At 36.0% G+C, this 72,089-nt stretch overlaps 1 protein-coding gene across 1 annotated transcript; it reads left to right on the forward strand.

Moving 5' to 3' along the window:
* Positions 1-19,000: 19,000 nt before the first annotated feature.
* Positions 19,001-41,327, forward strand: LOC149142773 (uncharacterized). Its single transcript, XM_089451577.1, has 3 exons — positions 19,001-19,143; positions 24,044-24,065; positions 40,710-41,327. The coding sequence occupies exons 1-3, from the start codon at positions 19,001-19,003 to the stop codon at positions 41,304-41,306; spliced, it is 762 nt and encodes a 253-aa protein (XP_089307703.1). The 3' UTR covers positions 41,307-41,327.
* Positions 41,328-72,089: the final 30,762 nt, after the last annotated feature.

Genomic DNA, 72,089 nt, shown 5'->3' on the forward strand with positions numbered 1-72,089 from the left:
CTTATGAGTTATAATGTCTTGTCGGGTAGCTGCGAAGAGGTAAAGAAATTGTTGAAAATGTTGGGTGTAGAGTACATATCATATCATGCATGTCTGAAAGATTGCATTCTATATAGAGGGGAATATGCAAACAAAGAGATGTTTAAAATGTGGGCATGACAAGTAAGGTAATTTAAAAAAAAAGGGTAAATCACATGGTCCTCCAAAAAAGGTATTGAGGCACGTTCCTATAATCCCAAGGATTCAAGTACTTTTTCGATGCAAAGAATTATCTATGTTGCAAGGATGGCATGCCTCACATGGAAGTGAGTTAGAAGTTATGCTAATCCCAAAATATTTAATAGCCATGAATCATATAGGAGATACATGGCTTGGAAAATTCAAGGATGAAGTATGAAGTCTATGTCCCAGCATATCCGTGGATGGCATCAACCCATATTCCCTCCAAAACACCAACTATTATGTTTGGCTTGTAGTAGTGATTAATAACAATACCTCCCCATGGTTTTCCATGAAGAATGAACATCTTATGTTGGCTCTCATAGTCCCTAGTAGGAGACAAGTGAAGAATATGGATGTCTACTTACAACTATTGGTAGATGAATTGAAGGAATTATGGGAAGGGTTACATGTGTACAATGTATCAAGACCCATCACAATAATGAGTATTTTTACGTTGTATGGTGTATGTGCTTATACCATACATGATTATCCAATCTTAGGAGTTTTCTCTATTAAATTAAATTCTCATTTATATGTTTAGTAATGATATTGTTTCGCATATTAATTTAATTTGTTGCAATTGTTCAAATCTTCATGGTCTCTAACATGTCTACCTATATGAAATAACTTCATAGGTCTTGTAACAAAAATGTATCATGGATGTAAATTTTTTGGACCTTCTCTAAAGGCTTGGTGGTCCAACCACCTATGAAAACCAGTGTATGACTGCTCTAGGGTATTCCTCCTAGAAGAACACCCTTACAAAAGAGAAAAATATCCTTCTAATGGTAAACCAGATAGAACCCAAATGCTTGCAATAATGACACCAAATATATGTCTTAGAGAATGTGAGAGAGAGAAGGAGAAAGAGTTTCATAAATGTTCGATTCAAATCAAGACCCTATGTTGGATGATACATAATTCTTTAACACCTAAGTTGAGAAATTTCCCATTGGGATGAAAAGGAAATCTATCTTTTATGATCTCCCATATTGCGAGCATATTAATATTGCCCACTTAATAGATCCCATGCATATATTTAAAAATGTTTCATATTCTTTATGAGGGCACATATCATTGAAGGAAAGTGACACATTTGCTGGTAGTAGAGATCTAACATTAGCCAAGAGAAGAAACTAGAGTAGAGGCTAGTCCCTCTCGGTCTTTCAAAGAAGGTGATGTACCATGGATTTTAAATAAAGATGATATTTATTTGGCAAAGGAAGTTATAATGAGTGTGAGGGTTCCTTCTTTATATGTATCTTCACTATGGCACCGCTTCACCATGGAATATCATCTGTTAGGGTTGAAATTGCATGACCATTTGAACCTGTTAAGAGTACATATGTCAAAAACATGATTTTTTATTTTTATGTAAATATTTTATAATTAATGTCTATATAATGTACTATTTACTGTGCAATGTCATTATCCTTTGCTCATGCGTGGGTGTGTGAACCATGACTTCCCCCAAGACTTATGACATGCAATATCTAAATTATCTATATTTGTACACTAGATAACAATAAAGGAGATTCATATGGCTAACATTCCATGGTGGCATCAAGAGATAGTTGAGATTGATTGTATTTTTGAGGAGTTGCCGACGAGTTTCATGGAATTGCATGTTCATCTTATAATTCACCTAGTAAATGAAGTTGAATTAGTTGGGGTCATTTATTGCCGTTCGATGTTCTTCTTAGAGAGGTACATGAATAAATTGAAAGTTCTTGTTTGACAAAGGGAAAAACCCGAGGGGTTTATGGTAGACGGGTATATATCATATGAGTATTTATATTATGCCAGTGAGTAAATCAAGCATATCGAAAACAAACTAGGTGTAGAAATTTTGGAAGATGAAAGGGACGAAGAGAAAAAGAGAAGGGGAGCTTCCTGAAATAAATGGAAAGAGGCACATGATAAAGAGTAAGTGCAGGCTTATCATTTTTCAAATTACTACACAGTAACTATTCACACTGAACATCATATTAATGCATATTTTGATATCATATATATATATATATATATATATATATATATATATATATATATATATATATATATATATATATATATATATATATATATGCTAGTTTGATTTGATCATCAACGAATTCAAATGGTTGAATGGGAGAACATGCCTTATCCTGATCATTTAAAAGAAAATATGTCAACGACATGCCCTAATAGTTGGGTTGTTGATCAAGTCAGAGAGTGTTTAAGGGAAATGTCCCCCTAGGGCTTTTTGGGTTGAAACCCTAGCAGACTGAAAGTTATATATTCAGAGAAACACACTTTCACACAGCCATTATACTATTATAAGAAAATTCTATGGTAAACGGGTGTACCTTAGGTCCTACGTTTGAGAAGGCCCTTAGGGTCCAAACCCTTCTTCAAGTTCCTCTTGCTTCTTTGTCCTGCAAAACAACCAATTCCGGAGAGCACAACAGTATATGGACAAAAACTTATAAAGAAACCATCTTCATGTTATAAATAAAGGTAGTTAGTTATGAAATTCAAACAACCATTCACATATGAATTCTAAACATGAATATCATAAACATAAAGAGGATTCATATCAGGAACCAAGACATGTGTTTCTTTTATTATAGACAAATAAAGTACAGAAAAGGAAAAATTTCACCTGAGTCACCCTTTCGAATGCTCCAAGCAAAGCTTTCTTCCGGATTCGCCCACCTTCAAGCCTTCAACAAACTCCTTCCATGCATTGCTCCATGATGTCAAAAGTAATGGATGAACATCAACACACAAGGAAACAAGGGTTTCCTGTATAAATGAGGGAAGTGCAGGAGGCACAAGGCTCTTCAGACCTGATCAGGGGAAAAATCTCAGCATAATAACCTTTCTCTTCTTCTCTCCTCCCTTAGGCCTTCCCATTGAGGTCTATTTATACCTCTCCCAAAGTAGTTTTTTAGTTGGGAGTTGGTTGGGAACAGTTGGGCCACGGGTGGTAACAGGTGATCAGCAGGTAAAACCCACGATCTTCGCCCGAAATTAAGGAGTTTTATATTTTTTTAAGTGTTTTAATACATACACGCGGGTTGGGTATAGACGTACTCGCGTATACACGTGTTTAACACAGGGAAAAGTCGCGTATAAGGGATAAAACACTGTTTTTTAAATTTGTGGACCAGGTCTGGAAGGAGGGGTTGCCCTAGGCCATGTGTGCAGCATCACAAACCATAAGAGTGAGATTTGGAGCTATAACAAATGCCCCCTAATGTATGAGGTCAGAAGGGGTAAATGCTGGCCGAAATATATCAAGAAAGTACAGAAAGTACATGAAATGGAAATCTGTCAAAAACCAAAGAGGACGTCACCAGAATCGAGCCTGCCAAGCCACAAAAGGAGATCAGAAAGAAACACTGTCTGAGGCGGGCATACCCATGCTCAGAAAAAATAAAGCATGTCCGCATATCAAGTACAAGTAGATCCACTAAGTATACAAGTATAAATGACTGGAAAATACGTAATGGATCATCTGATCATGATCGAACAAGTACATGTCTGAATATCACATATAAGACTATCAATGATGCTGAAAGATACAACGGATCACTGATATCAAAGACTGATCCCAAAAAGGTACCAACTGAACACGATGGAATAGGATGGTACTACACTGCAAACTTAGGTGCCAGCATATAGAATGTCGCGATGACTGACCACAACATATAAGATGGAGTGGTATCAACTAGCAGCAACAGGAGCAACTGTCAAGTGAACCAATGAATGCTGATACAACCTGAGGTCTTCACCGACCGTCGTGGTACATTTCTACACCATGGGAATAAATGATCTGAAGTCGACCATGTGAGAAATCGTTTGATTATCGGTCATTGATGTATACCATTAACAAACACGAGACTACTCATCGATAATGATAATGAGCGTCAAGGTACCCAGTACAATCTAACAAGTGTGAATAGATGAGTTGGAGTCGAACACCCGGAAGAATCTATCGATCAGGAGACAATGAGGGTTTCCCACTGTCGATAGCGAAGGATCTGCCACTAATGACTGCAAACCCCAAGGTACTGCCAAATGGACTCTAGATCTTTGCCCCAGAGCAATAAGTCGCCAATTCTATTTGAGGGAAATGTTCCCCTAGGGCTTTTTGGGTTGAAACCCTAGCAGACTGAAAGTTATCTATTCAGAGAAACACACATTCACACAGCCATTATACTATTATAAGCAACTTCTATGGTAAAGGGGCGTACCTCAGGTCCTACGTTTGAGAAGGCCCTTAGGGTCCAAACCCTTCTTCAAGTTCCTCTTTCTTCTTTGTCCTGCAAAACAACCAATTCCAGAGAGCACAACAGTATATGGACAAAAACTTATAAAGAAACCATCTTCATGTTATAAAGAAAGGTAGTTAGTTATGAAATTCAAACAACCATTCACATATGAATCCTAAACATGAATATCATAAACATAAAGAGGATTCATATCAGGAACCAAGACATGCTATTCTTTTATTATACACAAATAAAGTACAGAAAAAGAAAAATTTCACTTGAGTCACCCTTTCAAATGCTCCAAGAGTCACCCTTTTGAATGCTCCAAGCAAAGCTTTCTTCCGGATTTGCCCACCTTCAAGCCTTCAACAAACTCCTTCCATGCATTGCTCCATGATGTCAAAAGTAGTGGATGAACATCAACACACAAGGAAACAAGGGTTTCCTATACAAATGAGGGAAGTGCAGGAGGCACAAGGCTCTTCAGACCTAATCAGGGGAAAAATCTCAGCATAATAACCTTTCTCTTCTTCTCTCCTCCCTTAGGCCTTCCCATTGAGGTCTATTTATACCTCTCCCAAAGTAGTTTTTTAGTTGGGAGTTGGTTGGGAACAGTTGGGCCACGGGCACTAACAGGTGATCAGCAGGTAAAACCTGCGATCTCCGCCTGAAATTAAGGAGTTTTATATTTTTTAAGTGTTTTAATACATACATGTGGGTTGGGTATAGACCTACCCGCGTATACACGTGTTTAACACAGGGCAAAGTCGTGTATAAGGGATAAAACACTATTTTTTAAATTTTTGGACCAGGTCTGGAAGGAGGGGTTGCCCTAGGCCATGTGTGCAACATCACAAACCATAAGAGTGAGATTTGGAGCTATAACAGAGAGAAATATGGTGCATCTAGTCATTGCCCATGTGCTGAAAAGGATTTTCTAAACATAAGAATTGGGTGCAACAACTCAGTAATTATATTCATTTTTTGTACAGTTTCAACTTCATACTACACCTTTGAATTGTAACACACACACACACACACACATACAGATACATAGAGATATACATATACATATATATAGATATAGACACACACACACACACATGTTAGATTTATTAGACAAAAGACACTATGATTTTTTCACTTTTTTTATAGGTGAATTTGTTCCCATCTATGTGGGCATATGGACATGATTTTCACATGAATCATTCGGATGATGGACGCATGACACAAGAATGTGGAGTGGAAGTTGAGTTCGATCAATCTAGTCATGCTAGCCACCGTGATCCAAATTTAATCTAACAGACATTATGTTACATTGAAAAGATATAAGTTATCATTCAAGTGGATTTAGTTTCATTCCATGTGTTATTTTTAGGTGCAAGTGGTGGGGCACCTTTGATCAAAATAATTTAAAGGAAGACCATGATAGTTGGATGATGCCTATCAACTCTAGAAATATGTGGCATGAAGCTAGGGAGCCTTATGCTTTCCCAAAACACTGCAATCGTGTGTTTTTCTAACCCATATTTGTTAGATACGGATTGGTGGTTTGTATTAAGAAACGACCCTACATCAAAACATATTTTTTAGAACAATAGTGTTATCACACCAAGTGAGGAAGATAATGAGGGTGATGACAATGGAGAGTGATATGTACTTGTTATTTCATCATTTATACTATTGTTGTATGTTTTTGTTGTCATTATTTCACTAATTATATTATTTTTTTTATTTGTGTTGTTAACATTTTATAATATAAGTAGTAAGATTCACAAACGCTTTTACACTTTTCTTGAAGTGGAAACATTTTTACAATACTTAAAACTAAATATTTCCAATTGTGTACATTATCAATGATAATAAGGATTCAAGGTCAGAGCCCTTCTCAAATAAGAACATATAAAGCACACCGAATTTGCGAGGGTGATTAAGAGGCATTTGTTTGACTCTCAAATAGGCTCAATGGTGACTTTTTGTCTCCTATTTAGATTATGCGAAACAAATATATATATTTTTATGTATTTATAACTAAATTATTTAAAGTAGACACATTGTCTTTATCATTGTGAACATGATGTAATATTAGCTAAGAGAAATGTGAAAAACATGATATTTAGTGACTATCTCATGAAAAGTATGTGGAAAAAATAATATTTTCTTAGTTTCTCATTAAGAAATAATCAAATATATTATTTGTCAAAAGTTTAATTGTAATTTATTATCATTCATGTATTATTTAACTCATATTTATTATTAGAAATAGTCCGTATGGTAGCAAATAAAGAACCAATATATCATCAAATTGTTATATCTTTATTACTAGAAAAAAATTTACTTGCCTCTTTGATCTGCAAACTGTTGTGGATATTTCACTTGCCATTTTGTCACAATAGATCTAATAATAATATATTAAAATACTGAAATTTTACACTATTACAATTGTATTAAACTTGAATATATGTATATTTAACTGTAATTAGTGCAAGCATATGAATGGAAATTATGTAGAAAAGTAGAGAACATCAAAATAAGATCACACACACATAAGGCACAAGATATTCTCTCTTGGAAACCCTTTCAGGAGAAAACCCAACTGGAAGGTGAGGTTACTTCACTCTCTTTCTCTGTCTGGAAATATGGATGAAGGTACAAAGAAGTAATGCATGTGGCCCATGGGCTACTACAATGCATAGATCCACCCTATGTACTCTACCTCCTATCTCTCATGGCTATATTTTCTCATCTATGGAACAAAATGTTCTCGAAAGGATGGAATTCCTCTTCCTCCTAGTAGCCTAGTTATAACACAACCTGATAGCCTACTAGTGGTTAAATTTAACTATAATAGCTCTTAAATAGAGATCCAATATAGACTCTTCTACAGTATTTTACATCATAAACACGTGGCTAGCCCCTTTTCTATGAATAATGGGGGTTGACGTGACATCCTCTAGAACTATAGCTGTGAAAATAGGATGGTCAACGTCTGAGTGGCATATCTTTCACATACAAACTCTGATTGATGTGCTTATTGCACTGTTGGAAATATACCTGTGTGTAGAATAGCATGAAAAGGTGTCGCACTAGATCATCAAATTTTTATCCTGCAAATAGGCCATTAATGCCTCAAAACTCTCCTAAAGGTTTCAAACCCCATTTTGCCAAACTGGGTCCTGCTGGTAAAAATGGTTCCATGAGTTGATTCCTCCACTTTTCCACTCCAAATGCATCAAGATGGATGAAAAACAATATAAGGATCCAATTTGAATCACAAATACTAATTTTAGGAGGCTTTTGGTCGGCAAAAGATTTTTCTGGATGAGGTGAGGAAATTTTTCCTCTACCTTCTCTCTAGTGTATGATTTAGATTTCCCTGGAAGTTTTCCCTTCAACCCAATATACCAAAGCTCATGTTGCCCCTATCTTGTAGTTCTGGAACTCTCTTGCAAAACTGTATCTTCTCTCAACTCTGCCTGAGCCTCTAGTGCCAAATCCTCCACAAAAGGTAGGACCTGTTCCTCTTCCTGATCTAGCATGGAAGGCTCATAGAGTTTCAAATTCTCTACATTCACAACTAAATAAATTCACATATATGGTGGTAAATTGAGGTGATAGGAACTATCACCCACATCTTCTTGTATCTCAAAGGGGCCATATCTGAGAGCCATTATTTTCTCAGCAGGCCCGTGCAACCTCTCCTTGTTCAATTGCATCCATAATATTTCTCCCACCTTGAATGACTTCTCTATTCTGTGCTAATCATGCCTGGTCATATACTTATCCTATGAATTCTATAGTGTTTCTTGTACCTGTAGATGGATCTTCCTGATCTTCTCTATAATTTTTTCAATTCTCAAAGCATCTCCTATAAGATCTTCCCTCACTCCTCTCTGTTTCCCATATGCAATATCCAAAGGTGAATGTGGAAAATATCCCAAACAAGTCTCAAATGGGGACTTTCCTAGAGAAGTGTGCAATACTCTATTATAATAATGTTGTATATATACCATATTTTCATCCTAGGACTTCAAATGCTTCTAGTTGTATCCCCTTAGAAGTTGCACCAAAGTCCCATTGACTACTTATGTCTGCCCATCTATCTATGGATGGAATGTTGTAGATCTCTTCAACATTGTTTCCATATTCTCCCATAATGTAGTCCAAAATACACTAAGAAATGTTGTGTCCCTATCTGAAATCATGCTCCTTGGTATCCCAAAGTGCACCTAGACTTGTACAAAGATCAAGTTTGTTTCTTATTGTCTATTGATGACCTTTTTAGAGGGAATTTGAACGCACATATTTTTGAACCTATCAACTACCACGAACAAGTAGTCATGTCCCTTCCTGCTTGTTGGTAAACCTCCCACAAAGTCCATGGAAATTATTTCCCAAAGATGAGTAGGTATAGGTAAGGGATGATATAGACCCTGTTTCCTATTTCTAGGCTTGTTGGTACAACAAATCATGCATCCTCTTATGAACCTAGCTACATGCTATTTCATCTTGGGTGAATACAAATGCCTTTGCAAGTTAGCCATGATATTCCCTACACCAAAGTTCCCTACAACCGTGGAGGTGTAACCCTTTCTAATCAGCTGCAAACGCTCACCTTTAGAATACATAGCTTATCCAACTGTTGTGGCCACCAACAACCCCCCTCTTTGTTTAGTATTAGCAATGACGCTAAGCAAAGGGGGACCCTTAATAAAAAATTCAAAAAACATTTTTATAAAACTTTTTGTATTATACTCCTTAAAAATACATCGCATCGCATACATTAAGAAGCGCTCTTAAAAGAAGATCTTAAGAAATCTCCGACGGCCGATATGCGACGTCGCATATCGCAATATCGCATAAGCAGCATACAATGATTTAATGACTCGTCGCAATCTGCGATCTGCGATCTGCGATAAATACAAAATCTGCGATCTGCGATGACACACCTGCAATATCTGCGACGCTACGATCTGCGATAAACTCGGTAATGCAATGACGCGATGCTGCGATTGCTCATCGCAAATTTTCCTCGGCTCAGCATTCAAGAAAAGCTGTCTCTAAACCAAAAATTGGGCGCGCGCCTTAAAGGAAATTAATGAACGTACGCCAAAGTAGTAATGAACAACAGCTTTGTGTTTTCCGAAGAGTCAGTTCACAATGGGTGTCATGATTGTATGCATTCATAGAAGTTAGAGCTTTCATATCAAAATTTATTATCATTACTCTTTCCCTTTATGTGATCTGCAGGAATGAAGAATAGGAAACATCCAAGGAAAAGGGGAAAAGCGTCAAAGCTCGGAGGATAGAGAAGAGATGCCTTCATAAACAGACGCCGCGTGCAACGGAAAACCCAGATTCCAGAGTATCACCAAACAGATGCTAATATCAAAAGGCGATTCAACACGCAGGGTCAAAAATCTCACAAAAGCAGCATGTTTACAAAAAAAAATCCTGAAGCTTGTACCCAATGAAGGAAAAGGCGCTAAAGACAGAAAACGCAACAGAAAAGCCCGGATCAAAGAACAGAGGCAGTTTTCGATGCACGATTAGCGCCTAGCGCTAATCGCGCATCGCTAAGAAAAATGTTCAGAAGTGAAGTCCCTAACTTGCTTAGTTGTCTACGAGTCAGGAAACCGAAATAGCAAAAGCAGAAGCAATTTGAAGGAAATCTGGGTTCTTAGCAAATATACACTCAGTAAATCCACCCAGTCAGAGGAAGATTCTCATAAATATCTTCCAGTTTGCTAAAAAATGGTGCCAGCGCTTGCCATTTCTGTTTACATGACTCAAACAAAAGCAGAAGGCAACCAGCTGACTCTTCCCAGACAAATGTTGAATGCTCGCAACATTAAGGAGCAAATGCAGAAATAGTTAGGAATTAGATTCAGTTTTTTAGAAATAGTTTTGCTTTAGAAGAAGGGTGGTCATTTAAACCGTATCCTAAATTTATGTAATTAAGTTAATTAGTTAGCAGTATTTAAACCCTTCTCATGCATTTGGAGAAGGGTCCAGAAATTTGTCAAAAACTTGTCCTCAGAACATGCACTTTTGTACCCTCGGAGGGGGTTTTGATGAATGGATGGATCGAGGTTTATTAATGTTTGCATTTGATATCTGCTACTGATGTTGCACTTCTGTACTCTTGGTAGATGTTAGAGCAAGGAGAGATAAATCATTGTCGCTTGAAGCTTATGAGTAGGACCAGTCATAAATGATACTTTTATCTCTTGGCCATTTCTGCTTATATTCTTAGAGTGATATACAGTTTTAGTTGTTTATATGTTATTACATGAATGTGTGAGTTACCATTTGGCACTTTTGTACGGTGGAACCATTTATTTATGTTTGATATATGAATAACTTATTATGCGATATGCTGTTCACAACTGTTCTGCCTAACTTTTTATGCAAAGTAGTTCATCTTAATTGATTTCTGTTCTTATGATAGCTGAATGATCTTTATTACCAGTTATTGTTTGAAATCTCTTTAGATCGCATAATAGAAGAAATACACCCTGGGTTAGCATAGATTAGATGTGTTGTTTTTCATTAGATTACAATAACATAGAGTTAGTTTAAAAGTTAGATTAAAGTAGCTTAGAACTCTTAGATCAGCATCATCCAACTCTGCACACACATACACCCTTAGATTGGTAAACTGGTCCCATTATCCCCAGTCGGACCCGCTATACCAAATGGATAAGGAGCTGCCAACCAAGGTCCGGACCGGGCGGATATCCCCCTTGTTGTCGACCCGATTTTCGGGGCTTCAACATATCTGGCGCTAGAAGGAGGGCCTGAACTATGATTGGCACCTAAATCAAAATCTAAATACCATTCTGAGAGTAAATCACCCTCATCAACTCCCCCGACTTCCCCAGTACGTTTAAATCCAGAGTCAGAAGTCACTCGAGTATCAATCGCTGCTACACATCCTAATATTTCAGACCAATTTACCATTGAACCTCCTGAAGTTCAAAATCTGATTCACAAACTTCAGGGCTTTTCCATTTCTACTCAGAGGTCTGATAAATCTCAAAGCAGCGTGACTTCGTAGTACAATCCTGCTCATCCCCTGACCAGATTAAAGAGTGAAAAATTTGGCATACAGCCAACTGAATTGCCTCTACCCACCAGGAAAAGAGCGAGGAAATCACCGCAAGAGTCTGACAGTGAGACTCTTTCATCTACATCGTCCATTTCAACTCCCTCACCGCAAAGTCAGCCACCCACACCTTCATTCCAAATCATCCATCCATCTACCACAACCCCTCTTCTTAAATCATCTAAGATCATAGTATCTTCATCTTCCCAGCTACAAGGATCATCTTCTGCACTTTCATTCACTAGCAACTCAACGATGGCCCAGTCTCCATGGAACAACCCTGGAGCAGTTTTAATGCCTCCACCCTTAAGTCCAATATTGGCCCATCCTGAGAAATGGCTACCCAAATTCAATCTAGAAGTAGGCATGCTAGCAGAAGAACACATTAACAATTTCATGCTTTCTATCAATCTCAACGGAGTTACTAACGAAGATGCTGTTGTTCGGCTTTTTCCCTATACAATGCAAGGAACAGCCAGGTCATGGTACTTTTCATTACCCTCTGGGTCTATCACAAGTTGGGATATCTTCCAGAATCAATTCCTTACCAAGTTTGGTGATGACAGATCAACGGAAACGTTAATCAATGACCTATCCAATCTTAAAGCCGAGGCTAGAGAACCCATCAAAGATTTCAATTTACGGTTCAATAAAATTCTCAACAAAATTCCCACTGCTTCCCAACCTAGCGAAGAAGTACGATGTGAATGGTATATTACTGCCTTACCATCAAACTTAGCAATCTTCGTGGATAGGGCTAATAAAACAACCTTAGTTGAAAACTTGACAGAGGCGATAGCAGTGGAGAAACGCGTTATAGCCTTAGAAAAGAGATCTGCGATAGAGGAACGCAAGTCTAAAAAAGTCACTTTCAAAGAAGACTCCAAGAAGAAACAAACGAAGGACCCTTTCGATTTGGAAGGATTGCAGAAAGTATTAAAAACCATGTCTAATGAGATGATTGACATAAAAAAACAAGTAGCAGAAACTTCAACAAAAAAGCCTTTCAGAACTTTTAAAAGAAGCCCTTCAATGGATGTAAAACCACCCAATGCTATTTCAAATGTCGAATCCGAGGAAGAGGAAGAAGAAGAAAGTGCCACTGAAGGGCAGACTGATGACGAAGAAGTTGTGGAATTACAAGGAATGTGGGATTTCATCCTCCCACAAGAAGAAGATCAAGAAGCATTTCCGGTTAGTACACGAAGCAAAAATCAACTTGATCCTCCCCAAACTACCCCTAAGCAGAAGAGCGCAAGCTCTGCAACAAAAGATAAAGTCGCAACAAAGAAAATGACCGCTAAAGCGACTCAATCTAGCCCAGTCCAAGAAGATCAAACAACTCCATCAAAAACACTGATAGTGTCGGATGAAATGGAATACAATATCATCGATGACATGAAAAAGACTAGGGCTAATATCACCCTTTACGAATTGAGCAAATTGAAACATCAACAGAAGATAATGATGAAAGAATTACATGCCGTGCCTATTGCATCTTTGCCTACAGTTGTAGCTTCCCACAACATGGGAAGACCTCCAACTAACGCGATCAATAAGATTGATCCAAATGACATCGCTTTGATTGGAGGAAGATCAAGGTCTCACACTCCCCCGTTTCTTCTCACTTATGAAATTTTCAATAAAAATGTGCACAATTGTTTGATAGATTCTGGTGCTTCAACGAATATTTTACCCAGATCAATATGTGCCAAGTTAAATGTTCAACCACAAAAATCCGCAGTGCGCATAGTTCAACTTGATCGATCTCAAGTCGAAGTGATTGGTGAACTTAATCAAGTAACCATAAGATTGTCATCCAACCCGAAGGTATGTCAGGTAATTAACATTCTAGTGGCTGATATCCCAGAATTCTATGGCTTAATTCTTAGCAGGGATTGGTTTGAGAAACTCCATGGATACTTTTCAACCAACTGGTCGCACATGTGGTTACCATACAATGGTAAACCGAATCAAATAAAGGTTGAACGAGAATTACACCAGAAGTACATAGTAACGGAATTGGAGGGAGAAAATGAAGTAGTAGCGTATAACAGCAGCATCATAGGCAATTACTCGGTAGATTCTTTTCTCGGCAATTTCAATGCTCATACATCACCTTACTTAGAAAATTCAGTTTTGTCCCAAGTCGAAAATTTTTCCCAAACTGATAATTCAAAGTGTGTTAATTTTGTAGATAAACCTGTAAATACATCTTTGTTTTGGAAATTATATTTTGATGGCTCTAAATCTAATGAAGGAGCAGGAGCAGGATGCATTCTGATTAGTCCAGAAGGAGATAAAACCATGCTCACATGCAGACTCGAATTCGATTGCACAAACAATACAGCAGAATACGAGGCCTTGGTGCAAGGCCTATACAAAGCAATCGGGTTGAACGTCAAGTATCTTCAAGTCTTTGGAGACTCTGAGATTGTCGTCAGACAGGTACGTAACACTATACATTGCCTATCAAGTCATTTAAAACACTATCAATATTTAGTACAAGATCTGACTGAGCATTTCATAGCATTCAATATTTCGTCAATCCTGAGACTCCAAAACGCAAGTGCAGACCTTTTGGCTAACGTAGCCTCTAAACTTATTCCTTCCGAAGATTTCAGTCCAGATAGATTCTCAATAGAATTAATCTTTAGACCGTCCATCCCTGATAACATTACAAATTGGAGAGTGTTCAATGACGATCCTGATATTGTAAATTTTCTCACTTCTGAAGGATCCTACTCCAATCAAATAATTGACGAAGACCATCACAATCGACAAATGCAACAAAATAGCACTGATAATGCTATACCCAAATCAGTGGTTAAGTTAGAAGAATTATACAATTTGAAAAACCAGTTTAAAAGGTCTACCAATTCAAAGCTCTACATTTCAACTCTGAACTACGAACTAGTAAACCTAGGAACCGATGATAAACCACAAAACATTAATATAGGCATTGGCCTCGCCCCTGAAGAATGACTAGCGTATATTCGTCTTTTGAGACAGTATAAAAATGTTTTTGCCTGGAATTATGATGAGCTGAAGACATACGACACTTCTATCATTCAGCATACTATTCCTATGATTGACAACGAGAAACCTGTCCAACAGAAACTGAGAAAGATCCACCCCAATTTAGAAAATCAGATAAAAACTGAGCTGAATAAGTTGTTGAAAGCCAGAATAATCTTCCCCGTCAGACATTCCAAATGGGTCTCCAATATGGTACCCGTTAGAAAGAAAAACAGAGATATTAGAATCTGTATCGATTTTCGGAATCTTAACAAAGCCTGTCAAAAAGACAATTTTCCTCTTCCACCTATGGAACAGATATTACAGGTAGTAGCAGGCTCAGAACTTATGTCTTTCTTGGATGGATTTTCAGGATATAATCAAGTGCTGGTAAATCCCGATGACCAGTTGAAAACCACATTCAGAACAAAATGGGGCACGTACGCATATCGGAAGATGCCATTTGGTCTGATTAATGCCGGTGCTACATTTCAGAGAGCCATGGACATTGCATTCAAGGGATTAGTCAATAAATCTGTAGTGATTTATTTGGATGATATAACAGTGTACTCCAAGAAGCGAAGCGACCATCTCAAAGACTTAAAACAAATCTTTCAACGATGTTTAAGGTATGGGATTTCACTCAACCCAAAGAAATTTTTTTTCGCATTAAGTGAAGGGAAACTTCTAGGATTCATAGTGTCAAAATATGGTATTCACATTGATCCTAATAGAATCAAAGAAATTTCTGAAATATCCCTACCTCATAACAAAAAAGCCATGCAATCTTTCCTTGGTCAAATCAATTTTGTGAAAAGATTTGTCCCAGATTTTTCACGAATTGTTTCTCCTTTGCAAATCATGATTAAAAAGAATTCAAATTTTAAATGGGGTCTAGGTGAACAAGAAGCATTCAACCTAATCAAACAAGCTATTATAAATGCTCCATCTTTAGCAACCCCGAATTTTTCAAAATCTTTTATCTTATACACATTTGCCTCAGAGAAATCATATGCTGCAATTCTAACTCAAGCAAATCAAGAGAAAGCGGAAGCTCCAATTGCGTTTTTTAGCTCAAATTTACAAGGTGCTGAACTCAATTATTCAGACGTGGAGAAACAGGCTTATGCTGTTTTCAAAGAGGTCAAATATTTCATAGCTTTCTTACTTAAAACCCATACTAAGATCATAGTACCGTTTCCGGTGGTAAGAAATCTTCTAGTTCGGAAAGATGTGGGTGAGAAAAGAGCAAATTGGATCACTGCCTTACAGGAATACGACCTTGAAATCAAACCAGCAAACATTGTAAGGGGTCAAGGCTTCTGCAAAATGTTGGCTGGAGCATCGCAAATTCCTGAAAATTCATCTGAAGAGGTACAAACGTATGAGGTAAGCCTAAACGATGCAGAATCATTATATGCTGACATCATTTATTATCTTAAGAACGGGTATGCTCCATCACACCTGGATCACACTAAGAAAAGAGCTCTGAGATTGAAAGCTAAACAATACCAGCTCATAAATGATGTTCTTTTTAGAAAGAATTATGATTATGTTCTTCTTAGATGTCTCGAGAAAACTGAAGTTGAAAAAGTTTTGCAGGAACTCCACGATGGACCAGCAGGCGGACACTATGTTGGAGATGCTACTGCACATAAGATCTTACGTGCAGGATATTACTGGCCCACGCTGTTCAAAGACTCACACAGTTACATGAGGAAATGCCAGATCTGCCAAACTACTGCTGGAAGACAAAAGAAACTGTCCTTGTCACTACAGCCGGTAAAACATCGAGCAACCATTCAGTCAGTGGGGCTTGGAAATAATAGGTGAGATCATTCCTCACTCTTCTAAGCAGCATAAATACATCCTTACGGCAATAGATTATTTTACTAAATGGGTAGAAGTAGTTCCTCTCAAGACAGCTAATTCTGAAAATATTATTGAATTCATAGATCAATTTATAATCACTAGGTTTGGATTGCCAACAGCTTTAATGTTTGATAATACATCATATTTTTATGGGAATGCAATGACTGAGTTTGCACTTAAAAGAGGATTCAAACTAAAATATTCGGCCAATTACTATCCGCAAGGTAATGGGTTAGCTGAGTCAACAAATAAAAACCTAATCAGGATTATTAAAAGAACAATTGACCAGAACCAAAAGAATTGGCACAAGGCTTTGGTAAATGCTTTATGGGTAGATAGAATAACGAAGAAAGCTTCAATCGGCACTTCTCCCTTTAATTTAGTTTACGGGAAAGAAGTAGTTCTTCCAACTCACTTAGTCATCCCCTCTTTGTCTTTAGTACAATACATCAATGAAGTATCCACTTCCTCCATACAACTAAGACAAATGGAAATAATCAAATTAGAAGAACAACGAGAACAAGCTAAGAAAACCCATGCTCATCATCAAGCACTAATAAAATCCTCTTTTGATTCAAGCATAATGACCAGAAAAAATTTTCAAATGGGAGATTTAGTTTTGAAATGGGATAAGGCTCATGAAGAAAAGGGCAAACATACAAAATTTCAAAAGATGTGGCTTGGTCCTTTTCAGATTGTTGAAGTCATAGGTCCATCAACGTTTGTGTTGCAGGATTTAGCAGGTAGAAGAGATTCCTTACCTGTTAATGGACAAATTCTCAAAATATACTTTCCATAGAAGATCATTCTTCTATTTTTTGTAAAATAGTTTCATTTCTTTCTTTTCTTTTTCATAATAAAACCAGTTGTAAGTGGTTACTATAGGTATTCACAGAAAAGACACCAATTCTCTTTCAGATTTTGAGCTTTCGCTTGTATAAGTAGCAAAATTTTTGAAAATCTGATTTTTATTATTGACAGATACAGTTAAAAACTTTAGCCTAGATATGATGCTAGTTTCAACTTCAAAAATTTGATGAAAGCAACCTTTAGCAAAGAAATTGTTTTATATCAGCACAATGAAAGGTATCAATAGCGAAATAAGGATTCTCTGTAAAACAGCTGTTTTCAAACTCTATTATTGTCGTCCAGAGCTTTCTTAAGGAAAACAATGACTTCCTCCCTGTTAAAGAAAATCGCAGCATTCAGGGGAACAATCCTAGAAACACTATATCTTAAAAGAATAAGAGGTCTCATCACGAGCCGGCTTATCATGATCACATATATTATAACTTGCTGACTTTGCCAATACTGTCCACCAAAACAGGGCAACGACTCAAGATTGTTGCAATCAAAAGACAAGGGGTCTCATCACGAGCCAGCTTGTTTAGCAAAAGTGTAAATCAAGTGAATGACTGTGTCATAATTTGGCTACCAAACCAAGACATTGTTCTTTAAAGAATAAAAAAGGAAAAAGTGTCAAAATGGGTTTTTCTTTGAAAAGTTGTAGATAGCCTTAAGCAGGATAAAGGATCATTGCTGGGTAACAGGTAACCCTGTCGAGGCTATGGACGCCTGCTGGCAGCAGAGGCTCTACCTACGACAAATGAGCATATTGTAAAATCCAGCACCCAGAGAACACTTTATTTCACCTTTACAAGACCAAGTAGTGGCTGATGTAAATACAGGGACAAGCCTGAGGAAGCAAACAATTAAAATAGAAAGAGGTTGAAACGAAACATCATTGATAGGACAAGGCATAATGTACTTTATCTGTCCATAACAAAATTTAGATTTATGAAAATTTTTCTGTTTTGGAAGTTTGAAAAATTCAATAGAAAAGCAGAGATAACTGGTTCTTCCCAGTGAATCGCCATTGTTGTGGCCACCAACAACCCCCCTCTTTGTTTAGTATTAGCAATGACGCTAAGCAAAGGGGGACCCTTAATAAAAAATTCAAAAAACATTTTTATAAAACATTTTGTATTATACTCCTTAAAAATACATCACATCGCATACATTAAGAAGCGCTCTTAAAAGAAGATCTTAAGAAATCTCCGACGGCCGATGTGCGATGTCGCATAACGCAATATCGCATAAGCAACATACAATGATTTAATGACTCGTCGCAATCTGCGATCTGCGATAAATACAAAATCTGCGATCTGCGATGACACACCTACAATATCTGCGATGCTGCGATCTGCGACGCTGCGATCTGCGATAAACGCGATCTGCGATTTGCGATAAACTCGGTAATGCAATGACGCGATGCTGCGATCGCTCATCACAAATTTTCCTCGGCTCAGCATTCAAGAAAAGCTGTCTCTAAACCAAAAATTGGGCGCGCGCCTTAAAGGAAATTAATGAACGTATGCCAAAGTAGTAATGAACAAACAACTTTTTGTTTTCCGAAGAGTCAGTTCACAATGGGTGTCATGATTGTATGCATTCATAGAAGTTAGAGCTTTCATATCAAAATTTATTATCATTACTCTTTCCCTTTACGTGATCTGCAGGAATGAAGAACAGGAAACATCCAAGGAAAAGGGGAAAAGCGTCAAAGCTCGGAGGACAGAGAAGAGATGCCTTCATAAACAGACGCCGCGTGCAACGGAAAACCCAGATTCCAGAGTATCACCGAACAGATGCTGATATCAAAAGGTGATTCAACATGCAGGGTCAAAAAGCTCACAAAAGCAGCATGTTTACAAAAAAAAAAAATCCTGAAGCTTGTACCCGATGAAGGAAAAGGCGCTAAAGACGGAAAACGCACCAGAAAAGCCCAGATCAAAGAACAGAGGCAGTTTTCGATGCACGATTAGCGCCTAGCGCTAATCGCGCATCGCTAAGAAAAATGTTCAGAAGTGAAGTCCCTAACTTGCTTAGTCGTCTACGAGTCCGGAAACCGAAATAGCAAAAGCAGAAGCAATTTGAAGGAAATCTGGGTTATTAGCAAGTATACACTCAGTAAATCCACCCAGTCAGAGGAAGATTCTCAGAAATATCTTCCAGTTTGCTAAAAAATGGTGCCAGCGCTTGCCATTTCTGTTTACATGACTCAAACAAAAGCAGAAGGCAACCAGCCGACTCTTCCCAGACAAATGTTGAATGCTCGCAACATTAAGGAGCAAATGCAGAAATAGTTAGGAATTAGATTCAGTTTTTAGAAATAGTTTTGCTTTAGAAAAAGGGTGGTCATTTAAACCGTATCCTAAATTTATGTAATTAAGTTAATTAGTTAGCAGTATTTAAACCCTTCTCATGCATTTGGAGAAGGGTCCAGAAATTTGTCAAAAACTTGTCCTCAGAACATGCACTTTTGTACCCTCGGAGGGGGTTTTGATGAATGGATGGATCGAGGTTTATTAATGTTTGCATTTGATATCTGCTACTGATGTTGCACTTCTGTACTCTTGGTAGATGTTAGAGCAAGGAGAGATAAATCATTGTCGCTTGAAGCTTATGAGTAGGACCAATCATAAATGGTACTTTTATCTCTTGGCCATTTCTGCTTATATTCTTAGAGTGATATACAGTTTTAGTTGTTTATATGTTATTACATGAACGTGTGAGTTACCATTTGGCACTTTTGTACAGTGGAACCATTTATTTATGTTTGATATATGAATAACTTATTATACGATATGCTGTTCACAACTGTTTTGCCTAACTTTTTATGCAAAGTAGTTCATCTTAATTGATTTCTGTTCTTATGATAGCTGAATGATCTTTATTACCAGTTATTGTTTGAAATCTCTTTAGATCGCATAATAGAAGAAATACACCCCGGGTTAGCATAGATTAGATGTGTTGTTTTTCATTAGATTACAATAGCATAGAGTTAGTTTAAAAGTTAGATTAAAGTAGCTTAGAACTCTTAGATCAACATCATCCAACTCTACACACACATACACCCTTAGATTGGGAAACTAGTCCCATCATCCCCAGTCGGACCCGCTATACCAAACGGATAAGGAGCTGCCAACCAAGGTCTAGACCGGGCGGATATCCCCCTTTTTGTTGACCTGGTTTTCAGGGCTTCAACACCAACCTATAGAGTAACCCATCCTAGAGATGGTATTCAATGGTTTTGTTACCATCGTGCATATGACTCTAACTCTACAATTGTTGATACATCTCCTTGAAGTCCTTATCTTCTGAATATGGCTCTCTGTATGAATTATGGGTGAATGCCTCCATGTGCATAAGAGTCCCCAAATCTATAATGTTTTATTTGTGTGGCCTTGAAAGCATATCAACCAACTTGTTTGTTCTACCCTTCTTATACTTCATCACCAAATGAAACTACTATAAAAGCCCCATCCACTTGTAATGCCTGGTTTGTTGTAGCTTACTCTGGGCTTGCATGTACTATAACGACTGGTGATCTATGTCGATTACTATCTCCTTTACCAGTAAGTAGTGCTTCCAATTCTTCACAACTTGCACCATGGTATAGAGCTCCTTATCGAAGGTAGGATAGTTAAGAACTTCCACATGAAATAATACAAAATGGTAGTAAACAAACCTTCCTCCCTGCATTAATACAACTATGATAGCATACCCACTCACATTTGTCTCCACTTCAAAGGGTCATTGTAAGTTTGGTAATTTCAGAATAGGTGCTTGGATGATATTCTTCTTTAGCTCTTTGAAAGCCCTTTGCTAACCTTTTCCCCATTGAAAACTCTTGCCACTTGCTGTTATGGTGTGGAGTAGTGCTGCTACTACTGAAAATGAGGCTATGAATTTCCTCAAGTACTGTGCTACTCTAATGAAGCTCTTGATCTCAAAAACATTAGTAGGGACTGACCATTTCATGTTGGCCTCCATCTTGGAAGGATCTATTTTCAGTTCTCCTCCATCGATCAGATACCTTAGATACACCAAATACTTTTGTGCAAACTCACACTTCTTGAGATTTTCTAGCAGCTAATGCTTCTTCAATATTTCTAGCACCTGCGTCAAATGTGACATATGCTCCTCCCATGGAGCACTACATACCATTATATCATCCAAGTAAACAATAACAAATGAATCTATAAAAGGGTGCAGTACATTATTCATTAATCTCATAAATGCAGCTGGTGCATTACATAGGCCAAATGGCATAACTAACCAAAACAAACGTTTCTTAGTTTGAAGGTGGTCTTCTACGTATCTTCTTCTTTGACTCAAACCTAGTGATATCCAAACTTCAAGTCCAGCTTGGTGAAATACTTTTCTTGTTGAAACTGATCTCACATATCGTCTATCATGGGTAGGAAGTATCTGTTTTTGAGTGTGATTTTATTCAACGCCTTGTAATCTATACACATCCAACAAGTACCATCCTTCATTGGCCTAATGATGATGGGTGAGCCACATGGTGATGTACTCAGTCAAATGATACCCTATTCTAGCAGTTTGCTGCAACTATTTGTTCATGTCACTTGCTTCTATAATAGATTGTCTGTACAACCCAATATTTGGTAATGGGGAGTCTGTAAATAGTTGGATATCGTGCTCCACTTCTCTCTTAGGTGGTAACCCTTTAGTTTGTCGGAACACATCCTTGTATTCCTGTAACAACTCGTCTAGTTTTTGTTTCTTATTACACCCTTCCAGGGATGGCTTGCCTCTTATTGAATCCTCTTCAAATTGACTTTCTATTAAAAGCAATAAAACATACTTCTTACTGGAAATGATCAATTTCTTATCTTGGTTGGAACATACTAGTGAAATTTTCCACTTGCCTTTGTGTGCATTGACGATGAACGATTTTACATCCTTCATGCGTCGGTACTAGTTAACTCTCCTCATGAATATTACATCACACATTTACATGTATGGACTCCCAAACATTTCTCCACATACATCAAGCAGAACCACATCTAGATATACTTCATCAATAAAATCAACATTGATAGAAAATCTAATTTTGCACTATTTTGTTACCTTCAGCTCTACATCTTTATTTACCCATCCCATTGGATATGGGTTTGGATGATCATGAACTTCCAACCCTAAATTATTAACCAGATCTACGACAATGAGATTCACTTGCAATCTTGAGTGAAACAAAACATCAATATTTGTCTTCTTGACCTGTATCTTTATATGGAAGATTTTGGTCATTTCCTTCTCTTCCTATGGCTGAAGGATACTCTGGTTCATCTCCTTCTGTACTAGCGTACATATGATATGCTCATCCACATATGAGTTGCTTTCAACTTGGTTTCTCGAATCAATGGCCATGACATTCTTCTTCCTGTAGTGGTTTCTAGGATCTTTGCACTAGTGTGTTGTGGTTGCCATCTTTTTGTATTTTTTCCTTTTTTTCTTCTTCTTCCCCTCCTTAGAAGCTTCCTATTATGCCTTCTACTTTGATCCACTTGATTGCACTCTTTTTAAGCCTATGTTCTCTAGTTACTGTGCCTATACACTAGCCTCATCCACTGATTTAGGCTTGAACAACATCACTTGCTCATGTAGATGGCGGTGCAGTGCCCCCAAATACTTAAGGAGTACGTTTGGGTTATTTGGATAGATACGTAACATTATAGCCATTTGTTGGAATTTGGTGGTGTAATCCTACATGCTTTAGCCTGGCTTTTTCCTGAAGTAATGCCACCAAATCCACTGGTCCTCCACGTACCCAATGGGATAATATTGTGACTTAATGAGGGTTTTTAAATCCTCTCACTTAGTCACTTGAGGTTTTCCCTCCAACTTAAGGGTTTCTATGTTGCTCTCCAACCAAGTCAATGCATGACCCTCTAATTTCAGCCATGCGAATGAGATATTTTCCCCTTCCTTGATCTGATGGACAATAAACTTCCACTTGTTGCAAGTAGTGGTTCAGCTTTAGAGCAGTGATCTTGCCATGGTACGACTTGATATAAAAAATTTCTTCCATTTCTAATAGGGATTGATTCACGACAGTTGAACTGGGTTGATCTTTTTTGGGTTCTTTCTTCAGTTTGTTCTCTATGTCTTCTCGATCTCTCGATCCCTCTTCTAGTTTGTCCTCTGCATTCAAACTCCCATCTTCTCTAAATATCCTCAACTTATTTCTTAGAGCTTCCATGAGGAGGTTTACATTGCGGTTTATATCTATGACTTGTTGTTCGAGCCACAAAAACCTCACCTCTGTAGGATCATGAGGTTCATTTAAAGATTCATCAACCATGATTAGGGTTTTATGATTTTCGACCTCATCAACCTAGATCCCATGAAAATATCCACAAATACCCAAAGAAACTTTCTCTTATACCAAATAATCTATAAATTGTTGTGGATATTCCATTGGATAGTTTGTTACATCATATATGATAATAATATATTAAAATATTGAAATTTTATACTATTACAAGTCTATTAAACTTGAAGCTCTGTATATTTAACTGTAATTAGTGCATGCATGCGAATGGAAATTATGCAGAAAAGTGCAGAATGACAAAAAAATATAACGCACACATAAGACACAAGATATGATCTCTTGGAAACCCTTTCATGACAAAACCCAACTGGAAGGTGAGGTTGCTTCACTCTCTTTCTCTGTTTTGAAATATGGTTGTAGGTACAAGGAACTAATGGCTCTGGTTTGTAGGTTGCTGCAGTGCACATATCCACTTTGTTTGCTCTACCTCCTATATCTCCTAGCTATCTTTTCTCAACTATGGAACAAAATGTTCTCAAAAGAATGGAATGCATCTTCCTCCTAGTGGCCTGGTTATAACACAATCTGATAGCCTCCTAGTCATTAATTTTGACTACATCATGTCTTAACAAGAGTTATAACATAAAATATTCTAGGGTCATTTACATCATAAACACATGGCTAGCCTATTTTCCATGAATAATGGGAGCTGACACAGCATCCTCTAAATCTATAGTTGTGAAAATAGGAAGGTCAACTTCTAAGTCACATAACTTTCGCATCGAAACTCTGATTGATGTGCTTCTTACGTTGTTGGAAGGATATTCATGTGTAGAATAGCATGAAAACATGTGGCACTGAAGAGACAAATATGTAGCCCTAAACAACATCATTTGATGCCTCAAAATGCTCCTGAAGCTGATTCCTCCACTTTGTCCACTCCAAATGCATCAAGATACATGACAAACAATACAATGATCCAATTCAAATCACTCTTTAAGGGCAAAATTCCAATATAATAAATATCCAACTACAACTAAATTCACATGAAGCATTATCATGCTACATTTCTTTACCCTCATATTTAGAGAGATAAATTTCTAAATTAATTTGGTAAGAGTTGCAATAAATATTAAATTTAAATTGCTTGAAAATCTCATAAATTTAGGAATAAACTAAACTTTGTAAAAATATAATTTTTCAAGTAATATTAAATCTAAATCAATTGTGCCAAGAGGTGCCCTACAACTCAACATGGGAGAGATGTTGTCACGCAAAATTACATTTAGAAATAGAAAAATAATAATTTAAACTAACAAATTAAAAATAGTAATAACAAAAGAAATTAATGTCGAACATAATTTCAATACTTTAATTTACAACTTAACCTTATATAACTTTATATTGAGATATCAGGTAACCCAAGTAAAACAAACAAAAAAAAATTATTATGAGGAAGAAATGTAATGAGTAAAAAAATATAATTTACTTTTTACTACAAGGAAGAAATGTAATTTTTTGACATGGCAAGAAATAGTGAAGATTATTCATGTGCAAATTTTGAATACCAAACTTCTTTGAAACTAATTTTTGGACATAAAATCTTTTTGGGATGGATTTTTAAAGTGAGTTTTATGGGATGGTTTTTGAAAGTAAACTTTTTGGGCTAGATTTTGAAAGTGAGTTTTTTGGGATGGATATTGAAAGGGAATTTTTTGGGCTTGATTTAAAAAAAACTTTATGGATTGAATTCATGGGGAATCAAAGAAATTTCAAGAGAAAATATGATCGAATTAGATACATTAAGGCTAGTAGACAATACTCGAGAAACTATTACAAAAGAAAGAAGGAAGAACAGTTAAATATTGAAAGGGAAGATCAATCTCAACAAGAAGTTGAAGCATGTATGTAAATGCATATATTATAAATGATATTTAAAATTTAATAGTGTATTGTGGAATTTAATTTTTATTTGATGAACTAATTTGAAAAATATTTGCAATGTAAACAAAGACATATTTTCCTTATAACATTTATGATGAGATTGAAAATGTTGAAAGAAAAAGTGAAGAAGAAAATGAATCAATGATTGATAATGATGGATAATGTTGTTGAATATTTTGAAAGAGATTCAAGTGAAGAAGAAGTTCAAAAACCCTTAGGTATGTATATATATGTCATCTATTATTGAAATTATACATATTTATTAGTTTCAATTTCATGAACTCTATTTTTTAATTTAATTATTTAATGTATATTTAAACTCATTTACACTAAATTCTCATATGTTCAGATGAAATCAATATCGATGATGAGATGTTAGAAAATTTAAACATTGGCACATATGGAGATAAAAAATTTGACCATTTTATACAATATTATGTTACACTCACTATTGATAAGTTCTTGAAAGATGAAAATGTCATAGTTCAAGCTCAAATTTTGAGATGTTTGTTAACATTGAAGAAATTAAAAGAAGCTGCAATACTATTGGGCATTCAGAAATCAACGAAAGATAAAAAGGTGAAGGAAATTTGATTCAAAATATAAATAGTGCTCTAAAATGAATTGGAAGATATAAAAGAAAAGTGATCTAGATGCACTTAGAAAAATACAAATAGTAATGGTTTCATTAAGTACTAAAGAAAATCGTTTAGTAAAATCTATGGAAAAATCATTAGGACCTCATGAAAAACATTACACAAGCATAGGAAATTTTGATTGCAAATAGATGAAAATGATGAGCTTGCTTGTTTGACAATTATTTGTAGGCAACCATACAAAGATAGATTTGGAGTAGATGTTAAAAAATAATATATGAATATTGGATGAAAAATTCACATGTTTAACCAAAATTAAGGAATGCAATGTGGCAAAGAATAACATGAAATCAATATGAAGAACATGCAAAACATGCATTGGGCACCACCTGGATAAAATTATTCAATAAGTTTAAATAAGACAATCGTAGAATTAATGTCTCAATCAGTAATTTGCGCAAAAAAAACCATGGTATGTTAAACCTATCAACATATGTGACACTTGTTGTTGTCATTATCATGTGGAATTTCAATTATATTATGACACCTTCCTTAATTTTGGTAAAACATTTTGGATAAATTCACCTCCTCCTCCTACTATCCATGATTTCATATCCGAAATTCTATGTGGAAGAGAAAATCATCAATTGTTTTACCAAAAGGAATGTGTTGGTGGTAAAATATGTGATCATTGTGGAAATTTGACTCTTTTCCACAGCAAATATCTTATTGATATGAATGATCAATCATTGTCCAACAAAAGTGTGGAATGGAAGAAATATGCATATATCCATACATTGATTGGCTCAAGTAGTTGTATAAGTGCTAGAAGGATTGATTTACAAGAAGAAGTTTATGTGATAGAGTTTTTAAAGAAGCTTGAGACATAAATTTATAAATACACCAAACATTATCATAGACCTTGATGGCAGGGCCTGCAATTCAAAAAATTCCATGAAATATTTTCACTAGGGACCATTTCGTCTATATTTGATTTTGCAGAAAATTACACATTTGTTGCAAAAAATGAAATACATAGTGAATATTATCATTCTAACCAAGTTTCTATGCTTGTTCATGTTCTATATAGACATGCTGAACTAAATGTTGATCATATAGAAAGCACCAATGAGAATAAACATGTTATTAAAGAATATCATTTTTATATCAATGATGATCTTACACATGATACACATTTTTTACAACATTTCTTTGATAAAATTTATGACTCATTAAAAGGACGTGGAATAAAATTCAATGAAAACTGGATATGATTAGATGGATGTGTAGGTCAATTCAAATCTTCATGATCATTATTTTGGTTGTGTCGTCTTCATATGAAAACCAACATTAAACATTGTTGGATTTTCTTTTAGATTGGTCATGGAAAAGGAGAACATCATAGCACAGAGGCATGTATAAAATGAGAACTTCAAAGATATCAAATAGACCACTCTGCAAACCTACTTGTCTTAAATGAACAAGTTGTTTAATGGTGAATTGTTTCACTAAGCCACGAGACTAACCCATCAAGGAAGGTACGCAGGTATGTACATATATATTAACTTTTATATATTTTTAATATATGATAATTTTTTTAATTTTTTAATTTTAAAAATTAAAAAATTATATCTAGTTTAAATAAATGATTAATGATTATCTTTGATATATAAATCGTATTTTAAATAACATATTTAAATTCTTGTTTGAATTTACTATAGGTTTTTTTGGCATATTGGAAGCCAAGGTGTAGATAAACAGATTACATATGAAGCTAAAATAGTAAAAGGGACTCGAAAACTACATTTAATTAAAACAAAAGAGTATCGAAATGCGTTTGCATTTGATAGAAGAAAAGAATCTTGTTTTTTTCTTATTTGCATAGAGGACACACAATTCAATGATGTTTGTGAAAACAATATGTATGTGAAATCTTGGCAACATACATAACTTAATACAAAGGGGAAATGTCACTTGCAAGCTTCGAAGAGATGGAATTAGAGGAGACTATAGTGTCATCTGAAGGTGATCGAGTTTCTGATCTTGTTAGAGAAGGTAACATTTTAATTTCTTTCAAAGGATATATGTGTGTGTGTTTTATGTTTTTTGTGTATTTAAGTATCTATATCATAGTTAAAATATAGATTTAAATATATAATAAAAGTAACTACATCTTGATAACTAATTTCTTGTTAATTAAGATATGAATTTACACTTTTTATTGTGCATGAGATTTTTTTTATTTTTTATTTTTTTTATTTTTTATTTTTTATTTATTTTTTATATATAGTTGCACCCATTAACAACATAGAAAATGTCAAGTTATTTGATTTGGTGCACTGAATGAAACATGAAGTTATTGGAGGACTATGATGATGACATTTTTATATATGAAAGAGGGCCTATTATACTGAAAGGATATTTTTTCTAAGAAACTCATCAAATTGTGAGTCATGTTTACTTTCAAGGCTATCAACCCAATGCCGTAAATTGTCAATATAGTCATTTGGTGTGTGAAGTGCCCATAAAGTTGATAGAATTTCAAACAAGAAAAAAATCAAAATTTAAAAAATGGAGAAAGCCATAAGTTGACCATGAATAGGTCACTAAGGATGGAATTCCACTAGAAAATTTTTAATTGAACATCCCAACAATATATTCTCCTTGTATTCATCTTTGACAAAGAGTTCAAGTAGATTGTTAGCCTTTCTTTTTGTGTACTCTTAGGTTGTCCATTATAGCTAGTACTAGGTATTACACAACTGTTTTGATTAATATGGTGGTTTTGTTTATAACTTAAAAGGAAATTAAAAGATCTCAAATACTACTGTAATGTACAAGGATGTAGCAGATCACAATCTTCCTGTTTGTTGTTGATTATATACACCTATCATTTTTGCATTGAATTTTTCTTTTTCATGTCATACTTTTATCTTTTAAAATATTTTTAGTGTTATCTTAGTAACATTATTTACTTTATTAAAATCACATTACCATCAATTTCAAATGTTTTGTATCTCTTGTACATCTTGATAGCTCAAAAAAATGCATTTTATTGTGTTTGTCCTATACATGCAGTGCATACAAAACCTATTAAAACTAACAATGCATGCTCCACACATAGTATTTAATATTTGAAAATTTCATTTACTTTAAGACAAAAGTTAGGCCCATAAAGAAATTAATGCAACTTTTGAGATTAATGCAACTTCAATTGATTCAACATTGCAATTTTTAATTCTCAATCTCTAAGCTTTCTCAAATTTCATGAAAAATACAATAGAATCTTAGACTTTAAGACAAATAAGGTAATTTAGATTGTATGTTTTATAATGCAATTTTATAGTATGTTTGCTTTGAATAACTTTATATTTAAAGTTAAGTATCAACCCACATCTGTAGTATCCCCTCTATACAATATGATGATCTATTCATGAATGCAAAATGTATACATGTGGCATGTTTTATAATGCAATTTTTAAAGTTATATTATTGTTTTAGACATCTACACCATTATAAGATTCATGAATGAAAAATGTACCATGTTTTGTAATTTAAAATTTTACTATTCATTAAACAACTTCACAAAACAACTTCACAAAACCTAAGAATCAACCCAAATCCTTATTATCTTCTAATAACATTATAAGAATCATCATGAAAAATGTACCAACTAAATGCAAATTTACTTTCATTGCTTCATATTCATGAACTTAAATTTAAAAGCATTAAGCATCAAACCATGCATCATGGAAAATGTAACATATTTTAAATAATGTTTATTGTTGATTAAACTCACAAACTATAAATTTAAACCTTACATCAAACAAAGAGTTGGAAGTTAACTAGAATAACAAAGCAAAGGTTGAGCCATAAAAAATTTGGTGGGTAATAATGACATCCAAAATGTGGGGTTTATATGTGATTACATTTGTTCACATTTTAACTTGATGCATTCTACTTATCATATAACTTGAAACATAAGTCACTTGAAAAGTTGGTATGGGGAAACTATAACTATTACAAAGGGTATCAAAAGTTGGGTTCTAAGTCTATACATATGTGACCCATACAAAGTACCAACTAAATGAATATTTACTTTCATTGATTCATATTCATGAACTTAAATGTAAAACCTTTAAGCATCAAACCATGCATGATGCAAATGTACCATGTTTTATAATGCCATTTTATAGTATGTTTTCTTTGAAAAACTTTATATTAAAATTTAAGTATCAACACATATCCATAATATCTCTTCTATAGAATATGATGATATATTCATGAATGGAAAACCACCATGTTTTTTAATTTTCAATTTTACTATTCATTAAAAAACTTGACAAAACAACTTCACAAAACTAGGAATCAACCCAAATCCTTATTATTTTCTACTAACATTATAAGAATCATCATGCAAAATGTACCAACTAAATGAAAATTTACTTTCATTACTTCATATTCATGAACTTAAATTTACGACCTTTAAGCATCAAACCATGCATCATGCAAAAATGTAACATGTTTTAAATAATGTTTATTGTTGATTAAACTCACAAACTATAAATTTAAACCTTACATCTAATAAAGAGTTGGAATTTAACTAGAACAATGAGGCAAAAGTTGATCCATCAAAACTTTGGTGTGTAATAACGACATCTAAAATGTGAGGTTTATATGTGATTACATTTGTTCGCAATTTTGATACATTCTACTTATCATTTAACTTGAAACGTAAATCACTTGAAAAGTTTGTATGCAGAAACTGTAACTATTACAAAGGGTATCAAAAGTTGGGTTCTAAAACTCTACATATGTGAGCCATACAAAGTACCAACTAAATGCAAATTTACTTTCATTGCTTCATATTCATGAACTTAAATGTAAAACCTTTAAGCATCAAACCATGCATTATGCAAATGTACCATGTTTTATTATGCGATTTTATAGTATGTTTGTTTTGAAAAACTTTATATTAAAATTTAAGTATGAACACATATCCATAGTAGCTCTTCTATAGAAGATTATGATCTATTCATGAATGCAAAATATACCATGTTTTGTAATTTGCAATTTTACTATTCATTAAACAACTTCAGAAAAGAACTTCACAAAACCCTAAGAATCAACCCAAATCCTTATTATCTTCTAGTAACATTATAAGAATCATCATGCAAAGTGTACTAGAAAAATGCAAATTTACTTTCATTGCTTCATATTCATGAACTGATATGTCAAAAATTTAAGAATCAAACAATGCATCATGCAAATGTATCATGTTTTATAATGAAATTTTATATATGTTTGATTTGAACAACTTTATATTAAAAGTTAAGTACCAAACAACATCCACAATATCTATTCTATACAAGATGATGATCTATTTATGAATGTAATATGTATAAATACATGTTTTATAATGCAATTTCAAGTTATGATTGTTTATATCATGGTAAGATTCATGAATAAAAAATATAACATGTTTTGGAACTTGCAATTTTATTATTCATTAAACAACTTCACAAAATATAATAATTGACCCAAATCCATATTATCTTCTTCTAACATTATAAGAATCATGATGCAAAATGTACCAAGTAAATGAAAATTTGCTTTCATTGCTTCATAATCATGAGTTTAAATGTGAAACCTTTAAGCATAAAACCATGAATCATGCAAAATGTACCATGTTTTATAATGGATTTTTGTAGTATGTTTGCCTTGAAAAACTTTATATTAAAAGTTAAGTATCAACCCACATCTATAGTATCTCTTCTATACAAGATTATGATCTATTCATGAATAAAAAATGTATACCATGTTTTATAATGCAATTTGAAGTTATGATTGTTTTAGACATCTACACAATTATAAGATTCATGAATGCTAAGTATACCATGTTTTGTAATTTGCAATTTTACTATTCATTAAACAACTTGACAAAACCTAAGTAATTGAACCCAATTATGTATTATATACTACTAACATGATAAGAATCATCATAAAAAATGTATAAACTCTAAAATTAGCATATTAAAGGTCAACCCATATTAAAAAGTTCTATTTAAAATGTGTCCAAAATTTATATCATTATAAAATTAAATATAATACAAAGTTGTCAAATAGAAATCTGCATCAAAGAGATCAATTCATAATAAATTGTTTTACTTAAAATATGTCCACAATTTATGTCATGATAAAAGTAAATATAATAAAAAGGTTGTCAAATAAAAATTTGCATAAAAGAGAATCTCGCTGAAATATATGATGTTTCAACATCATCGTGCTATCATCATAATCATGGGTGCCCCATATAACATGTTTAATATGCATACATACATAAGATTTTGGACTTCTAAATTAAATTTTAATGTATTAAAAAAGTAAATGAGAATTTTATCATAATATTTTTTTTATAAAAGGTTTCAAATTTCATGTAATACCCCATGGTGTTCCCCCTCCATTGCACCCTCGTGGAATCCCTATACAATGCATGTGCATGTATATATAAAAAAATAAAAAATTGCACATGAAAATACATGAACTCCTAAAATTTAAAAAAAAAATGTAACAACTTTTTAAAATTGTGTAGATGATCCAATCCCCGCAGTTGACTCAAGGTTTAAATTCCATGCAATACCTCATGGCGTTCACCCTTCATTTCACCCTCATGGATTCCTTATACAACACATGTACATGTATATATTACAAATTTAAAATTTCACATGAAAATTCATAAACTCGCAATATTAAAAAAATTGTAGTTCAACTATTTCAAATTGTCTAAACGATCTAATCCCCATAGCTAACTCAAGCTTGAAATTCCATGAAATACCTCATGGTGTTGTCTCTGCATTGTACCCTCATGTATGCCCTATACAATACATTTATATATTAAAAATGTAAAATTGTACATAAAAATGCATAAACTAGCAATATTAAAAAACTTGTAACAACTTTTTCAAATTGTCTAGACAATTCTATCCCCATAGTTGACTCCATTGCTAATGTCCCTAGTGAAGGGAAACTGTCTCCACAAACCTAAAATTTGAAAATTTTAAAACTGTAAGATAGATATCTCATTTTTTTAATGAAACTTGCTTCAATTTATAACAAAAAAAAAAAGAAGTGAAATATTCAATACTTGGGACAAGAAAATATTTGACACATCTCCCAATAAGGAGGAAGAGAGTGGAATTATGTCAAAAATGCCAAATGGAATTGAAATGTTAACATTTAATTACATTCAATTATTTCCTTTACAAATATTTCTTCACAATAACGATTTAATAAAAGTAAATTAATAGTATCAACATGTTCATAAAAGAAAACTAGCATATCTCAACATACATTCATTTGAACCTGAACTTGGCACCATGATATTATCAAAATTTTCATTTAACAAATGACTTAAATACAAATAGTGAACATATGATACATTTGTGTTAGACTATATCTGATTGTTTTTACAAAATGTATGTGAATCAACATTTTAACACATACATTACATTACATTAAAACCCTAAACATTAACACATACCAATCCCATTCCCTCTTCCTCATGACCAATTAGGCCTTTCACACCATCACAAAAAGCCTTTGCATATGCTTTAACCTCTTCAATATTCATATTATCTATCTCCACATCTGATTTATATACAAAATTAGCATGTGCATCATCTCATGATATTTCTCGATTTATAAAGACATCAATTCAAATCAATGCAATCTGTACCTTGTCTATAATGGCACCCCTTGCTTCTTGACCAATATTAGAAGTGGAATCCATATCCGACCACAAAGTTATTAGAGATGGAGGTTTAGCTACTAAAGGAGGTGGAGAAAGAGGAAATTCAATATCGCTATATTCCCCCTTTCGATCATATATCTTACCTTTTCCAGTACCATAATATTTCGATGGAAGGTCAGTATAATCAGGTTTCATACACAAAACAAAATCTGCATAAAATAATCAAGCAAAATAATGTGGAACCTCATCATTCCATGGCAGCTTGTCATACACTGTAAGGAACCTATTATAAAAAGGGTGGTATATTTGAGGGTGCTTGAAATATTGCACCTTCAACATTACCCTTCTTTGAAATTATACATAGATTTGGCTTTTGCTTTTGTAAGTACCCTATTTACCTCGACCCATTTATCAGGACCCATGATTGTTTCCTTTCTCCACCTCATCATATATATATAAATCCATCAGTTGTTGGCCCAAGGATTTTTTAAATATCAAGGAATGGACTTAGAGAGTGCACAACTATTTCTAAGCTTTTCTGACTCTCGGCGTGGACCTCCAAAGTCCAAAGATCATTATGGAATTTTGAATAATCAGTTGTGCACCTCTATAATGTACATTGTTGGATGTTTGTTTCCAAAGGAAGGTAATCTAGAATATCAGACGGATAGTGGTAATTGGAATATGGTATTCTTCTTGAATCACTCTCCATTCGCTATGTTGACTTTCGTCAACATTTTCACCCCTTGCTTCAATATAATTACATAAATATTAAAACATGTCAATGTATTTATACACATGAAAAATAGACATACATGTATATAACATACAATTTATTTACATACAAATTTGTTTTAACATAAAAAAAATTAAATTATATAATTTACCAAAATGAGGATCATGATGATCCGATTGAGATTCATGACCACCTTCACCCAACAACCTAGTGAGAGATGCTTCTAAAAGAAAAATAGAAATTAGAAATTAATTAAGTTAAATTGGAAAAAATATATTCAATATGTATGCGCATATGATTTTACCAAATTATCATTTACATAAATGCAGATAAACACACATATATATACCATACCATGATGATGTGACCAATGGTCCTCCATTGGTTGATCTGATACTCTCCTAGATCAATGACCAATCTCATGAGCATGAATAGAAAGTCATCCTCTAATTGATGTTAGATACTTAGTTGATGCTCTATCTCATTTACGCCTTGAACAATGAGGTGGTGATTGCTCATGCGATGATCCAGACCCTCAATCCATCTATATATATATATATATATATATATATATATATATATATATATATATATATATATATATATATATATATATATATATATATATATATATATATATATATATATATATATATATATATATATATAGTGATCTGATCTTTAAGAAAACCCAAGTTACCTCGTATTTAAAAATATTTAAAATTACTATTTAAAATTATCAAGAATTCAAAAAATTAATAAGACAAATAAATGTAACTATATAAGGGTTGCATCAAAATTATTTGGTGTGAATTATTCATTTCAAATATACTCAATACTAAAAATACAAACGCTGAAGTGCACATCTTGAGAATTAAATACAACATTTTATAAAACATGTGAGGTCCCGATAATTCACATAATAATTCACCAAGTTGTGATTACACAGTAGAGGCACACTTAGTATAGTATTGAAAGAAGCACATGGTCATTAAAGACACCAAATTTATAACTAAAAAACACACACATATCAAATATATCTTACAATGTCTATCAATACATTTTGATGGAGTGATTCTTGACAATAATTCATATTTCACACACAAACCTTGAATTGGCATTGCCCCATACAATATATCACTAGACATCCTATTAACATTTACACAATGATTTATTCTAAATTATTGAAATTGAATAGAAATATTTTTTTCTTCTCTATGCAGTTTTTTTAACTTCTCCTTTTTGACTTGGTACATGTCTTTCATCTGGTTGCACATAAGTTCAAAATTGGTGTATACTACAATTCCATTGGATCCATACTCTCTAGTTGTTCCTAAGCCTTCTATCAATGCAATATAATGTGCTTCATTATTTTTCATCCTTCCAGGTACATTCCCTTTCCTTTGGAGGACTTTGCTTGACGTAATATTATATAGTGCATAAGTAATCATTGCTTGTCCTAGATTAGGATAACAAGAAACTTTTATGCAAAATGTCCATTTTTCAACCATGCTTAAACGGTTTTATGATCCCTATAAAAAACAAATTCAATAAAATAAATAATATATTTATTTATTGCAAATGCCTTAGATTGTGGGATAATGATGAAAAATAAATATCTATTATGATTGAATGATGGAATATTACAAGATCTATTGTGATGAATTGCCCCAGTGGAATAATAATGGTAGTTTACAAATCAATGCCCTTGGGAAAACGTCTTAACAAATGGTCTCATGTTGGAATGGTTAGGAATATAATCCAAAATGTTCAATTAGGTTGGTTAATTTCATCAATCTAATAAATCTCAACCTCTAATAGTGCACAAATTCCAAACATCATTTTATATTCTAAGTTTCATATTGCAACACATTAATGTAAGTGGATGGTGTTATGGCTTTAGTTAGTGGTGACAATGGTTCTTATCAAAGTGGGACTTAATGACACTTCATAATCCTCTATTTTATTCCTTTGTCTTGTCATACTTCATAGAACATAATATTCAGATATAAGTATCTCATATCAAATTTCAAAGTTCTATTACTAGCCAGCCTTCAGAGGTAGTGCTCCATATCCCCTTCATACATAAAACTCTATAGAATATCTAAAGGGGAAAGGAGGTGAATATATAATATTAAATTGAATGAAGCTTGAGCTCATTCCATCTCATTATGGGGCTCTCCTCTAGTCCTTGGCTTGTCTAAAGAATACCTAAATGAAATGGATGTGTTAGATGAATGACCACTTGAATAAATGAAAATAGGAGGTAATTAAATGATATTGAGGAATGGAATCTCAATGCTCTAATATCCCTCTTAAAATTCTATTGGAATAATCTATCCATGAAAAGTAATAAAGACTTATATGCATCTATGGACCTCAAGGGTCATGCCACGAAGGATCCATTTTCATTTCCTATCCATGAGAATTTACTAATAAAACATATATTTTTCTAGCCCCATGGAAAGCATATCTTGTTTTATGAGTTGACTATGTGTAAAGGCTAGTGATTCTCTTCCATAGTACACCTAGGCAATTTAATAAACTAACCTTTACTATGTTGTGTTAGTGGGGCCATTAGTTTTACACCACCTAAAAAATCATGAAAAGGTTCATACCATAGTTTAATGTGAAGATCCATTTGTTCCATTGTAAAGAGGGATGCCACATCACCTATCTACCTTGGACACCTTAGTTCAATTCAACAAATATTGAGAGAAATTGTTGAAGGCATTTTCCTTAATTCTAGTTGCATATATAGCTATTGAATTTGTGATTTGAGGAAGAATATGCTCCTAATGCACCTAGGATTTCAATGTAAACCCTTTTAAGAGAAATTTTATTATTATATTATAAAAAAATCCCTTTCATGACAATTTTGAGGGAGGTATGATCATTAATGTAATATTATCCATGGTTTTAAGTACTCATGGTTTTAAGCCCACTTATTGTAACTCATTATAAGAAATGAGGACTCCATTTTATATAATATGGGATTCTCCTCATTTATGGTGATCAAATAATAATAAATATCTCCTTTGAGTTATTTTGAGTGTAATCTTTTCTTCTTTAGAATTACTAATATTATTTAAGGGCATTGTGACTACTAGTATTATATGCAAGAGCTAGAATAGGTTCTTTTTAATAGGATTCTTGATCACTACATACAAGAACAAAACCAAACTAAAAATATAAAAAAAAATGCTCTCTTCACTACAAGCCTATCTCTTTTTCTTTGATTCATTGTGATTTAGGTTTGAATAGTTTTTCATCATGAATATTTTTATCATCATGCTACCTCTGGTATCTACGATATTAATGTTTAGTGCTTTTATTTTATTTAGATATTTGTTATGGGGATTCCCACCTTAGGTCCATGACATCTTATTTACCTAGAAGATGATAGTGGGTGGCTTGTCTAGTAGTTGTCCCTTGGCTCTCTCCTATAGGACCAACTTTCCCTTCACCAAGAGTTTGAGAAACAACAAGATATATAAGTATTGAATAAGAGAGATTAGGCCTAGAATTTGATATTCTACAAAATATTTTTAAATTTACGATTTATCAAAAAAATTTCACACTGATATTAGATTTATTAAAATCATCAATTGAGCATTAATGTTGGGTCCCTATAATACTAGTGATTACCCCATTACTGTTGTACTTATACCCCTTATTTATATTTTTGTGCCCCTATTACCCCCATATTGTTATTTATGTGCCCCAAAGAATCCCTCTATTGTTATTTTTGTGGCTTTATATTATTATTGTTAGGTCGGCTGGATTATATTGTGACTCCTTAGACTCCTATATATAGAAATGAGGTTTTGTCATTTGAATCATCCAAGAATTTTTCATTTATGTAATGTAAAGGAGGTTTCCCCCTCGAAGAGGCTGAATTATAAGGCGTTGATCTATCTTTTCTATCTTTTCTTAAGCTGGGTTCATAACATTTGGTATCAGAGCTTTGGATTCTAGGGTTTCGCTGCTCCAAACAAGTCATCGTGGATTTTTCGCTATAATTTTTTTTTTGTGACGTTTCAGAAGTCGTAAAAAAAACCCATTTGAGAAGAAATCACACTGAACCTTGGGTTCAAATTTCAGAGTTGTTTGCGTGATATTTGCGGAGATATGATCTGAGAAAGTTGGTCTTTTTGCAGACTCCTGAATTACATTCAAAATAGGTGACTTGGGGAAAATCGTCATAACTTTCTCTCTAGGGATCGGATTGAAATTTCATAAGAAGTTATAGAAAGAGGACAGACTGCAGTTTCTTGCATGCATTTTTCAGATCCACAGGTTGAAACAGTGACTCGTGGCACGTCGTACAAGTTTGCTCTACTGAACTAGTCTATAATCAAGTCACTGTGGGCGATTTCACATAACTCTTCCTTGGAGAAACCAATTTGGGTCAGACTTCTAGCATTGGAAAGAGGACGCAGAAGGCTACTACAAGTTGCAATTTCAAAATTGGATGATCTGAAATTACAGAGATACATCAGATTCAATATCAGGCTTCTACAAAGTGAAAAAAGGTGTGTAGTTTTTTTTAAATTTTTGCGTAAGCTTGGTTTGAAGGAATTCAAAGGGCATAGTAAAGCATTATTATCGATAACTGATGCCCCGAGCAAAGAAAATGCAAACACCTAGTAAGGAACCTGAAAGCTCTAGCATGACTCATGAAGAAGAGGAAGAAATGCTACATGATATATCAAAATTACAAGAACAAGTGCAACAAATGTCATGCTCACAAAAGCTAAAAGAAGCTAAGATAAATGGCGTGGAATCTAAGATAAATGGTGTGGAATCTAAGATAAAGGGCATGGAAGCTAAGATGGATGATTTGAAAACAGATTTGAAGACAGACATGGTCGATTTGAAGACAGATTTGACAAATTTTCTACAAGAAATACATACTAATGGTGAAAAGGTTGTAAAGGAAACTCATGATGTGAACCAAAGAAATGTTAATCATGATTCCATAGACTCTAATGTTGGATCGAAGACCCACCATATTCCAAAAATTGATATGAGGAAGTTTGATGGCAAGGATCCCGCCACATGGATATTACAGATGGAGCAGTTCTTCGATCTCAATAATGTGCAAAACACACAAAAGGTATGTATGGAAACTGTATATTTGGAAGCAAATCAGTTTGTATGGTATCAATGGCTTTCCTCTCGTAAACAATTTATCACTTGGGAAATTTTTATGGAAGAATTGATAGCACATTATGAGGATACAAAAAGCAACACTTTTTTTAGCCAATTGATAAGTCTCAAACAAAAGGGTTCAATAATGGAGCACATTGAGGAGTTCCAAAAATTGAACATAAGGGTAAAAGATATTCCAGAGGAGCATAGGATTGATGTGTTCTATTATCACTCAAGAAAAATTTTTAAGATTGTTCACATCAGTTCGATTGTTTGTCAAAGGGTTGGTGTCAATTTTAGGTCTAGTCTTTCCATCTTGTTTTAGAGTCTTGTTAAGAGTCTTGCTAGTGTGTCAAATGGGGTCAATTCTCTGTTTTAGTCTATCATTGGTCTCACATCTCACATGGATATCATATGTCCAAACTCATTTCAAAGCCGAAATTGTCTAGGTGATTTCGTAGCACCTGTAATCAGTTTAAAGTGGTTTTGCAGCACATAAATCCTTTTTAGCAGTTTCGCAGCGCAAAATGTTTTAGATGATTTCGTAGCGCATAATTCATATTTTGCACTGGCTGCGCTACGAAATTGGGGATTTGTTCGAATCCATAACACATCTCACCCCAGCTGTCATATTTTCTGCAAGAATTTTATGGGGATAACATGTGCAAGGTCTTACATGTCGGTCTTGACACGTGTTCTGTAGCCTTCAAATTTGATTCTTGCCTGTACTATTCAAATCGAGATTTCCATCCAAAACCAAATTTGAAAATTCTCTATTAAGACCGAAACTTCTGATTCTGGTTTCGATTTGTGATCAATCTGGCAGTATGACTTCTGGGAAGAATGGGCTCTTGTCACCTTCCTTTGTTTCTAATTTGCAAATTGTCTTGAAAAACAGAAAGATAGAAAAAACCCCCAAAGGTGAAGGCGTTTCTAGCGGTAGTAAGTGACATCACAGCTCTTGTCGCTCTCAGATTCGTGGTTCACAACCATGATAATCTCTTCGTTGCTGCCGAAGCAACACATGCTGTGGGCATCTCTGTCTTGATCTACAAGCTCTTCAAGGAACGGAACTGTGCAGGCTTATCACTTAAATCTCAGGAGCTTACTGCTATATTCTTAGCAGTGAGGGTGTACTGCAGTTTTGTTATGGAATATGATATACACACAGTGCTTGATTGTGCAACATTAGTCACCACTTTGTGGGTGATTTACATGATACGTTTCAAGTTGAAGGCAACACATGATGAAGATTTGGATAATTTTCCGATATATTATGTGGTGATTCCATGTGCAGTACTTGCCCTTTTTATCCATCCATCAACATCCCATAATATTGTAAACAGGATACTTTGGGCCTTTTGTGTTTACCTTGAAGCTGTTGCAGTTTTACCCCAGCTTCGCGTGATGCAAAATACAAAGATAGTTGAACCATTCACAGCCCATTATGTGTTTGCATTGGGTATTGCAAGGTTTTTCAGCTGTGCACATTGGGTACTCTAGGTTTTGAATAGCCGTGGCTACTTGTTTTACATTGGGCCATGGTTTGTGGCCGTCCATGGTACTTTTGTCAGAGATTGTTCAGACTTTTATTTTGGCAGACTTTTGCTACTACTATGTTCAAAGTGTTGTAGGAGGGCAACTTGTGCTGCGGTTTCCTTCAGGAGTGGTGTGATTTCAATCTAATGGCTCCGCTGAAGTTTCTATGGAACTGGTGTATGCTTTGGATCTGGTGCCAAAATGTGCTTTTCCGCAAAAGCAATTACTTCTTGCAGCAATTGACATAGCGGATGCAGGCTCAAAATCAGGAGGTTATGTAGTATACTCAACTTGCTCAATTACAGTTGCAGAGAAAACAAAAATGACCAGGGATCATAATGGATTTCGAAAATTGTTTATAGTATTAACAAAGGCAGGAAAACTTTTGGCTCTTCACTCTGGAGATGGTCGCATTGTATGGTCACAGTTGCTCCCTGCTTTCCGGAAAACAGAAGAATGCCAAGCTCCTTCTGTGTTGAAGGTCCTTCCTTGGCGGATCCCTCACCAGCATGCTTTAGATGAGAGTCCAGCTGTTCTGATAATAGGGAAATGTGGTCTAGGACATGATGAGACAGGGATTCTTTCATTTGTAGATTCTCACAGTGGCAAAGAACTTGAATCTTATAGGCTTTCCTATCCCATATCTCAAGTGATTCCTCTACCAATGACAGATTCAACTGAGCAACGGCTACATCTTTTTGTTGATAACAATGCAAGGGCACACTTGTTTCCTAGAACCAATGAAGCACTGACTATGTTTCTTAAACAGATGTCAAATATTTACTTATATTTTGTTGATATAGAAAAAGGATCAATCCAAGGTTATGGTATCAACAATCAGGACATGTCAGATATGGTGTTTAAGGATTATTGCTTCAAAACTAGAGAACTGTGGTCTGTATTGTTTCCTTCTGAATTGGAGAAAATTGTTGCCACTGTCACAAAAATGACAGCTTGGAGGAGGTTTTTATCTTCACACATGGCAAAGGTGGACAGCACATCAAAGACGTGGCAGTTTGTTCCATTTTGGGGTAATTTAAAGATAAAGGATATACTTCATTAGATCCGGACCTATTAAGGCGGACTAAAGACCGATACACAGGGACAGTTTCATATATTTCAGGGTATTGGAAAGGGTGTGTCATTAAAGATCAAACATGGAGCTTGGAACATCCATTACAGCCAAACTAAAGGGAAGCCAATGTCAAAGAACGAAGATCATTGTAATTAAAAGCCATCGTGCATGTGATATGGAGTTAGAGTCATAGTTAATTTAGAACTCTTAAAAAGCTCCAGCCAGCACTTTATTGTATTTATTAGTTAGTTAAATAGTTGATAGGTGTCATTAGAGGTAGTTATCGAATTCCCCTCATGCTGGAGGAGGAATTTCGATCATATAGAATAAGAATTCTATATATAGCTGAAACAACAATGTAATGAGGGTTGGAAATTTTATAACAGAACATTGTTTTGGCTTATGTAAAGACAGAGTTTCAGTAATATAATTTGGCTGCTTTTCTTCTCAGGATTCATGAAGGATTTCTATGTTCAGAATGTGTGATTTTATCCTTTCCTTAATGTCTTTTACAGTTGCATAGATGTATAATCACTCAGAATTCACTGATTGTGCTCTGATTTCCTGTATGCATTTATGAACTGTGGTTCCATATGTGTTATGTTCTGAATACTCAAATGCTGAGTGCCCTGACTTCTATGTAAAGGCAATATCATTGTTTACTGAGGTGTTGTTGACTCCATAGGCCCAATGGAAACTTGTTTGATGTTTTTCCAGCATCCATATTTGTCACAGTTATTTCACACAGAGTTAGCCATCTTATCTTAATCAAAATCATTAACTCATTTAGAGAGAGCCCTCTCAGGTTGAGGAGGCTAAGCCTCAGCCTAAAGTAGGTCTGAAATAGTTACTTGAAGTCTTCCTGGTCAGCAGCCTTCCAGGGACTGATTTTGAGATAACATGTTCATAGGGTCTTTAAAGGATAATATCCAACATGATGTTCGCCTTTGGGAACCTGATTCATTAGAGAAGGCATTCAGGTTAGCAAGAAAAATGGAAAGCAAAATTATGGCAACCAGGAAGCATACCACTCACAACTATAAAGACGGAAGTGTTGTTGCCCCTAGTCTTCCACAACCTATAAGGTTGACACCACAACAATTGGAAGAAAAAAGAGCAAAAGGGCTTTGTTACAGTTGTGATAGCAAATACACTAAAGGTCATAAGTGTGCTGAGAAGAAATTATTCTACATAGATTGTGAAGAGGAAGAAGAAAAGGAGCAAGAAAGGTCAAAAGAAGAGGATATACTCCAGGAACAAAGCCTAGATGAAGAAAAAATAAATCTGACCATATCTTGTAATGCATTGGCGGGAATTACCACTCCTCAAACCATCAAGATAGAAGGACAAATCAAGAAGAAAAAGGTAATAGTGTTGATTGATTCAGGAAGCACCCACAATTTTATTCATTGTAGGGTAGCAAAAGAATTGAATTGCTTCCTATATCCAGCACCAGAGTGTCAAGTGATGATTGCAAATGGAGGAACAATAAATTGCTCTGGAAAGTGCCATAATATCAAGCTATCCATGGGAGAATATGTATTGACTAGCCCAATGCTTTCCATTCCAATGGGAGGTGGTGATGTTGTACTAGGAGTCCAATGGCTACAATCCTTGGGTACAATAGCTTTTAATTTTCAAGAACTTTTCATCAAATTTTCTATGGAAGGAAAGGAAGTTGAATTAAGGGGTATTGCAGGGAAACCAGGAAAGATAATCAGCTCTAATGGTATGACAAAGCTTCTAAAAAAGGAGCAAAGAGGTGTAATTGCACAATTATGTTCGCTAGATGTTTCCACATCGGAATCATCTATTTCTCCAGATCTCCAAAAAGTCCTGGACAATCATTCCAAGGTATTTGAGACTCCCAAAGGTCTCCCACCTATGCGTGATCATGATCATGCTATTCATCTGATTCCAGGAAGTGTTCCTCCAAACATCAGGCCGTACAGATATCCCTATGTCCAAAAAAGTGAAATTGAACGTATGGTTGCAGAAATGCTAGAGGCTGGTATAATTCAACCGAGTCAAAGTTCTTTCTCTGCTCCAGTAGTATTGGTGCACAAGAAGGATGGATCATGGCGCATGTGTCCGGATTATAGGGAGCTCAACAAGCTCACTATTAAAGATAAGTTCCCCATTCCTGTCATTGATGAATTGCATGGATCAATTTACTTCACCAAGTTGGATCTTCGTTCGGGATATCATCAAATCAGAATGAAGATTGAAGACATTCCGAAAATGGCATTTAGAACTCATGAGGGTCATTATGAATTTTTGGTCATGCCTTTTGGCCTTACCAATGCACCTTCAACATTTCAAGGTTTGATGAATTCAATTTTCAAACCATTCCTTAGAAAATTTGTGTTAGTATTTTTTGATGATATACTAATCTACAACAAGTCTTGGAAGGATCATGTTGAACATGTTGACAAGGTGCTACAACTATTGGAGGAGAAACAATTATATGCAAAAAGATCCAAATGTTTCTTTGGAGTCCAGGAGGTGGAATATTTGGGTCATATTGTATCTCATGAAGGAGTTAAGGTAGACCCTAGCAAAATTAAAGCCATTAAGGAATGGAAAATCCCCACATCCATAAAGCATCTGCGAGGATTTCTTGGGTTGACAGGGTATTATCGCAAGTTTGTTAAGAATTATGGGAGAATAGCAGCACCTCTAACAACATTATTGAAGAAAGATTCATTTTCATGGACTCTGGAAGCAACAAAGGCCTTTGAACATCTTAAAGAGGCAATGTGCCAAGCACCGGTCTTAGCTACACCGGACTTCACAAAAACCTTTATTGTGGAATGTGATGCTTCAGGAAATGGAATTGGTGTTGTTCTAATGCAAGATGAAAGACCCATTGCTTTTGAAAGTCGTCCAATCAAGGGAAAGTTTTTAAGCAAAGCTATTTATGAGAAGGAAATGTTGGCAATACTCCATGCACTTAAGAAATGGCGACCCTACCTAATGGGAAGACACTTCAAGGTAAAAACGGATCATGATAGCCTTAAATACTTTTTAGAACAAAGATTATCCTCTGAAGAGCAACAAAAGTGGGTCACAAAGATGTTGGGTTATGACTTTGAAATCATCTACAAAAAAGGGAAGCAAAATGTGGTGGCAGATGCACTCTCAAGAAAGGATGAGGATGTGGAAGCATTGTTGTGCGCCATTTCTATTATCCAACCAGATTGGATAAACGAAGCAAGGGAGGAATGGAAGAATGACGAAGAAGTGTGGGCACTTATTCGAAAGCTACAACAAGATTCCAGTATATCTGATACATTTAGCTGGAAAAATGATTCGTTATGGTACAAAGATCGCTTATACCTCTGTAAGAATTCCCAGCTAAAACAAAAGATTCTTATGGAATTGCACACTTCTCCCTTAGGAGGGCACTCAGGATTTTTAAAAACTTACCACAGGGTTAAGAAGGAATTTTTTTGGGATGGCCTTAAATCAGATATTCAAAAGTTTGTGGCGGAATGTTTGGTTTGCCAACAAAATAAAGTTGAAACAATTAAGACACCAGGTCTATTACAACCTTTATCCATTCCAAGCCAACGTTGGGAGGAGGTTTCAATGGATTTTATCACAGGTTTACCCAAGTCTGAGGGAAAGAGTGTCATCATGGTGGTAGTTGACAGACTTACCAAGTATGCACACTTTTGTGCATTATCACATCCATTTAAAGCCAGTACAGTTTCTACTGCATTTATGGAAACAATTCAAAAGCTACATGGAAACCCAAAGATTATTGTAAGTGACAGAGATCCCATTTTCACTGGAAATTTTTGGACAGAATTATTTTCTTGTCTTGGTACTCAGTTAGCTCATAGCTCATCTTATCATCCTCAATCTGATGGGCAAAATGAGATAGTAAACAAATGTTTGGAAGGATATCTTCGTTGCTTTGTATCTGATAAACAGACACAATGGGTCAAATGGTTGCCTCTGGCTGAATGGTGGTATAACACTTCCTTCCATACAGCAACAAAAATGACCCCATTTATGGCACTTTATGGGTATCAACCACCATCCATCACATCATATTTAAGAGAAAATTCTAAGGTTCAGGCAGTGGAACATCACATCGAACATCAACAACAAGTCCTCCAACTCTTAAAGGATAACCTCGTGTTGGCACAAAATAGAATGAAACAACAGGCAGATCAACATCGCAGTGAAAGAAGTTTTGATGTAGGTGATTGGGTATTCCTACGGCTACAACCATATAAGAAAATGTCCCTAAAGCAAGCTAAGAAGGATAATAAATTATCACCAAAGTATTATGGTCCGTACAAGGTGTTGCAAAAGATTGGTACTATGGCATACAAATTGGAGCTTCCTGCAGCTTCTCGATTGCACCCAGTTTTCCATGTTTCATGTTTAAAGAAGGTTATAGGCGACAAGCTCCCAGTTCAAACAATATTGCCAGAACTTGACGAGGAAGGAAAAATTATATTGGAACCGGAAGCAGTCACAGAAACAAGAACTCGACAGCTACGAAATCGATCAATTTCAGAGTATCTTATCAAGTGGAAGAACTTATCCGCTGAAGATTCCACATGGGAGGATGAGAATTTTATGCAGAAGTATCCAGAACTACTCAAGCGTTGAGGACAACACTTTTTTGAAGGAGAGGGGCATGTTGGGTCCCTATAATACTAGTGATTACCCCATTACTATTGTAGTTATACCCCTTATTTATATTGTTGTGCCCCTATTACCCCCATATTTTTATTTCTGTTCCCCATAGAATCCCTCTATTGTTATTTTTGTGGCTTTATATTATTATTGTTAGGTCGGCTGGATTATATTGTGACTCCTTAGACTCCTATATATAGAAAGGAGGTTTTTTCATTTGAATCATCCAAGAATTGTTCATTTATGTAATGTAAAGGAGGTTGCCCCCTCGAAGAGGCTGAATTCTAAGGCATTGATCTATCTTTTCTATCTTTTCTTGAGCTGGGTTCATAACAATTAATATTTCAAATAAACCTATTGTAAATTTTAATTCATGTAATCATTAATAAGCCATAATGTTTGACTAATACTTTTGCAATTCTTTCCCCTAAGGTTCCTATCATATTAGGGAATGTGCTTTGAGCCAACTATGATAAGAAAATAGAATGCTACTCTTAGATAAGATGACATAAATGAAATAGAAATGAGTGAAACTTCATGAACATTTTCTTCTAGATTAATGGTACCTCATCCTACATGTAATTGGAGAGATTGTGAAAGAGCTACTAAAATATAATATTATCAACAAGGCACAAAAACTATAGTTGTCCTAAGAAATACAATGAAGCTTGTTGAAGAAATTGTATAAGAAAAACTTGATTGTGGATGAGATTAAGAGTGTGAACATGTTTCATAAACTAAATCCCATTGTGAAGATACACATGAAAATAATGAAATTGAAACCACCTTTGCAACAACAAAAACAAGTGAGAAGAACCTAGTAATACATGTTGAATTTGATTATGAAGCTAAATTCGCATTTCATGAAGAGTACTTGAAATGCGCAAGTATGGTGAAGATGAAAGTATGAACAAGTCATTACGACTACAATAATAGGAGGAAAAAAAATAGAAAAGACAACGATCAATATTGTCGAAGGTTATGGAACCACAGAAGAGAATATGAAATAAGATGAACATATTGTTTTTTATCTTACATGGGTCAATAGAAAAGTTCAATTAGCAACAACTAGCATAAAAGTATATGAAGAAAAGAAATAAATAAAGAAGACAAGGATATTATTGAAGAAGAATACCATAGTAAATATGAAGCTAAAGAACAACAGGGTGTTTGTAGAATATAAAATTTGGAGAAAAAAGGGGAAAATGCGTACACAACATATAGTTGAGAACAACCTATAGTGGCATGCAAGAGTATTATAATCCTATCATATTAGGAAGAGTAGCAAGTAGTAGTGGTCGTAATTAGGAAGAGTGTTCGAGATAGTTACTCCCGATTACCTTTGTTTTTTCATTTACAATAGAAATTTTTAGTTTGCACAACACCGAGAATGACAAGTGGATTCTTACCATTGAAGAATAGTTGTGTTTTTTGAATGAATACAAGATAGGCTTCTCTATTTTCGAATACAGGAGGGGCTGAAGCATAAATTCGTGTGCGGGATGACAAATTCTTTGATTTGATTTAGGTGGTGACGCTTGCCCAATGCACTATTGAACCGAAGAAAGGAAGGGGAAGGCGGGCTTATTCAATTCATTCTTTCACTACCAACACACCGAATGCCAAGAAGGAAGCGGCACACTTACTTTCATGACTAATAAGCAAGCCAGAAGGAATGGATAAGCCAGAAGGGATGGATGAGCAAGCGGTAGGCCGGCACTTCTCCTTCAAGTGCTAGTGTGAATGGAACGTGTAAATGAATCGAACCGACTTCTCGTCCATAATGATGAAATGAATCATCAGCGAATCAAACCGCAAGGATATGTTTGCGAGTAGTCACAATGAATTGAGTGTGACTTCTCTCTCTGATTCCGTGTTTATTGGTTAATGCGCTGGCTCGCCCCGAATTGACTTTCTGTGCCCCACCCCGCTGGCTTTCTATTCATCCTAGTGTTCCGTTCCCGGCTTGCTTCCTCGCCTTACTGGTGAGGGGCGAACTGGAAAGGAGAGTAGATGGGAAAGCTTATCAGATAACCTCAGTCGGGTTTCAGTTTGCCTCCTATCCTCCTAGAGAACCTTTCGGGAAGGCTTGTCTCCTACTATAGAATTGACTCCAGGGAGGGGGGCTCTTTTTCTTTTTCATTTTGGCCAAAGCGGTGTTCTTCAACAAAGGTCAGCACATGCAAGCAAGCTTTATTATATATGAGATACAAGTGGTGAAGACTATAATTGGGAGATCAAAAGGGAACATGCTGGCTTGTCTCGTCGGGCCGATTCCCTGTAACAACTGGCATTTAACCCAGTCTATAGTGAGCTACTAGCTGCTTTCTCTCCCATCTGCTTCCAAGCAGAAATGTTGGGAAATTCACCACTCTAATCTTAGGAAGGTCTGGAGGGTCTTGTGCTTCCGAGTGCAAGGACCGGTAGGGTGCGTAGCACGCTCGACTAATAAGGCTGCCATTGACGGAGTCACTCACTCATTCATATAGCTTCAATTTACAATAAATTAATTCTTTGGAAACCTTCCTTCCTATGACAGGGATTAAATTTCCTATTTAATTTTTCTGTGTTGTATGTTTAATGTGATTCCTTATTAGAGATGTCGATTTTGACACTTCTTTTTCCTTCTTCCTGATGAGTGAATGTTGATTTTCGAATTGCAGATTAGTTGGTGCATGCATTTAAAACTGAGTGGGAAAATAACTGTCTTTTATACAGAAAAAGTTGATGGAATGTATCTAGCACTCCCTTATGACCATGGGAAGGTAATCCAAATATCAACAACTAGTCTATTATAATTTTATTATGAAGATCAATTTCGTTGACTCACCATCCTTTTTATCACTATAGGTGGAAACTAAGGTGTCCTATGTTTTGACACATTCTCTAATCTATGCCATATTGGTCTCTTATATTATCTATTTCAAGTGGACAACCACCAGTTTTTTGTGGTTCGTCTTCATCATGTTCTTCACTTTTCTATACTATACATATTATGCAATGTTGACAGTACCCCTAACTCCAAGTTACCATATTGTTGCAATTGTTTCATCACCTTTTTATTCTACATGGAATCTCTTCTGTGGTTTCATTATTCCTTGACCTATAAGCCCATATTTTCAACTCTTTATTTGTTCATCATTTTTTCTTCTAGCAATGATTTGAATTGCAATGTTGACTACAATTGGCAATCCCCCTATTGAGTGATCCTAATACGATCAATTCTCTGGTTGTGTTTTGAAAATATAAAATGCCATGTATGGTGGACATAGTACTACTAGGAAGCTCCTGTTTCTTGGAAACCTAATGGTATGATTGCTTCAAAGTTGGGTAATGTAGAAATAGAGATGGAGACAGTAGATGGGAAAGTGAAGGTGGCCAGATTCATAAAATCATATTTTAGGATGAGACATGACTTTCTAGGAATTGTAGCACTAGTGATGGTGTGTATCCCTATTGTATTTTCATTTTTCTTTTCTCTGGCCATCAAAAGCTTCAACTTCTAGAAAAGATAGAAATCCCCTAACATGTGTGTCATTTGGAAGAAATATTTTATCATCTTCATGAGTGGCATCTAGAAAAATAACTTTATCTATAACTAGAAGAAGTTGACTAAAAACTACAATCCTACAGTTTCAAAATCAAAATTCTTAAGGTGCAAGAAACATATAAATTTCTTGTCCCATTTATAACTGACCAAGTTGGGGGTCTGCTAGAAGCATTTATTTGACTTTTGAGAAATTGGCACCACCCTCTTCTCATTTAAGCAAAATAATATTGACAGGTCAATATTTATCTATTTTATAACTTGATGTCAAATATAATTTTTTGGGTTTTGTATGTATGTTTGGATACTCTACTCTCTCACTCACTGAAAATGTTATGTGTAGGGTAGATTGTATACTCATTTTATGTGATCTTGTGCTTATATGAAGTTATCTTTGGAGTTATCATATTCCAAAATAGGGTCATTTTTTTCTAAGAAAAATGTTAACAAACACATCTTGGAGAATTAGTTTATCTGAACTATTAAAACACTAATCACAAAATATATATAAGACATATTATTATAATGAAATTTGAATACATCGATAAAAAAATATATTCATTCTCTCAGAGGAAATTTGTATTTAAAATAGTTAAATAATGATAGAGTACCACTGAAAATTTTTGTAACACATACTCAGGTTGACAGAGCAGCGCTGAATAGAGTAGTGTCAAACAAAGCAGCAACACACTCCTCCATAGCCAAGTAGCGTAGCGTCAAAATCCTCCATGCAAATAGAATACAAAAACAAAGAAAAACATTAATGTATTTACAAAAATTATAATAAGAAAAACTTGGAAACAAATGCCTTCAACAATAGTCGAATTTAAATAACAAAAACCGACCTGCAAGAAACGATCAACAAAAGAAACATTCAAGAGTAGAAACAAAAACATGTAGCCAGATCTCATAGCTCCTCCAGCCAAACAAACCTACAAAAAAACCAAAAGAATTAGCAAAAATGAAATAAGTTAACAAAAACTTGAAAAGGAATAACAGACCTGCAACAACAAAAACTGACCTACAACAACAAAAACAACAATTGACCTCCAACAACAACCACTGAAACAATGCAACATTCAAAAACTACATCATTAAATAACAGAAATGAAAATACAACCAAAACTTTGATGCTGGCTCACGACCCACATATATATAAAAATAAAAAAAATCGACTGAACTATTTTTTCGATCGAAAACCTAGCGATCGAATTTTCACCCCACTGGCCAGAAATATGTTGCATAGTATTCAAGGTTATAACATTCAACATTTCGGCCGAAAAATATTTTTGACTGTTCGGTCGAAAAAATAAAATATTTCAGCCAAAAATATTAGAATAATGTTAGGATATTCCGACACATAGGAAATAGTTAAGTATAACTTCGTCTAGTATAGATTTAAGTAAAGTGTGTTTCTTTACTATGTACTTTTGTAACTTACAATCTGATGGTCACAATATGTTCTAGACATGAAGTGATCTTACTATTCATTATCTCCTCGGTATTACTGACACTTGATATGTGGCTTAACACCCGATTGGTCCATGATCTCTATTTAAAGAGCATGGAGGGTCATTTGTAAGGTGACCATTCATGAGAGAAGCTTATGTACATTTTCTTTCTTTTAGATTAATAAATTGACCGAAGTGGCCACATTGGCTTAGGTCGTGTACTGTTTCCCTCTTTGATGATTTTAACCATGTCAAGAATACTACTCTACTGATTTTTGATTTGTTTGTGACCGGTTTCCTTTGGTGTTATATTTGAGGAACTCATGTTGTAAATTCCTACATGGTATCAGAGCTATTTGAGGGTTGCATCCATTGCTGATCCAAATCTGAAGTCGATACAATTGCATCTAACTGTCGTTTCCTAGATCTACTGTTTTTTATTGCTTTCGGGTAGAGAGGACTGCTCTATTGTGTTAGTAGCATCTTTTCCAGTGAGGAACCCCTTTCATTTCACGCCAAAAGGTTTCCGATAGCCCTAGCTACGTCATTTTTAAGATCTAGTGGTATACAATCTTTATTTGTGGTTTTAGTTATTTATCTCTCTATTTAATTCGGTTTATTTATCTCTCTATTTTTTATTACCGGACCTATACCTTTCAATTCTACATATGCTCTTTGCCCCGCGACGCTGTACGATCCAGGAAAATTAGAAACAAAAAGGAAGAATTTTTCTTATGCGTATGCTCTTTTCTATCGCGCCTTAGTGTGATATTGGGAAATCAGAAACATTGAGGAAAATATTTAGTTTCTGGAAAAATGTAACTTCAAGCCATAAGGTTTGTTTTTTTTTTTGCATGTCCATTTTGGGTTGTGTGTTTTTTTGTTTTGTAGAAAAAAATAGCTTTCTCAAGTAAGCACGTAGTCCAAAGCTTCAGTGACAAAAAAAACCTTCCTCTTCTCAAAAAATTATTAACGTTTTAAACTAGCTTACTTGGTCCAAAGTTAATTTATGAGAATAGAGGTCTTGGGTTCAAGTCTTTCTTTTTCTTGAGTTAGTTCTTCAAAAAGCACATGTAACTTATTTTTTAAAGTTAATTTATGTAAAAATGTTCTCACCCATTATAAAAATTGAGTCACTTATAATTCCGAAGTCTGGTTATCTTTTATTTAAGTTACAATTTAGTGGGTAGCTCATAAAGTACCATTGTAAAAGTGACTTTCACTTATTTATAAAAGTGGGTCACATAATTTTTTTTTTTAAGTGAGCTAATTAGACTAATTTTGGAATGGGGGGGGGGGACTATTTTAAAAAATAACATTATCATTCACTTCCTCACATTCACGTACTTCGTTGGATCTTCAACAACTTTTCTTCAAAAAGCCATACCTTCTTCATCTAGAAGCTGTTTTCAAAGCCATTTTTTTTAATCGACCTAATTTTTCAAGATACTTCCAATGGAAAACTTAGTTTCAGCATCTACAACTTCAGTTCTTATTAAAATGGAAATTCCATGCCAAGTTATTTTTGACAACACCTACTACTTCTAATGGGTGTACTACATGGAGGATTTACTTAGAAGTAAAGGTCTTTATAGAATAACCTCAGGCCAAAAATATAAACCTAAAGATGAAGATAAGGCAGTCAAATGGGAAAATAATCAAGATCAAGCACGTGGGTTGATAGGGATGTCTATTTCTCCAGAGCTTAGATTCCATATCGCAGAACTTGATACCCCTGATGAAGCAATGAAACAACTCAATAAAGTTTTTGGAATTAAAAATGAAATTAGAGCCCATCAACTTGAAAATGAGTTGCTTACATTGGACCCAAATAATGTTTCTTCCTTTGAATTTTTTTTTTTCCAAGTTCAAGACCCTTAGACTTCTCTGGAAGGTGTTAAGGTTAAGAAAGAAGATGGTAGCCTTATCTATTCCATTTTTACTAAGTTAGGACCAACCTACTCTGTGTTTGTTTCCACCTTCCATTCTACTAGAGAATCCTTTATTTCTCAAGGAAAATCCTACAAGTCCCCCACTTTTGATGCCTTTTGTGATTCTTTAATAAGATAACAAGAAAAACTCTTACATCTTGGTCTTCTTAATCTTGGAAACTCTTCTAAGAAAGCCTTAGCCGCACAAAAGAAACCAAGTTCAAAGAATCCTAAGAGGAAGTATCCTAAAAAGAATGTTCCTAAACCAAAGAAGGGTCCTAAGCACTTTCAGTCTCAACAAAATGATAAGACAAATAAAGACAAAGAGAAGAAGGCTAATAGACATTACAACTTTTTTAATCGAGATGGCCACTTAGAATCCAAATTCTTTAAGAACATGGAAGCCTTGGAAGGAGCAGTGAAAAAGTATAACATCCATTTGGAGCACTGTTTAACTTCAACTTCATCTTCAGGAATAACACTTTCTGAATGTGGTTTTCAAGCATCTCGTTCTAGTTATGCACTAAATTTATCTTCTTCTTCTCATTCTCATGAGTGACTCATTTATTCTAGAGCTTCTTATGACATGGCCAAAAACAAAGCCATGTTTTCTTCTTTAAATGATTGTAACACTAAAAATATATATGTTGGTGATGATAGATCTCTTAGTGTTGTAGGGACTGGAACTATTCATCTAGACAATGGTCAATTTAATGATGTATTATGTCTTCCAAACTTATCCTGTAACCTTCTATCTATATATTAGATAACACATCCAGGTGAAGGTAAAATCATTGAATTTTCACCTTACGATGTTGTAATTAAGGACCTAAGAGATCCTAGATAGATTTTAGCTACAGGAATTGCTGATGATTCTACAAGGTTGTATAAGTTGAACAACTTTGGGTCATCAAATCTTCCCTTGGTATTTGTTGCTTACAATGATGAAGTAAGCAAAGTTTGGCATTAGCGATTTGGTCACTTATGTAAAGAAAATATGGTCACAGATCTTCCTATGGTATCTTACAGAGACGAGATTTGTTCCAGATGTGTAATCGGAAAACATCATCAGGATAGTTTTTACAAACATGCCTCTTTGCATGCCTCAGCCCCTTTACAGTTTGTGCATAGTGATTTATGCGGTCCACTTCTAGTTAATTCATTCTTTGGCTACAATTACTTCTTAACTTTCATTGGTGATTTCTCCAAATGCACTTGGGTATACTTCTTAAAACTCAAGAGTGAAGTATTTAACATGTTCTTGGAATTTAAGGCCTTTGTTAAGAAACAATCTGGACATCAAATTTTTAGGGTAAGATCTGATAATGGTGGAGAATATGTTAACAAAAAATTCATTAACTTTTTCACCGAGCATGGAATTCAAATGCAACATATTGTTCCATATACTCTATAGTAAAATGATGTAGTTGAAAGGAAGAATCACACCTTAAAGAAAATGGCTAATTGTATGCTTCAATCATTAGGACTTACTCTTAATTTTTGGGCAGAAGCAGTTAATTGTGCAAATTACATAGTAAATCACACTCCTTCTGATGTTTAAAGAATATCACTCCAGAAGAAGCATGGAGCTCAATTAAACCAGATGTAAGTAACTTTCGTGTTTTTGGATGTGAGGCATGGGTCCATATTCCAGATCAGAAACATAAATTCTTAGAACCTAAGAGTGAAAAATGTATTTTTTTTGGATATTCTGAAGATTTCAAAGGATATAGACTTCTTCCACTTAAATCCCAAAACGTTATCATTAGAAGAGATGTAAAGTTCGTTGAAAATATATCGGCCTACGGGCCTAGTTCGGCAGATGTTCCACTTCTCTCTATCCCTTCTACTTCTAAAATTATTTATTCTTCAGATGATGACAACGAGGATGATAATCCTCCCCCACCTTCTCAAGATCCTCCTTCAGTTCCTCAGCTTCCAAAATGGGTCTGTGCTACTTGGGATGCAGAAGGTGTTCTTGTAGGTGATCCTACAGTTCAACGACGTACACATTCTCAGTTCAATAGAGCCTCTTCTTTATTATCTCAAGCTTCAACGAATTATGATCCTGACACCTTTGCAGAAGCTTCAGGCGATCCAGATTGGGACACATATATGAATGAATAATGTCATTCATTATTAGCAAATTATACATGGGATCTTGTTCCTCTTCCAAAGGGATGAAAACTTGTTAGATGCAAATGGGTTTATAGAACCAAGTTTGGACTAAATGGAAAAGTTGATAAACATAAAGCTCGCCTTATTGCTAAGGATTTTTACAAGTTGAAGGTAATGACTATACTGAAACCTTCTTCCCTATTTCCAAAATGAACTCTATCTGCCTTGCTCTTTCCCTTACTACCTCTTTCAAATGGGAAGTCCATCAAATGGATGTTAAATTTGCCTTCTTGCATGGGGACTTGCATGAAGAAATGTATACGGAACAACCTCCTGGCTTTATACAAATAGAATCCAACCTTGTATGTCAACTTCAGAAATCGCTTTATGGTTTGAAGCAAGCCCCTTGGGCTTGGTATGCCAAAATGGATAGGTTTCTTTTAGATACTAGCTTTTCTAGGTGTCATTCTGATAATACTGTCTACACCAAGAAAGTGGGTAAGTCTCTTATCATTCTTGTTCTTTATATTGATGATCTTATCCTTACTGGTAGTGATCCCAACCTTATAAACCATGTGAAGTCTAGCCTTAAAAAGAAGTTTGAAATGACAAACTTAGGACACTTGCATTATTTTCTTGGTCTTCAAGTCTTGCAATCTAGGGAAGGTATTTCCCTTTCCCAGTGCAAGTATTCATGTGATATTCTATGCCACTTTCACATGGAAGACTATAAGCCAACCCCTTCTCCCTTTTAGTCTAGATCCAAACTTTCAGTCACTTGTACTTCCTTGAAGTTGATGCTACCTTATACCATCACTTTCTAGGAAAAAATTTGTATCTCACCCATACCCATCCTGACCCTTCCTTTGTTGTTGCCCTTATTACTCAGTTTATGAAAAACCCACATGAAAGTCATTGGAAAGCAGCTAAAAGAACACTTAGTTATGTTTGAGGTACAATTTAGTTTGGGATTCATTACAGTGCAGAAGAATCTCCTTTATTGGTTGGTTTCACTGATTCCGATTGGGCTAGTGACCTTGATGATTGGAAGTCTACTACAGGTCACGTGTTCACCCTTGGTTTTGGGCCTATTACTTGGGCTTGCAATAAGCAAAGTGCCATTTCTCTTTCTTCAGCAGAAGCAAAGTATCATGGCGCCATACAAGCTAGTAAGGAAGCCCTTTGGCTTCGTTAGATCCTATTAGAGTTTAGCTTTCAGCAGCAGCATCCAACTACACTTTGGTGTGATAATCAAAGTGCCATTCAACTATGCAAAGATCCAGTCCAACATCAGCATAACAAACATATTGCACTACACATGCACTTCCTCAGAAAGCTCATTCATGACCATGTTCTTGAAGTGCAATATTGTCCAACTGATGATCAAGTTGTAGACATCTTTGCAAAGGCTCTCATAGAGGCGAAGTTTACTAAACTTTGATTTATGGTTGGAGTTCAGGAAGTTGTCACTAAGGGGGGATAGGCCCTAATGCCTCCTTCCTTCTCCTATTTTGTCATATTTGTACATCCTTCAATCCTATCCCAAGTTTTTTTTTAAGGGGGGATATTAGGATATTTTGACACATAGGAAATATTAAGTATAACTTGGTCTAGTCTAGAGTTAGGTAAATTGTGTTTCTTTACTATGTACTTTTGTAACTTACAATCCGACGGTCACGATATGTTCTAGACATGAAGTGATCTGGTGGTTCATTCTCTCCTTGGTATTACCGACACTTGATCCATGGCTTAACACCCAATTGGTCCATGATCTCTATTTAAATATCATGGAGGTTCATTTATAAGGTGACCGTTCATGAGAGAAGCTTATGTAAATTTTATTTATTTTACATTAATAAATTTCTTGAAGTGGCCACGTTGGCTCAAGCCATGGATTGTTTCCCTCTTTGAGGGTTTTAAACACGTCAAGAACACTGGTGTACTGATATGTGATCTGTTTGTGAGTGGTGTCCTTTGGTGTTCTATCTAAGGAACTCACCCTGTAAATTCCTACAAATAATTCAGCCCAAAAAATTAATAGCTTTGACAAAAAGGCGCAAGCATTAATTTTTTGCAACCCATTCTCACAAAAGCATAACCCAACTTCACATTTTTGCCCATTATTAATATTACATTATGTGTAATTCGTTCTATTTTCTATTTACATGTGATATTTAAAACAAAAACATATTTATAGAAAAATTATTTTAGTGACAACCATAGGTAAAACATTTCAGTGTCCATATTAATTAACATAATTTTATAGATACTTTATATAGAAAAAAATAAATTAATTTAAATTGAAACTTTTGTTATATTTTCACTTTAGTGAGAAAGATTAAGTGAATTCTTATTCCATTAATAGTTGTTTTTTAATTCAATGATGAGGGATATTTGTAGATTTTACAATGTTTAATATGGATTTGATATGTAATATTTTACAAAATATTAATAATAAAAATAGTTAAATGTATACATTACATTGTGGTGAAGTAAAATTATAAGTGCAGACACAAATAAATTCCTGTAGCCCAATAATGGGTCTAGCCACAACTTATACATTCTATGGAAGATTTCCTTAGGCTAGAACCAATTACAAGGGCCTACCTCTTAGTATTCTTATCCCGTTTGATGATGTCCTTGCTTGCTCGCTCCAACTATCTCTCGCTTCCTTCTTCAAACACCTGAAACAAGTAAAAAGCAACAAATAACAACCGTGATAATAAACAAATTGTAATTCAACCTACTTAACAAGTCAAGAAACATTAAGACATGAATATGTAAGATGAAAAATCATGTATGAAATCAATCGATAGTTGCATATATATTGAATCAAGAAGAGATTAATACCATTGTCTTGATGTTGTTGTTCTCCTCTAACAAGACTAGGTTCCCACACAGTTCTGCTAGCATTCCATGATGACCTCAAAAACAATATTTTAAGACTCTTCCATTTAGGATTCACACTAAACCAATTTCACACTTCTCCCTCACACAAATAGAGAGCTACAACTATGAATAGCTTGTTGTTTACTCCAAATTTAATTAGCACTAGCACACCAACATTAACACTTTAACACTAACACTAGCTTGTGCTTGGGAAAAATGGAGGTTTATATAGCATGAATGGATGGGAGATGGATCCTCTTCTCATGGGAGAAGGACTTATCCCTTGAGGTAGTTCCATCATTATAGGGGAAAGGAGCCCAAACTGACATCCTCAACCCCATCTAGCCAAACCATTTACCAGACTTCCATTACGAAGCTTCTAGAGCTGGAGGCTTCGGCTTTTTATTTAAAATACTTTCCATAAGAGGACCGGCATGACTGGAACAAAGCTTAATAGTTCCGGTCGGCACTAGTGACAGTGTTAATTCTTGCATATCAGTGTGAGGAGGATAAGGGCCATTATTGTCGGTCTTGTAAACTGGGCAAAACAGAAGCTTTTGGGGAAATGGTGCAAATGGGAATTGTTCTACTCATAAAGAGGGACACAATGGGAGTTTCTTCATGAAGGGAAAGCATGTAGGGTTCGCTATAGAGGTCCTCTAGGATGAAGGAACGGGAAGTATAGGGACAGTGACAAAATGTTGTGTATTAGATGCCCCCTAAAGTCTAAAGGTTGAACTAGAGTGAGGGATAAAATGCTTTATGAATTGGTGCAAGGAACTGTAGTTTGCCTTCAGAAAACCTGCAAGAAAGTACAGATACATATACATTACTCAGAACTCTGTCAATTGATACATGAATCATGGCGTGGACATAGCCATCTGTCAAAGAGGATCATAATGAGACCAAGGTATGGTCGCAACCATCCAATAATGAGAAGGATCACAGATGATAACTCATGGTATGGTTGCAGCCATCCATCTGAAAGAGACATGTATATCAACATAACCATGTCACATCACTTCGCAACCTGGACTTTTTTTAGCAGAGCCCAGGGTCTTGTTCTCCAACACAAGTTGATCAAAGTACAAATCCTAACATGTGAATAGATGTGTTGACATCGAACATGCTAGAAAGTCATTTGATTACCAGTCATTGATGTAAATCGTTAACTGTTGGAAATAATACTGAGAGGGGGGGGTGAATCAGTATTATCATATTAATAAAACTTTTTCATTTCCATAATCAGATTCATATATGCTACTTCCACAACTTCTTATGATTAAGTTAATCGATCTTCAATGAGTGCATTAGAACATTATCAACCATATTATCAGTTAACAGATGCAGTAACATAAAGTAGATCATCACACATAAGGCACACACATGAACACAATGATGTAAGGTGGAAACCCAATGCGGGAGAAAAACCACCTGCTGCAAGTCATCTCAATCTTCTTCTTAATAAGAAAATTCTTTTACAATATTTGTACTGGTGCAGCCTTATACCAGTACGGGAGCTACAACCCCCTTTGCTCTTGTACTAGCCGATCCATTTACTAGTACGCAGGCTACTACCTGCTACAATGCTCCAAAGATTTCCTTTAGCTCTTGTACTATCTTAGATACTAGTACATAGGCGCCGGCCTACAATCTTCTCTCCTTCAAGTACCACGTTTCATCAATTTTCATACTGGATACACTGAAGCACAACCCATAAACTGAAAGGCCACATTTCATCCAATTTTCATACTGGACCCAACAACAACATTGAAGCTCAAACAACCTTCTGAAACACCCAATCAATTGAAGTAACCAGATCAACAATAATAGGACCAAACCCAGAATACAACAATGATAAACAAAGATTTTAAGAGAAGGAAGCACCCTGCTCAACTGCTAGCCTGAGTCCGGACTCACCCTGCTCAACTGCTAGCCTGAGTCCCGGACTCACCCTGCTCAACTGCTGGCCTGAGTCCCTGGACGCACCCTGCTCAACTGCTGGCCTGCGTCCCGGATGCACTCTGCTCAACTGCTAGCCTGAGTCCGTCGCACTGAGTCTACTGAACTGCCTGCGTCCCGGCGCACCTGAACCCTTCTGTGCCTGCGTCCGGCGCACTTGAAACTCTTCGCTCCTGCGTCCCGGACGCACCTGAACCCTTACTGCACCTGCGTCCCTCCGGGCATAGATGATTTCAAGACTTCAGAAGTAACCCAAACAATCAGATCCACAGATCTGAACATGCGCCGAAGAGATCTCGGTCCATCAGTAGATTCGCCTTATTTAGATCTAGACCAGATCTAGCCCTCATAAGATATTCAACCCAAGACTTGCCAAATCCAAATGATCTCCTTTTCTTTATATAGGCAAGTTCCTCCTTAAAACATGGAACAATACCACGAGCCGACACCATAGAAACATAAAACCGTCGGCTAGATACCACACAAGAAACCCCCACGTGCTTTTCTCTGCCTTGAAATGTGTGCACTGGGTGGACGCACCCCCTGAACGTCTGGCCGGCGTCCCTGGATGCGGGTTCTGCATGGTATACCTGCGAGGACGCACTTTCTGAACTGGCTTCCTGCGTCCTTCATAATTTTTCAATAAAATGAGAGTTGATCATCAACTTCTGCTGCTGACTTGAAGAATAGTGAACTACCACCTGAAAGGGTTGCCATCAAGGACAACACTTTAGCCATAATGCCAACAATCTCCCCCTTTGGACTTGATGGCAAAGCTTACTAAGAACTTGCCATTTGATTCCTTTGAGCTGTCCTACATCTATGTATTATGTTACATCTGATATCTCTTCTGAATGTATATAAGTGAGATGGTCTTCTATGAGGGGGGGTTGCCATCAAGTACAACACATGCATCATAATGCCAACAATCTCCCCCTTTGGACTTGATGGCAACAACACCAGATCACTCTCCCCCTTTGACATCAAGGGCAAAGGGGTATGCTCCCCCTAAGAACATGCTCCCTTTGACTATAAACCAGATCTGCTGAAGTCTCTGAATGAGCTCCCCCTTTGAATATGACATGGTGCTCCAATCTGATAATGGTCTTTCTGAGAACAAGCTGAGATGTCTGCTCTGCTATATAGTGATGTTCATGCTCAAGCTCCCCCTGACTGTAAGCAAGGTCTGCAAAAAGATGTTCTACAAGAAGAACATGACTCTATAAAATGCATACATCCATCACCCATCACAATAAGGATCATCCATCCAACCAAGTGGGAATACATCAGAAATATGAAAGCCAAATACATTACATCTTCATCCTATGCATAGTGGGGGGACATAGGCCGTTACATGACCTAAAGAGATGACGATAATAGATAGACTATTACAACATGAGTCTTGCTACGACCTTCCAAACATCTAAAGATCATGACAAACAACAACACTATATAATCTGCTCCATAGTATCTGTCAACATCAACTCATAACCATCCAGATCTACATGAATCAAGAGCCATCAAATGAAAGCATCAACATCAATCAACATATGTATGAATAATCATCCCTGTATCCAGCCAACAATCCTCATCCATTTGTGCCAAGAAAGAAATCATGCATCTTGCTCATGTCAACATCATCATGAAATGCATATGAGTAACTCATCATCATCATGTCTCCAACAATGCGACTTTGAATAATCATCCACGAAATCAGCCAACCTCATCCATATATGTGCTAAGGATAATAAAGACTTCATGCAAGCATCATTAGAGAATCAACCATACATCTGATCATGTGACCACTCATAATAGCAAGATGAATCATAAACATTGTCACCAAGGACCATAATGCCAACAATGCATTTAGGACATATGCTCCCCCTGAACCAGTGCCATCTGTTAAATCTGATCATGCATATCAAGAAGAATCAGCCAATAAATGCTTTGAGACAGGTACGCACTTCATCTTCTGCTGCGCTGCGTCCTGTTGCTGCAGGGACGCACCCAAAAACACTATCGCGCCGCGTACTTTTACTCAGGGACGCACCCAAAATTACTATTGCGCCGCGTCCTTTTGCTTCAGGGACGCACCTGATCCTCAGTCGCTCTGCGTCCCCACGCAGATTTTCAGTTACTGAACTGCATCCTGAACGCACCTGGACTTGGTCTGGCCTGCGTCTGCACGCAGGTCTCCTGTTACAGCACTGCGTCCTGTACTTTCAGCTTCCTCTGATTCTGGTATGTCTGTACATTGTACTGTGCCATCCTTTTCTGACTGTACTTCCTTTTTCCTCCATATCTTCAAGCGTGATGATGACATTTTCTCCTTTTGATATGATGCCCAACCTTTGTTCCTGCATTCCTTGGCTATATGTCCAAGCTTGTTACATGCATAACATCTTACATGTTTCATATTCCTCCTGTAACAATCAGTAGCTTTGTGACCAAACATATTGCAAGCAAAGAAATATCCATAAAAGTACCTTGATTGAGATGACCTTTCTGCATAATGGTCTTGAACTCTTCTTCTTCTACATCTAGCTGCAACATGTCCAAGATTATGACATACATAACATTCAACATTATTCATAGGAGGAGTAAAGGATTTTCTTTGAGGAATCTCTTTCCTTGGTTGATGATGAGATTGATCTTTCACTTCTTCGTTGATCACTTTAGATTTTCTTTTAGAGTTTCTTGCCTCACCTTGTGAACTAGATTCACCTTCAACAGATTCATGGAAACCAAGACCAGTCTTTATAGTAGGGGACCTTTGACTACTAAGAATATCATCCAATACTTTAGAGCTATCTTGAAATCGTAAAAGCTTATCCTTTTCTTCTAGTTTACCTTTCAAGATATTTACCTCAACCTGAAGCTGTTCTTCCTTTTCAAGAGATTTCTTTTTCAAAACTTCTTCAGCTTTCCTTCCTTCTTCCATTTGTTCCCTTAGTTTGAGAATTTCTTTTTCTTGTTCTTCATACAGATCTTGCTGCATTTGACGAACTCGGAAGGCACATTCCAGTTGAGATTTTAAGCTGGTGACTTCGTTTTCTTGTTTTGCAATAGCTTGGAGTAGATCTGTATTCTGCTTCTTTGATTCTTCAAGATCTCCTTTTAGTGAGAGGATTGTAGCTTCAAGATTTTCATAGTAGCTGGATCTATCTTTGAGTTTCTTGATGGTTGTGCTTCTTTCGTTGACTTCTTTTCTTAATGATGTCACTTCATGCTGCAATTTTTGACATTGGTCTTCCTTGTCCTTGAGTAGCTTTCTTACCTTGTTTCCTTCTTCTAGTTGTGCCCTTAGTTTGGTACCTTCTTCTTTGAAATCACATTCCTTTTTGTTTAATAGATCTTGTTGATCTCTAATTTTGTCTGTCAGCCTTTTAAATTCTGCCTCTATTTGATATCTTTCTTGTTCACCCATAAGAGCAAATTCAGTAGTTTCGCTATCACTTTCATCACTTTCACAAGGAAATATAGCTGGAACATCAGAGGATAACACATTCATACCTGATAATGACTCTGAATCTAATTCTGAATCTGAAGAGCTTCTTATGCCTAATCCCCAATCAATTCTTCCACTTTCATAGTTCTTCTGAGATGACTTCTTTTTCTTATTAGCTTTCTTCTTAAGCTTCTTTCCCATTCTTCCACGGATCTCCTTCAAGCGATCAAGCTTCTATCAAAGGACCTGCTCTGATACCAATTGTTGGAAATAATACTGAGAGGGGGGGGTGAATCAGTATTATCATATTAATAAAACTTTTTCATTTCCATAATCAGATTCATATATGCTACTTCCACAACTTCTTATGATTAAGTTAATCGATCTTCAATGAGTGCATTAGAACATTATCAACCATATTATCAGTTAACAGATGCAGTAACATAAAGTAGATCATCACACATAAGGCACACACATGAACACAATGATGTAAGGTGGAAACCCAATGCGGGAGAAAAACCACCTGCTGCAAGTCATCTCAATCTTCTTCTTAATAAGAAAATTCTTTTACAATATTTGTACTAGTGCAGCCTTATACCAGTACGGGAGCTACAACCCCCTTTGCTCTTGTACTAGCCGTTCCATTTACTAGTACGCAGGCTACTACCTGCTACAATGCTCCAAAGATTTCCTTTAGCTCTTGTACTAGCTTAGATACTAGTACGTAGGCGCCGACCTACAATCTTCTCTCCTTCAAGTACCACGTTTCATCAATTTTCATACTGGATACACTGAAGCACAACCCATAAACTGAAAGGCCACATTTCATCCAATTTTCATACTGGACCCAACAACAACATTGAAGCTCAAACAACCTTATGAAACACCCAATCAATTGAAGTAACCAGATCAACAATAATAGGACCAAACCCAGAATACAACAATGATAAACAAAGATTTTAAGAGAAGGAAGCACCCTGCTCAACTGCTAGCCTGAGTCCGGACTCACCCTGCTCAACTGCTAGCCTGAGTCCCGGACTCACCCTGCTCAACTGCTGGCCTGAGTCCCTGGACGCACCCTGCTCAACTGCTGGCCTGCGTCCCGGACGCACTCTGCTCAACTGCTAGCCTGAGTCCGTCGCACTGAGTCTACTGAACTGCCTGCGTCCCGGCGCACCTGAACCCTTCTGCGCCTGCGTCCGGCGCACTTGAAACTCTTCGCTCCTGCGTCCCGGACGCACCTGAACCCTTACTGCACCTGCGTCCCTCCGGGCATAGATGATTTCAAGACTTCAGAAGTAACCCAGACAATCAGATCCACAGATCTGAACATGCGCCGAAGAGATCTCGGTCCATCAGTAGATTCGCCTTATTTAGATCTAGACCAGATCTAGCCCTCATAAGATATTCAACCCAAGACTTGCCAAATCCAAATGATCTCCTTTGCTTTATATAGGCAAGTTCCTCCTTAAAACATGGAACAATACCACGAGCCGACACCATAGAAACATAAAACCGTCGGCTAGATACCACACAAGAAACCCCCACGTGCTTTTCTCTGCCTTGAAATGTGTGCACTGGGTGGACGCACCCCCTGAACGTCTGGCCGGCGTCCCTGGACGTGGGTTCTGCATGGTATACCTGCGGGGACGCACTTTCTGAACTGGCTTCCTGCGTCCTTCATAATTTTTCAATAAAATGAGAGCTGATCATCAACTTCTGCTGCTGACTTGAAGAATAGTGAACTACCACCTGAAAGGGTTGCCATCAAGGACAACACTTTAGCCATAATGCCAACAATCTCCCCCTTTGGACTTGATGGCAAAGCTTACTAAGAACTTGCCATTTGATTCCTTTGAGCTATCCTACATCTATGTATTATGTTACATCTGATATCTCTTCTGAATGTATATAAGTGAGATGGTCTTCTATGAGGGGGGGTTGCCATCAAGTACAACACATGCATCATAATGCCAACATTAACAAGCACGATAGAAACCACCAATAATGACAATGGTCCTTAAGGTACTATCATCACAATCCATGGAATGTGAATAGAGGAACTGAATTCAAACATCCATGAAATCACTCGATCAAAAGCCAATGACGTGAACTTGTCGTCGAGTGTGAAGAACTTGCCATTAGGGCATGCAAGCTCTAAGGTACTGGAAGGGATTCTCTTAGTCAAATTCCTGGATAATGAGTTGAAGTCGATAGAAAGTGACTTTGTTAAAGGAGGGCCATAATGTATCCCACATCATCGACATCAGACAAAAGGATGGAAATGATTTTGGATGATACAGAGATTCAGAGGTAAATGTAACTACAGAAGGACAACTCTTGAACATATCAGCGACATGACTAGAAGTTTGGCAGCTTTTGGATCCATAAGATCGATAGACATGATGACGTGGTAGAGATAAAATGGAAGGCAAAAATGAAAGACCAAACCCAGGAAGGTCAACAATACAAAGGAGGAAGTCCGAACCCTACACGAAGCAAAAAGTGTCATGTTCAAGAGTGAGCTGCCGACACAACTGATTAGATTTCCAAATTCCCCCCCACCATTTTTGGCAAGTGCCCCAATTATTTTTTTCATCACAAGCTTGAAGCGGATAACATATGCTTGCACTGTAAGTTCATCCTTCGGATGAATCTGACCTAGTAAGTTTAACGAGCTGTAGGAAGGAGAAGCTCATGTTCATCATGAGGATGAATCCGATGTCGTTTAATATTTTAACGAGTTTGACAAAGGTGTAACTCAGTATCTTTTTCATGTTTAGAAAGTTTGAAAAAGACATGTAAAAGAAAACTCCACATGGTCCCTTTTCATACATTTGTGTCTCTCGAGCCCGAAAAGGTAGAAAACGATACTTGAGAGAATCACTTGAGTATTTCAGTCGAGTACCTTTTTCGTAAACAGTGCATCCCAACCCAAAAAAGGGGTAAACTTATACTGGGTGCACAACATTTTGCATCCATTAACGAGTTTGAAATGACAAAGGCTCAGCTATATTTTTGTGTTTAAACGGTCAGAAAAGAACTTGAAAGCGGACCCCCCCATTTTATTCTCTTTTATGAGTCAAAAGGGAAAAATACTCGGAAATCTTTTCATTTGAGTTTTACGAGCCAAGAAAAGAGCTGAAACGTGACTTGGCCTGGAGGAACAAGTGGTATAAAGGGTAGCAACCGGTTCTGGAAATGGAGGAACTGATCAAAACATGTAATGGTCAAGAGGCTGGCTAATAAAACTACTCATTGTTGCGGTTCCTCAAGAAAGGAAAAACAACCAACTGAAAGCATATGATCAGCCAAATAGATGGTAGCAATGGAATGAAACAACCAAGGTTCATAAAAAATTAGCTGATAAAAATGGCAATCACGAGATGTAAATCAGGCATGGCTTTAGTTTTACACAAGCTTGAACCATGGAAAACTCTGCTTGGATTTAGTTTCATGTTTACACAAGCTTGAAATAAAAAACTATGCTTGCTATAAGTTTGCATGCCCCCAGCATAATGACTCAATCGAGGTACATGCTCCCCAAGATTCATTTCATTCAACTAGGTGTATGGAATAAAGGTTCACTTTCGAGGTCTAGGAAAGACTCAACTAGGATTTTACCAGATCTTAATCAAAGACTTGATTTGGAAATGGGAGTTGTTTCATTTTTTGATGAGGTTGACACAGTAAAACAAGTATCCTCTTCTGATGTTTAATTTTTTAACAAGTTTGACATAGAAAAAGAACTATCCTCGTACATCTGTTTCATTTTTTAATGAGGTTGATACAAGAAGAAACTGTCCTCAGGACTCCTTGATTCATTTGTTAACAAGCTTGACATGAGACAAGGAACTATGCTCATACATATTTTCATGAACCATATGAGAACATGGCTCCCAATAGGTCTTCACTAGACAAAAGAACCATGCTTTAGGAGGAATACATGTCATTTGGTACCATAGATAGATCGGCTTCTAATGCTCCCGGTACATAATGTACTATACCATATGTGTGATCATCAGCATATGTGAAGACAGAACGGGTAGCCACCTAATTCATTTGTGGCGGGGAAGGTACTTATTGCAAACAAGAGCCAACAGGGGATGATGGTTGCAAAGGAGGCACCTAGTGAGCAATGAATGACAATTGATCAATGGTCACAACTCTCCCTTTGTGCAGAAAACAAACCACGTGGAAAAGTGAAGAAACAAGAGCTCCCATGACATAAACATAGTTGCATCCAAGGAGAAGATTGAAATCTAAGGGGCCTTGGATTACCATCACGTCTATATAGATGCTCTTTCCTCCCAAATTAATGGAGAACTTTGGGAGGATCCCCAAGGGTTGACTGGTTCCTTTGTCGAAAGTCAACATATTCTTAGTGATAGGTAGAAGATGTGGAGATCCCAAATCTTTCCAAGTAGTAGAAGACATGATGATAACAGACACACCTTCATCTAATACAGTGGCATGTACTACCATATTATAGGCTTGTACTGTGATCTAGAAAGGTACATAAGATTGGAGGCAGAAATCAGTTAATGGACCCCAATCAAAAGAGACGACATAACTACTTTGTGGGGGTATCGTATGATTGCCCCCATGCTATACATGAATAGGAGAAGGACTATCCTAAACAAACATGATGGAAGTGTCACACTTTGATTCATGAGAATTTGAGGAGACAAGAAGAACATGAGCAGTATGATCACCACTCTCTTCCAGAACAGAGTGAGCAACTGGTGGCGCAGCCAAGTCAACACTCTTTTTGACCAATGGTTGTTCGGGAACAGACACAAGTGAGTCTCGCTCAGGAAGAGAAGTACGGTCAAGTGATGAATCCAAGTCAATCTCTTTACCAACCGGGAGAGGGTTTGAAGAAATCCTCCGATTACCAACAGGAAGTTGGGGTTTAGGAGCTATTAGGTTTTCCAAAAGTTTGGAAGATTTATCCATAAAAGGAAAAATGTGAAGAAGATTCTCTCCTTCACATAACCTACAGGGGAATCTAATCTTACCTTTCTTCTTACCATCGCTAATCAAAGGAGCAACATCAACACGATCTCTAGAGGTCGATGGGGATGGTCGATCCATATTTTGAGACCATACCTCTAAGACTCTGGGAATTCTAGGATAGTCACGAAGGAGATGGTCACCCTTACACAGCTTGCAAGGGAATCTAACCTTCCGTGGAGGATCAGAATGTGTCTACAGGAGGTGCATTTCGAGTAATAGTTGCACGGTTGGCCTCTCTCTTATCTGACTTCTTCTTCATCATCTTCTTCTTCTTCTTCCTAGCCTTCGGGTTACTAGAATTGAAAATTTCACCAGGCAAAGTAGAAGAGGAGGGTGAAGAAATAGGGGAAGAAGGTGAGGGGTCAACCTTAGAATCATCGTGACGTGATTCAAATGAAGGAGATGTTTGGATAGGAGTCAGGACACTCGGGACCACCGAGGTCGAAAATAACTAGACAGGTAAACTAATGGTTAACCTTGGAAGGGACAACATTACCATATAAGGAGTACCCGAATTTCCAAAAGATGGAAAAATACAAGGATTCCCATCCGAGGGGTACCCTTAACTGGTGGACTCTAGAAATGTTACTATTGGAATTGACCCTAAAGAATTACTAAGGAAGATAACTTTTACCAGGAATATTTCATGGGAAGTTAATTATAGAATGCTGAAACAAAACTTTGCCTTTTCATGTTTTAAGAGTCGAGAAAAGGGAAAAAGGTGACTCTAGTCACTTTCAAAGTTAACGAGCTTGAAAGGACAAGTGCTCGATGATCTTTTCAAATTTAAAGAGTCAATAAAGATAAAAAAAAATGACTAGTTAGGGTACTCTAGGCATAAAGGATTACGAGGTAACCATGAACTGGATAATACCTCCCTACACGCCGAGAAGTACAAGCATGCAATCTCCCTGAATGTTGTGTTCGGTGTATCACATTTACAAGGCGGTAGACTTGACTTCCTATGGATAAAGGATTGCAAACCTAGTGGGGTCTCCCTTTATATACATGACAGTATGGAGAGCACAAGTCCATACTAGTGTTGTCTAACGCCGAAGCAAATGACAACTGCTAGGTTTAAAGATGCTGGAACATGTCTCTAGCCTAGACCACTAAATGTGAGCGTTAAGTTTCAATGCTTCATTAAATTAATTCAATAAATTTTAATGGTTGATCTTGAATTAGGTTTTAATTACAAGGCCCTGCCGCTGTCATCTTACAAAACTCTTACATGCAGCTATATGAGAAAAGAGATCTTTGGCTTTGATGAAAGTTAACACTAATTGAGAGATAAAGAGCACACAATCAATGAAACAATCAAAGAATTAAAACTCACTTATGGATGTCCTAAATGCATTTAATCTTCTTATCAACAAGAGAAGTTTCATTTCATTTCCATGCCTACAGTGATGTAATTCTCGCTTCTCAATAACACAACTAATGCAATATTTTCACTTAAGTAAACTAGAATGATGTTCTTATTTTCATAAAATGCAAAATGAATCTTTCACATAAAGCACTTTAATGAAATTTTTCACAATTCTGAACAAGCAATTATCAATGAAATCGAAAGCACGATAAATGAAACTAAAAACAACTTCTTCCTTGAATAGAACCAACCAAACACATAAATGCTTCAAACGAGAAACCAAGCAATGTAATCTATGCTTGGAAAGAGAAAAGAGACACTTGAAATAAGAGAACAAATGAGACTATTTCACTCATTCAATTGAAAATGAAGGATCCTAGTTACTCCTAGACAGAAGAAGAGAGTCTAAGGGTCAAGCCACACTAGCACTGGAATGGGATAAATTATGATTTTTAACTCAAAGACCAGAGTGACTTTTGGGCCAAAAGTAGCACTGCTCAGCATGACTGGCATGACTTTCAGTCTAAAACTAGCACTAATAGGCCTAATTGGCGTGATTGTTTGGCTAAAAATAGCATTGATCGAGGGATTCACTAAAATAAAAAATAAAGAAAATTCACACAAGGCTAGAGTTAACACATCAAAGGGTGGGCTAAACCAAGCAAGCACACAAACCAAGCTAAATGAAGCTCTCTTGTTAGGCAGAAGACAGTCTAAAAGGCTTACGGGGTCAAAATCATGAGAGAAAAACACACTGGCCAAGACTAGGACAAACCCTAATCTTCACTTACATGCATCAGCGCGACTGCCTAATTGACAACCAGTGCCAGAGGGAGGTCGGCATGATTGTTTGTCAGCGTATCTCGTTGATTGGCATGACTATGAGCGAATTAAGTGTGCTAAGCGAGGGAGCCAAGAAAGAAAAAAAAGTTAAAGCTGGGACCAGATCTGCTACTATGAATTTCAAACTCAGACCAATAAGCAAAGGAAAAGAAGCAAAACCAAAGGGAAAAAGTGGAACTAGAAAAGTTCACACAAAATCATGAAATCTCAAACAAGACAAACATAAGGATTGGCTCCCCAGTATGGTTGCCAACTTGTGGTGAAGTAAAATTATAAGTGCGGACACAAACAGATTCCTCTAGCCCGATAATGGGTCTAGCCACAATTGATGCATTCTATGGAGGATTTCATTAGGTTATAACCAATTAAGAGTGCCTACCTCTTAGTACTTTTATCCCGTTTGATGATGTCCTTGCTTGCTCACTCCCGCTATCTCTCA

The sequence above is a fragment of the Pinus tabuliformis genome, chromosome X, assembly GCF_031772625.1.
Source record: "Pinus tabuliformis cultivar Carrire ecotype Pingquan chromosome X, CPIR1, whole genome shotgun sequence".
NCBI lineage: Eukaryota > Viridiplantae > Streptophyta > Pinopsida > Pinales > Pinaceae > Pinus > Pinus tabuliformis.

What these genes read in the sequence shown, in the direction of transcription:
- LOC149142773 (XM_089451577.1), top strand. Translation starts at nt 19,001, where the DNA reads ATGAAGAACAGGAAACATCCAAGGAAAAGGGGAAAAGCGTCAAAGCTC. An exon ending in ACAGATGCTGATATCAAAAG is followed by an intron (nt 19,144 to 24,043) that starts GTGATTCAACAT and finishes ATATGGTTGTAG; the next exon opens with GTACAAGGAACTAATGGCTC. An exon ending in ACAAGGAACTAATGGCTCTG is followed by an intron (nt 24,066 to 40,709) that starts GTTTGTAGGTTG and finishes ACAGAAAGATAG; the next exon opens with AAAAAACCCCCAAAGGTGAA.